The sequence below is a fragment of the Amphiura filiformis genome, chromosome 19, assembly GCF_039555335.1.
Source record: "Amphiura filiformis chromosome 19, Afil_fr2py, whole genome shotgun sequence".
Taxonomy (NCBI): Eukaryota; Metazoa; Echinodermata; class Ophiuroidea; order Amphilepidida; family Amphiuridae; genus Amphiura; species Amphiura filiformis.
The window spans coordinates 32,735,711-32,807,799 of NC_092646.1; the positions used below are offsets into that span (position 1 = coordinate 32,735,711).

The 72,089-nt window shown below is 35.8% G+C and overlaps 2 protein-coding genes across 3 annotated transcripts; both read right to left on the reverse strand.

The window, feature by feature from the left end:
• Positions 1-14,507: 14,507 nt before the first annotated feature.
• On the reverse strand, positions 14,508-14,921 carry LOC140140505 (uncharacterized). Its single transcript, XM_072162263.1, has one exon. The coding sequence runs from the start codon at positions 14,919-14,921 to the stop codon at positions 14,508-14,510; it is 414 nt and encodes a 137-aa protein (XP_072018364.1).
• A 15,456-nt stretch (positions 14,922-30,377) lies between these two features.
• On the reverse strand, positions 30,378-36,820 carry LOC140141192 (growth hormone secretagogue receptor type 1-like). Of its 2 annotated transcripts, XM_072162988.1 has the most exons (3): positions 36,566-36,820; positions 35,913-35,931; positions 30,378-33,069 (listed from the first exon to the last, which is right to left on the reverse strand). In XM_072162988.1, the coding sequence occupies exon 3, from the start codon at positions 33,014-33,016 to the stop codon at positions 31,808-31,810; it is 1,209 nt and encodes a 402-aa protein (XP_072019089.1). In that variant the 5' UTR covers positions 33,017-33,069; positions 35,913-35,931; positions 36,566-36,820; the 3' UTR covers positions 30,378-31,807. The 2 variants fall into 2 exon arrangements, with proteins under 2 accessions (XP_072019089.1, XP_072019090.1); XM_072162989.1 differs by lacking the exon at positions 35,913-35,931 and having other exon boundaries at positions 36,602-36,820.
• Between the last annotated feature and the right edge of the window lie 35,269 nt (positions 36,821-72,089).

Below are 72,089 nucleotides of genomic sequence, written 5' to 3' on the forward strand. Positions count from 1 at the left end.
TTTATACTTCCAGATACCTATAATATAATGAAGTTTGATTGCGCCTTTGGTTACCATGGTTACGGTAGTGTGGCAAGTCAACTTGTATGTGACGGATGGCAGCACTGTATACCTTTTTCAGAAGAGAAAGACTGTGGTATAGCTTATTTCAAAGTTTATTCATCCCGAATATGTATTTTGAAAAATTTTGAAGAAAAAGTAGAGGGCGCTCCATCTGTACAAAAAAGGCACACCCGCATTTTTTACGGGTAGAAGGCCATAAATATTCAACATATGGGGATCAAGTAGTCCTGCCAATGTCTTATGCTATGGGTCTATCAGCGCACCCGGTACCCAAGCAGTGTCCTGAAGCCACGTTATTTGCTAAGAAACGGCTGGTCCTTTCAATGTGATGCCCTTAGGCCCATGATATTTAACATGATGGGGTTTATGTACCAGTGTCAGCGTATAATGCTCAAGGGCTAGCGGCTATCAGTGTACCAACTTTATTTACTGATAAACGATCGGTCCTTTGTTGTAACGTTTTCGGCCTGGGCCCCATAATATTTAACATGAGGTTCATGTACGTATTAATAGCGATGTTTAATTCTGAAGGGCTTTCAGTATACCAGCATAGAGCCCTAAAGCTGCTTTACTGACAAACTCTCGGCCCTTTCTTTTAACATTTCGGGCCCTGGTTCATGCATCCATTTAAAGGAATAATGCTCAAGGGCTGCCAGTGTCTCAAATCATTGTCCTGAACTGGGCCTGATTGTGGGGGCACAAGCCACTTTTCGGCAATTTTTATGGGATTTTCTCAATTTCCAATCGTTCGGGGGAACGTGCCCCCCGTGCCCCTATGATGCTACGCCACTAGTCCCCTGGGCCCTTGACCTTTGAAATTTGGGGCCAAAAGGTCAAAATTTGCATCTAGGTGTAAGACCATAAGTATGCTATATATGGGCTAGCCTTGTTAATGTGATGCCCCTGTTTGCAGGTCATGCCATCATTAGAAGTATGACCATTATAATAACATGATTCATTGTGACACTGTGACTCAATTGTAAAAAATAATTGTGAAAAAACAAACAAAAGTGTCACTAAAAATGTGATCAAGGGCTTTTACAATAAATAAGAAATGTTGGTTTTGAAGAAGAAGATGATGAAGATGGAGATTTAAAGAAGATCATGATGAAGAAACGGAAGCCCGATGGGGGAGGAGAAGAGAGAGAAGATGAAGCAAACGAAGGTGTAAAATATGATGAAGAAAATGAAGGAGAGGAAAAGAAAGAAGAATATAAATATACCCGAATAATCAGTCAAATTATCATTTTTATTACTAAAGCTTCAATGCACTTCCTTCTTCTATCTTTCTAAATTTAGGGTTTTGTCAGGATGCCTCTCATGTTGATGTAGATGAAAATAAAATCACTCTGACGTCTCCACTGTATCCTTCGTTTTATCCTGATGACCTGAAGTGCATTTGGCTCATACATAGATCAGATGGTTTCTACACCTTCTTTGAGTTTGTACATATCAGCATAGATGAAGATTTACTCAGTATTGGATTTGGATCGCATGTGACTATTGTGTCTTTAGCGATGGAGACGACGGGAGGTGATGTTCACCCAGGATCGCTGACATTGAATTCGACGGATGGGTGGTTGAAGTTTGCAAGTGATTCAATTGGACGAGGCAATGGATTCCTGATAAGTGTTTCATCTACAGAATATTATGGTAATATTATTTGTACACTGTTGTGAAAAACTTTAAGGCCCGGACCAACGCCATGATCCGACTTGGCAGACTTCGCACCATCACTATCGCCATTACCACCATTGCACCATCACCACTTTTATCACCAACGCTTCTTCAAATATCCGCAGTAATTACAAACTGTATCAACATGATTGAACCCATCAGTTTTCATTGATAATTGTAGAGTCTGGCACATCCAAATTCAACATAAGATTCAAATAATTTGTATATTACTTGTACAACAAGTCATAAACTATACATTCTGGATATTTTGAGAGTATGTTGCATTTGGAAGAGGCAGATTTTTCAATAAAACATCAAAATTTATAGGCACCAATCATTTGTACGTATTATCATTATGTACCATTTCATGACTTGCAATAATTTTAATTGTAAATTCATTATTCCAGTTGGCTGCCAAGAACCCTATTCTTTCCAATGCAAATCTGGATATGGATGTTTGGAATCTAATCAAATTTGCGATAATTATCCGCTATGTTCAGATGGATCAGACGAAGATCAATGTGGTAAGCAGACGTAAAGAGTTTAAGTTCCCTCTAAAACTTTTTTAATAAATCGAATAAGGTATTAGTAGCCTATTTTGTTTTAAAAAGCGGTTCCAATTGTTGCGATTGGTTACAATGGCTCATTAATAGGCCTCCGTAAGAAAAGCTACAGATTTGTTAGTTGCCCTGTGGTCCATTCGACTCTCACAAAGCATGCAGAATGTACGGTGGGTCAGGTCTAATGCATTTTTTGAGAATTGAATCTACCCAAGGGTAACTTTAAAAACTGCATTTTGGTAACGCACTGTCTCTTACGCATACACGTGCCACTTTGAAGACTTTACATGTCCCTCTACAAAACCGGTAAATATTTTTCGTCTTTCCTACAAACCTTTTATTTTCCCCCACGGTGTAAAAAGTAATACCGTTGGAGTCAATAGAGTGGTGTTATTTTTAACACTTTTGGTGTAATTTTTACACTCTTGGAAAGTAAAAGAATAACACCAGCAGTGTTAAAAGACAACACCTCTAGGTGCGGTCTTCTATTGACTCCAACCGGTTCTACTTTTAACACCCGAGTTTTTGCAGTGTACCACGCATGCCCACGTTTTGGGACACTTTGACCTCTGACATATCAGCCTGATATATCGGAGAAATTGCTGTAATTATTATTCATTCATTGATAATATTCACATAATTAATTGTGGACATAACCACGTTTTTCGGGTTTGTGTTATTATTTTAAAACATTTGAAATAATATTTTGTATGCACAAAAAATAATTTTCCTGGATTTTCCCATCAGGTCAGAGGCCAAAGTGTCCCAAAACTACAAAAACTGTCCCACAATGCATTGCAAAATTTCAATACCGATTTGGCTTATTCAATTTTGAACAGAATTTTCCATTTATTTATCAGTGTTCAAGTGATGTTTCATTAAGCATTAATGAGACGACCAATTTAACGTCGCCATTTTATCCGTCAACGTTTACTTATCAAACGAGAACATTACTCTGTTCATGGAGTGTTAATCTTCAGACTCCGTCCGATTTCCAAATAAAATTCATTGACTTCAAAGGATCCAAATTAATAAGATTTGATCGTTATTTCGATCAATACAATCCCGGGAATACTATATTCGATATAATTAGTTTGTATGCGCCAAATTCAATATTTGGAAGTAATGTGTCTTCCATGCGATTAGTTTTACACGATGTATACGATGGAAACAGATTCGATGATGATGTCAATCTACGCCTTGCGAGGTCGGCCTTTTGGTTTGATATTTACCTTCTAGATTTAGGAACAGGTAAGGCTAAAGCTGGGGAATATATACTCTATTGCCTTTGTACAAAGGGGTGATAACTCATTTCTCTGGCTTCCAGTATAAAGTCTGCACAAAAAGAAACTCAGCTGTTATAAACACGCCTATAGCTTCGGAACTAATAATTTTTTTCACATTATTTCAACATGAAAGGAAGGATGGGTAATTTACGCGCACTTTGATACCTAATTTGTCCAATTTTGTTCAATATTAACAATGCAGCAGTGTTTTGGAAGAAAAATAGCCGAATAGAAAAGTTGCAGCTATTTGTATTGATTTTGAAGTGAGCGTGAAGATAATGGCGGGCTTTACGTGCTACCGTGCTGGCATAATAACCATTGATCGTTGTAAACTGCAACTTTTAAAATCGTGTATTTTTCTTTAAAAACACTACTGGGTTGTTAATATTGAACAACATTTGACAAATGTGGTATCAAAATGCGTGTAAATAATTCATCCTTCCCTCTATGTTAAAATATTGTGAAAACAATTATTAGTTCTGAAGCTATAGTCGTGTTTATAACAGCTGAGTTTCTTTTTGTGCAGACTTTACATGACAGCCTCAGACACAGGTCACGTTCTGGACAGCTGGACTGGGTCATCTGATACAACTGCCTCCAAATCTTGCTCTTATACTGCCCCTGGCTGTATGACAAACTGGCTGACTCTGCCATTTCAGAGACAGATAAAGAAAACTGAAGTTGTCAAAAGGAATTGGTTCAAGCTTTAAGGAACACTTCGGCAATCACAACATTATGCCTTATATATGTTAGAAAAGCAATTGAAGAGCTTATTTCCAAACCGTGTTAAGTCCACAACTACAACTACAAGTTTCTCATTTTACTTGTGTGATACTATCACAATTTATACTTTGACAAGTTTGACATTAGCAACAATGAGTTGTACCATCAACAAGCCATTACATATACCACAACAATGCTGGTTAACAATATGCAGACTATTGATCTCATTTGGGAATCAAAGGCCACGCACATATTGTTACTGTGCGTCCAATCCGTCCATCCACTGTTTGCTTTGTAATAGTGCATCCAACTGAAATTATAATTCCTATAGCATCACAACCCATAGCAATATCGCACATGTAAATCAGACACATGTGTGTGTGGACTTAACACGGTTTGGAAATAAGCTCTTAAATTATCAAGCAGGAATCACATGGTTTTATCTAAAAGAAACTCATATTGACTGTCACCGGCGGCCATTTTGAAAAATGAGCTATAAATAGATTTTCCCGCCATTTTTGGGAGGGACATAGGAGCTATTTTTTCTTAGAATATGTCCATCTAGTCAAATCCACAGAGAAACAAAGGTATGCTATGAATGGTCACGGATCGTAAGAAAATGATTCAACTACAGAGCCACATTTAAGTGACATGCTGTATATTTTGTGTCTACTTTTACCACAGCAAAATGTTTGCCTTCAGAGTATCCGTGTAAAGCAAAATTTGAAGAAACGTCCGTGTGGAAATGTGTTCAAGGAAAATATATATGTCACATTACAAGTCGTCAAGAGAGGGGAACATACCAGTGTCAGATTCAAACCTCACAAATAGGATCAGAAACTATAGAAAGATATGACGAACCAACATCAGGTGAAAATAGTTCAAATGACCCAATGTTGAGTAAAATCGGATCAGAGGAACAAAAACATGAACATTGAGTTCAATTCAATCATTCTGTTGCACTGCAAAAAAAAATTCCTCAACATTGAGTAAAAAGGTCACAACTCAACAGTTGAGTAAAAAGTTACTCAACATTGAGCTCCCTATATGTCACAAGTCAACAACCCAGCAAACACAAAAACGTTTTTAAAACATTTAAAATAAGTTATATTTTGGGTTTTGGTTTAGGTAAAAACGTTTTAATAACATTAAAATGTCGGGTTATATAAAGGTCATGAAATGGTTTGAAAACGTTTTGTATGAAAACACACTACAACAATATTTTTAAAATGTTTGAAATGTCATTGTAAACTATATATTGCAAACATTTTTGGCCAAATATTTTGTCAACACTTAAATAACATTATGTTAAAATATTTGCACCCAGCAAACACAGAAATGTTCTTAAAATGATTTTTACAAAACGTTTTAATAACATTTATATGTCGGGTTATATAAAGGTCGTGAAAACATTTTAAAAGCGTTATTGTAAATATTTTGGGCAAACATTTTTTGCAAAATATTTTTTCAACCCCAAAATAACATTCTGTTTAGAATGGTTTGTACCAAGTTTTCAAAACTGTTTTTGGAAGGTTATTAAAACGTTTTTATACCCTTTATATAACCCGACATTTAAATGTTTTCTGTAAAACATTTGTGTTTGCTGTGCAGTAAATTACCAACAAATGTTTTTTAATGTTATGAAAACGTTTTATACCCTTAATATACCCTTTATATAACCCGACATTTAAACGTTTTCTGATAACCTTTTATAACCTTTTGCGAATGATGTCGAAAACTTTTTGTGTTTGCTGGGAAATGAGTAGAAAATTACTCAACATTGAGCTCATGTTGAGTAATTTTTTACTCAATTATTGAGTTGTGACCTATTATGAGCTCAATATTGAGCAATTTTTTTACTCAATTTTTGAGTTGTGACCTTTTTACCCAATGTTGAGTAAAATAATTTTTGCAGTGTGCTCTCTTCCTTTTTATTTAACAGTTGAATAATGGGCTCTTCCATTTAAAATCCACATCTTGACCGATTATCAGTGGCGTAGCGACGGGGTGGGGGGGCTCAAGGAGGGCACGTGCCACCTTAGGGTGCCGCCGAATTGACCAATTCAACATCGCTTCTGCGTCCCCTCCAAGCGATGAAAGTTAAAATTTTCACGCGCTTTCAGCATAGTCATTTGAAAGATCCATTTAAGACCGATATTCAGCGTCATATTATAACCAAAATTAATTAGTGGTTGCTTCAAGACAAGAAATTGGGGGGGTCACAATCTCTAGCTATGCCACTGCCGATTTCAAAGAATGAGGTCTTAGATTCGAGCTAAAAGATGCAGCCAGGCTGTTGGTTCTAATTATCACATATCTGTCTTTGTTTAGGATATACAGGGTAAAAATAACTGGTGCATTGATTATTTGTCTGTACTTTAAAATTCATTTTGCAACTGTGATTCTAGAGAATTACTCAAAATTTAAGAAGTGTTTTGTTGCTTACTTTATACTTAATTTTTAGATAATATAACAGCATATTTCTCAATGTAATGTAGATAAATGTGGAAATACAACTTTTATTGTGATGGACGGATTAACACAAAGCCTTAATTCGAATGAACTCATCATTTTTGATACGACAAAGTTTCAAGAACCTATTTTGTGTCATTATGATATAACAGTCCCCGAAAACCAAAGATTACATATCCGTATCATTGAATTCAACCTTGAAAATGGACTTGGTGGATTTGAAATTGGTGATTATCTTACTGCTTCGTTTCCTGTCATAAAACTCTCGGGAATACCAAAACTGAGGACAATTTTATCTCAATCCAGTGAAGTGTGGATGCGTCTGATACTGGATGCGTATGTTACACGACGTAAAATAGATTTTGTCTTTGAAATCAAAGCATTTACTGGAAGTGAGGAAGGTAATTTAAATATGGTGACCCGGTAAGATAATGACCGTTTTAATTTTTACCAATGATATAGAGCTATAATCCAGTTGTACCTTTGTTCGTAACCACTAAGGTACAGGACATTTTTTGGCTATAGCCCCTCTCCATAAGAATTTAATATTCCATAATTGCCATAATTGTGCGGGGTTCTTTATAAGTGTCTAAAATGGCCTAAAATGAGGCTATATCACCCTTTCCGCCCTTCTGTAATCTTCATCTCCATAGACTTAAGGTTAGCAACTATTATAAACTGTTGCGATTTGGTAGTTCACAGCATCTTGAGCTTTGGCAAAAATTGCATTGATCATTTCATGGGGAGTTTGTAGAAGAATTCAAATATCACAGATATACTTTTGTAAGTTCTGTGGTTCTTGAGTTATGTTGTAAAGATTGTAAAGAGGGCTGAAACATCAACATTTTTGTAAAACGTATATATATAACTCATTCACAACAATAAATTGAGCCAGTTTTCAAAGTATTTGATTTAGATAATACAAATTAATTTTTTGGCTGCTTCGACCAACAATACCTAGTGTACCCCTAAAGCTACTTTACATCTTAAAAATAATGCAAACGTTAAAAAAAGAAAAACATTTGCACAAAATGCTAATTGATCAAGTACATATTATCTAATGCTCTAGTTTTAGAGAGGGCTCTATACAAATTATTTTTATTATGTTTTATATATTGATGCACTGGTATGTATGGTCTTTTCAAAAATAAAATATCCATCTGAAACATTGACGCGTGTAATTATTTTATCCACTTGTTCGCGCAGTCATAATAATCTGCGCAGAGCATAGTACAGTAAAAATATGCAAGCTCCTTCCCAGCAAACACAAAAATGTTTTTAAAACGTTTTACACAAGTTACATTTTGGGTTTTGGTTTAGGTAAAAATGTTTTAATAACATTAAATGTCGGGTTATATAAAGGTCATGAAAATGTTTTAACACGTTTTTTATGAAAATATTTTTAAAATGTTTTCAAAATGTTATTTTAAACTATTTTTTGCCAAATACTTTGTCAACACCTAAATAACATTATTTTAAAAATTTGCAGTAGGTTATCAATAAAATGTGTTTTAACGCTTTATACCCTTTATTTACCCTTTATATCACTTTATATCATCTTATATTATCCGGAATACTTGCTTTTAAAAACAAGGATTCCGGATATTTTCTTTAATGTTCATATTTTCTTTTATTCGTGGGTAAAAACAAATGTCCACATGTGGTCAATTTTTAGAAGCGTGCTCTCAATCTGAGTTTCATTGTGGGGACGGATTTTGTATTGATTTTGAGAATGAGTGCGATGGGTTTCATGATTGCCACATCAATAATGGAGATGAAACTTTTTGTGGTAAGGCGCGGTTCAATGGAATTTTGGGTTCCGTGTAATACCATAATCTACCAAAAAAACGTTGACAACGTAAAGAAATCAGCAAGTTTAAAAAAAACCACCTCGGCTCACTTTTTGAAACTTGGTCCCATTTTGAACACCAACAGCAAATCAGTGTTTTTATTTTATTTCAACAGAATACATCGTTTCCAACAAGATTACAGGCCTACTTGTTATTCATTTAATTCAATCATTAATCATGTTAATCATGATTATTATAAAACAAAACACAATAGGATATTGGCTTACCATGCAAGAACAAGATAATAACCTTTCAGGTCGTTCCAGAAAGCTTTCAAATTAATATCGCATCTGCACATTAAAGATACCTAACACTTCTGGAAATGTTTTAAATTTATATAAATATGATAAAGTGTAAATCAGTAACTTTTACAAATGGGACCAAGGGTCAAAAAGTGAGCCGAGGTGGGTTTTTTAAACTTGCTGATTTCTTTACGTTGTCAACGTTTTTTTGGTAGATTTCTTTTCTTTTTATGAATGTAACCAAGCAGCTCCAAGCTTGGAAAGTCATCAGGTTACGAAGTGCACCATAAAACGAATAAAACGAAAAATGGATGTTTGAAGTTGCTATTCTTGATTCATGACAATAAATAATTAAACAAAACTTTATCAGTCGTTTATTTTTAAAACTTGCTCGTCACGCGTGACTGTAATGTTCAGAGGCGTACACAATGATCAATAAACATTTTAATATACTTTAATTATTCAAGGCTACGTAAATATGTAAAGAAAATGTAAATATGAACAACACACACCCAATGTTGACAATGCCAGAGAGACACACATAGAGTAAATCCGATTTAGGCCTACTTCATGTCGGAACTGGTAAATGCGCATATATTTAAGCCTATACTACGGAAGCGTCTAAATGCCCCAGATAATCGTGTTTTAATGTTTGTGGTTCTTTGTAGCCCTGCGGGGCAATCTACTTGGCTATCCGAATTTCGCGGTTTGTGGTTCTTTGTAGCCCTTCAGGGCAACCTAGTTGAATATTCCTATTAAGCGGCGGTTGTCGGCGATCTTTCGTGGTTTGTGGTTTTCATCAAGCCCTGCACTCTATCGGGAGCTAATTTATAGTTTAAGCTTGTTGAATATCCATATTTCGTGGTTTGTGGTTCTTTGTAGCCCTGTGGGGCAATCTAGTTGCATATCCAAATTTCGCGGTTTGTGGCTCTTTATAGCCCTGCGGGGCAATCTAGTTGGTATCAATATTGAGCGGCAGTTGTTGTTGATCTTTCGCTGTTTGTGGTTCTTTATAATCGATAGGCCTGCGGGCAATCTAATTGGATATCCAAATTTCGCGGTTTGTGGCTCTTTGTAGCCCAGCGGGCAATATAGTTGAATATCGTGGTTTGTGGTTTTAATTTCCCTCTATCGGGAGCTAATTTATAGTCTAAGCTTGTTGGATATCCGTATTTCGTGGTTTGTGATTCTTTATAATTGATAGGCCTGCGGGCAATCTAGTCTTTCGCGGTTTGTGGTTCATGGTAATCTTTCGTGTTTTGTGGTTTTAATTTCCCTCATCAAGTCCTGCTCTCTATCGGGAGCTAATTTGTAGTTTAAGCTTGTTGGATATCCATATTTCGTGGTTTGTGGTTCTTTGAAGCACTGTGGGGCAATAGTTCCATATCCAAATTTCGCGGTTTGTGGTTCTTTATAGCCATGCGGGGCAATCTACTTGGATATCAATATTGAGCGGCAGTTGTTGGCGATCTTTCGCGGTTTGTGGTCTTAATTTGTTCGATATCCATATTTCGCGGTTTGTGGTTCTTTATAATCAATAGGCCTGCGGGCAATCTGGTTGGATATCCAAATTTCGCGGTTTGTAGTTCTTTTTCTTCTAGTTGGATACCCCTATTAAGCGGCGGTTGTCGGCGATCTTTCGCGGTTTGTGATTTTAATTCCCCTTATTAAGTCCTGCCCTGTATCGGGAGCTTAATTTATAGTTTAAGCTTGTTGGATATTCATATTTCGTGGAGTGTGATTCTTTGTAACCCTGCAAGGCAATGTAGTTGGATATCCAAATTTCAAGGTTTGTGGTTCTTTATAGCCCTGCGGGGAAATATAGTTGGATATCAATATTCGGCGGCAGTTGTTGGCGATCTTTCGCGGTTTGTGATTTTAATTTATAATATTTATATCAAATATAATTTCAGTCTGAGCTGTGAACAGAGCATGATGCAGTCATGTCTACAGTAGAATTCAATTCGACCTTTGCAGGACTTAAACCCCATTAAAAGCTATTAAACCAAGATAACACTCATTGAAAGCAGCTCAACTGATTAAATCATATCTTCTCTAGTTAAATATACACATCATATGTTTCTGCTTTTACACGTACAATGGACCAATGGCTGGGATTATAGTTTCAGTTGGGTGAACGATTATAAAGCGAGCGCTAGAGAACAATTCTGTGTGGGCTTTTGTTTACGAAATGAGACAAAACTCTGCTTATTGTTAACCAGCGTTCTTGAAAATGAGAAACATGGTGGTTTGCAGACTTAACACGGTTTGGAAATAATTTCTTCATATTTTTTGGTGTTATCTGTCGTTTACATATCATTCCTAAAACACCAAAGTACGAATATTTCCAAACATCTAAATTAGCTAAAAATTTAGGACATGTTACAAAACTATATTGTCTAGAATTTTAGAAGAGTACTTTTAATATTGGCCGGTTATTTTTCACACAGCGACGTTAACTAGGCAATGTACTATTACCTATAACATTAACTAAAACCCCAAAGTACGAATATTTCCAAACATCTAAATTAGCTAAAAATTTAGGACATGTTACAAAACTATATTTTCTAGAACTTTAGAAGAGTACTTTTAATATTGGCCGGTTATTTTTCACACAGCGACGTTAACTAGGCATATCCCCATTCTTTTAACGTAGGCTATTTGTAGAGGTCACTCGTCAATGGGAAAGAGCACTGTGTATTATGTATAGGAAAACGGACAGTAACTGCAGTATATATGGCCACTGATAAATGTGTTTTAAATGACGAAGATGCCATGCCATGATAGTCAGGCATGGTGATAGCATCTGGATGGTGAAAGTAGGCCCTAGGCCTAGGACTAAATGTGAATAAAAAATCAAACATGTTTGTTTGATGGAAAAAAAAATAATATCACAATAGCAATGGATGTTCCAAATGGTGTTATTCTTGATTTACGACAATAAATTGATTAATAAAACATTAAAAAAAGTGGTGGGAAGTTTCGAACTTGAGCAAAAATTCATGAATGGATTAGAAGTCCACGGCTTTAACCACTTCGCCACGGGGACGTCCCGTTTAATATTACGCTGTGTGAAAGAGGAGTATTTATTAATATGAATATATGCTGTGGTCCGGAAAGAATAAAAGAATTGTGAAAAACTTGATTTTTTTGGCGAATGGGGTCCAGAATGTGTATGTAGGGTATCCAGGAAAATGCCTGGGTATATTTGAAAGTGAATCTGAAAAATTAGTGCGACAGTGACAGCCATGTATGGCTGTAGCAGTGACGAAAGATTGTGGATATCAGTATGATTAGCTATGATTTGCCACTAATTTTGGCTATGAAATACCGCGTGAAATAAAGCAAGAATGTTTGTTTATTATCAAACAATCGGATTGACTGTAAGATTGGTGTAACTTTTTGAAATAAATAGATAGTTAAAATATGACACTTTGGACAGTAAATACGATTTAGCATGGTTTTAGATATATTTTGTACCCAGCGAAAAATATCATAGAACAATAGCGTTTTGTTCCGTGTAAATATAGTCTCGCGGCGCATCTGTTTATTCTTCTTTATCAGTCGTTTTTTTAAAACTTGCTGGTCATGCTACCGCGTGACTCTAATGTAAAGCATACTCAGGAGTTTGCCTAGTATCAAAACAGGGATATACAGTTTGTGGAATAAACATTAAAATCTGGCAGCGAAGTCTTGATAATAGGCTAATTTCGGGCATGCTTACATGAATGAAGAATCGGGTACTTTCAGTATCAGTGCCTTTAATAGTCCCGGTGTTACTTTTCCTATTTTTAAGCTTCATTGTCGTAGGTCAGCATGAGTGGCAAATTCTTTTATTTGATTGGTTATCTATTTTCTTTATAATTCACACACAAACTTACATAAATATAAAATACAATGTGATCTTATGAATGCATAACAATAGATTTAATGAGGTAAACCGAATACTTAAAACGGCCCGATGGCCTAGACCATGTACAGTTGAAATCCATACACCACTTATGGAAGACATGACCTTAACCTGCCAAACAGAGGATTTTAGATGGAGTCACCCATTCAGGTAATCGATGCGTAGGAGATTAACGTCATGTCTTCCATGGGGGTGGGGGCAGTGTTCGATTTTCATCAATTTTTTGTGTAGCAAAAATTGCTACTCACTTTCAGATTTGAGTAGCAATTCCAAAATTTTGAGTAGCAGTTTGTTTTCACCATATTTTATCGATTTTTTTGTATTTTCTTATCTTCATCACAGATTACTCAATCCCAGTACTCAATGCATAAAAAAATGTTATGCAATTGCAGTGTTGCAGACCGAATGTGGTTCAAAATTCGGCACCTAAACTTCCTAAGCTGATTATCGTGTGCCCTTTCTAAACGCAAATTTTCCTTCAGTAATCAAGAGAAGTCCTACATTTTTGAGTAGAGGAAACTCACTAATTTATTAGCTGAAGCATTAAAATAATGTGAGGAATCTATGAAATCCTAAAAATCTTGTATAATTTTGGAAGATTGTCACCAAGGACACACGATATTTCCATCTCACCCCTGAACTATACACCATATAAACAGTGCTACTTCTATGACGTCATAAAATTAATATGCACGTTTTAGTTATCTGGTAATACATGGAAGTTTGTAACACAACAATAAATTTGCATACAAGGGAGGATACTGTATTTAGTTTAATGGCATAAACATCACCATTTAGGGACTTTTGAGTCATATTTTTGTGGATTATTTTCTTGGAAATAGAATTTATGGAAACATTTTTGACTTCGACAAATGACAACTTGCAAATGATGGTATATCAGCGTGGTTCACGATCGCAAGTAGGCATTTTTCCCCAATTTTTTGGGATCGCATTTTTTGCTACTGGTCTGTGTAGTTGAGTAGCAGTTTGTAAAAAATGACTCGCATTTTGCGATGCGAATCCAGGTAAATCGAACACTGGGTGGGGGTGTACGGATTTCATGTGGAATAGCATGCAGGACTAGTGTATAGCTATGAAAAGTGTCGTTGAGGAATATTTATAAGTGTCACTTGGCATATTTAGGTCTGAGTGTCTTGTGCTGGTTCGTCTTCTTTATCTTCACATGGGGACGGTTTCCAGCTTTGAGTCAGGTCTATCTGTCGGAATGCTTTGCTTTGACGGCATAACCATATCACATAGCTGGTTCTGAGTGCGGTTTCTTTCCACTTGGTACTCCAAGAGCAGCGATGCATTTTGTCAGCGATGTGTTGTAAATACCTCTGCTTCCAATTTCAATTGGGAAGTAGTACGTACACCATCCCCTATTTTCGCAGTCGGCTACAAGATCTTGGTATTTGCTTTTCTTTCTTGCATTGGCATTTGACAGGTTTTCTTCCATTGGGACTGTAAGCTCAATGATGATAACTGTTTTGGTCCTTTCAGAATAGATTGTAATATCACGACGTTTTGCAGTCTCTGTGATTATGGGAGGAAATACTACTTGCTTATGTTCCTCATCCATCAGGAATTCACAGTCATTGGCCTTCTGTAAGAGGTTTGTTGGATCTCTTTTTGGAAGAGGCAGTGTTGGATTCAGGTAGGTTACACAATCTGCAGTGCGGAATAATTGATAGTAGTCATATAGTTGAAGGGGTGTACGACTTCTAATTTGCCTCTTCTATGAAGGGCATTATGCCATTTGCTACAGCTTTCAGTGTCTGATCATGTCTCCAGTTGTATCTACCACTCTGCAGAGAATAGTTGCATCCATTTAAGATATGGAATAGAGTGCAGTTATTATGATGACATAGATGGCAGGAACCAAGGTTGGTCTTTCCCCAGAGTCTCAAATTAGCTGGTGATGGAAGTTGGTCGTGGATGGCATTGACATGGAAAGACAGGAGCTCTGGTGTCCATACATAAAGGAGCTCCTTCCAAGATGTATCTACTTGCATGGCAGAGTCCCATCTGAGCCATTGTCCTTGTTTGGCGCAGCCATAGAGGTACACAAGCATGTCATCTTCATCTACGTCTTTTACCAGACTAGTGAGGCATTTCCTGTGTTCTTGGGGTTTCATGTCTCTTAACAGTTTCTGGTTCTTTTTTAAAACCAAGGCCTGCTCTGTCTGTTTGACCTCTGCACATCTCATTCAATATCAGATGTCGCTCTCTTTGTTCAAGTTCTCTGACTCCATTCCACCTAGATTGCTTTGCTTTTCATTGTAGGCAGTCTTTGAAGAGAGTCTGTGTTTTTCCATCTATAGATGCCCATTTTTTCAGGTATTTGGTGCAGGTAGCTTCCAAGCCCTCGATGTATGTAATTGGGAAGTTGTAGATGGTAAACTCCCATGTCATTTTGGGTAGGATTGCATTATTATATATCCACAACTTCATGATTCCATTGAGTAGGCTTTTGTCTGTCTTTTTCAGTATGTCTGTTAGTTTATGCTTTACAGACTCTCTGATTTCCTTATCTTTCAGATCTTTGAAGATAAGCTTACCGAGGAATCGCATGGGTTGGTCGTGGATATACGCAACCTCTTCTCCATCTATAGTCAACTTTGGATCGTATGCCACATATTGGGTTTTATGTCCCTCTTGCTATTGTTTCTTATTTGGGATAGATCTCTTCATGCCATGGGATCGACATTTGCTTGGCTTTGCCTTCATTGATCGAGTCCACCTCAGGAAGTCATTAACGACGTTGACCAGTTTCTGACAGTCTTCTGGGTTTCTTGCAGTTAGAGTAAGGTCATCAGCATAAGCTTTGACTGAAGATTTGATGGATAAATCCTTCATGAAGTACCCCAGATGGCTGTGTTGGTCAAGAAGATCAAGGCAAAGATTGAATACTGTCAGGAATAGGATGCAAGATAGTGGGCATCCCTGGAATACTCCTATGCTGCAGTGTATCCAATCTGTTGTCCATTCCTTAGTCTTTACATAGATATAGCTTTCATCATAGTAGTTAAAGATCATCTTCCTGATGTGGTCGGGAACATGGTACCAATATAATGCAAACTGGATGAGATTGTGTGGCACTGTACCATATGCATGTTGTAGTTCAAGCCATGTTGTCACAATTGGTTTTCCATTTTTTTGGCGTCTTGGAGTATCTCAGAAAGTGCCTCAGTATGTTCTACACATGCCGATATTTTCTCCATGAACCCTTTCTGGATGGATTTGCCAATATATTCATTCTCAGTCAGGTAGCTTATCATCCTCTGAGCTATGAGTCCCATTTCAAGATTACCACTTGTATTCTTGATTGTGATTGGTCTGAAGTTGGCAGGTTCAGATGTATTTTCATCTTTGGAAATAAGAATAGTTTCTCCCATCCGCCAACTCATCGGAATGTCACCCGTTCTCCAGATTACTTCTTGGAGTAGTTCCGTTGTTTTAGGGCACTTCTTCCACACTGAGTAAGGGATGCGATTGATTCCTGGAGCGCTGGAGTTTCTTCGTTTCATAAGATAATTGGTCAGTTCTGTGAGACTTGGTGGTTTGGTATTGAAGGGTTGTTTAGGACATGGCGGTCTTTTCATCCCTTTCAGTGGGTGAAACTTGTAGCCACGGTTCTTATCATTGTTGACAGAATTGAAGTACTTTTCTGCAGCAGGTTTCTGAAATGTTGGGTTTCTATTTGTATCTTGGTTTAGCAGTTTCTTGGCAAACTGGTGTGGATTCCTTCTAAAATTATTGCGAGCTTTGCCGCTTGAGGCATCCTCCAGTTTTCACAGTTCCAACTTCCTTACTTTGTTATGTAATCTAATAAGCTTATGAAAATCTTTCGTCAGCTCCTTAGCAGTTTTATTGTCTCCCTTCTTCAGGGCTTGTTTGAACTGACGTTTGGTTTCCTTCTTCAGGTTTCTCAGTTTTCTCTGTTGCCTGGAAGATTTCGGTTTATTACTCGCCTTCCTTGATGATACTGGATTCACACCAAACCTGTCTACTAACCTTTTGTACACAAGGTTCGTAAGTTGTTCCTTTGGTGAGCCACCTATTTCAGTTGGTAGTTCCTCTTGATCATCCAAGGCTTTCCAAACTTTGTCATCTGATGGATTTGGTATGTTAATGTACTCCTTGACAGTGTTATTCATGCAGTTCAAGTGGGCTTCTTTGGTCTTTCTTTGGTGACGAAAGCTCTTGCCTGTCGTCCTAGAAGTGCTGTGGGTTTTTTACCCTGTCTTCCCACCTCTTTAGTTGGGTGTGACAACTGGCTCGACTTATGCTGGCCTTCGTTTGAAGAGCTTGGCTGCGATGAGCTCATCATGCACCTTGATTTTGTCTGATAGAGCTTGACATTCTTTAAACCCGAAATATAAAATTTCACTATTCTCACAAATTTATCTTATTATTTCGGCTTCAATCAAATGGATTTGCAATCAAATGATTAAAAATTTATATTTTTGATGTTTAACAGTCCTCGATGTAAACTTCATAAATCTAATGATATGTACTTAAAGTGTTTTTAGCCTGGATGAAAAGCCGACGATCAATTGACAATTTTGACCTACTGTATTGAAGATATGGATTTTTGTGCAAAAAAAAAACACCAAAGAAAATTCGGTCTTTCTGGGAAAAAAATGTATATCTTCAATAAGAAAGGTCAAATTGATCGTAGGCTTTTCATCCCAGCTACATACAAATTAGTACATATCATTAGATTTATAAATTTTACTTCGAGGACTGTTAAATATCAAAAATTTAAAAAATATCATTTTTTTATAATTTGTCATAAAATTTGTATTATATCCCGAATTTCAAAAATCAAAATTATTTGATATCAGAAGAACATTCAGAATGCAATTCGATAGGTCGGGTGTACTCTCAGCTCCAACAAAAAATACTGTACAAACGCGTAAATCGTTAATATCCGATCCCATAACGGGCAAGAATATTAAATGACAAGATTATAGGCAATCACAACATATGTTCTTGTAATATTACACTGATCTGACATATTAAATAACAAAACACATGACTAGACGGGATCGCACGTGATAAGAAATCACTGATATTTTTCTAAATCGATGCCACGGTGTTTGCGCGAAGCAATCTAGCTAATAAAATTGGACTTTTTAATAGGCAATCATACGTAACATAATATGCTCTTGCAACATTACACCAATGGAAAATATTAAATTACAAAAGACATCCAAATCCTAGCTGTATAGCTCTAATATTATTATCATAACATGCACTCAATAACATTGACTGGAGTATCATAACAGATGTCTTCAAAATCCTTGCTTTAAACACGATGTTTTCTACCTCACACTGAGGCCAATAAACCAAACATTTTTATTCAATGTTTGAGTTAAAAAGGATAGCAACTATTTTAAACTTGCGATTTGGTAGTTCGCAGCATGTTGCGAATGGTAGTGAGCTTTGGCGAAATTAGCATTGATCATTTCAGACCCGTAACCAGGATTTATTTGTGGAGGGGCTGATTTTGTGAAAAAGTAGAATTTTTTTCAAAATTTGGACCTTTTATTGGACTAGTGGGGCGGATCCCCCAATGGATTTTTTTTTTTTTTTTAAACAAAAGGCATAAAAACACCACTGGGCATTTTGGGAAGGGGCGGACACCCCCCCCCCCACCCCCTGGTTACGAGCCTGGATTATTTCACAGCGAGTGTGTAGAAGAATTCAAATATCATAGATATACTATTTTAGGTTCTGTAGTTCTTGATTTATGATGTAAAGAGGGCAAAAACAACAGCTTTTTTGTGAAACTTACATAACTCATTAACAACAATAAATCAAGCAAGTTTTCCAAGTGTATGATGTAGAATGAGTTTTTGCAAAACATCGAACATTTTCATGGCTTGGAGGGGGCGCAAAATCGATGCTGAATTGGTCAATTTGGCGCCCCCACCCCCTAAGCTGGCGCCCAGGGCACGTGACTCCACCCCCCCCCTTGTCCCTCCCCTCTCCCCCATCGCTACGTCCAGGGTCGACATCGCTGTTCTAGCCACCATTGGTTTTTTCAAGCGTGTGTGGTAATAATAATGCTCAAAACAGCTCAAACATGGATTCCGTGTGATCAATAATAGAAAATGCATCTATTATAATTGTAAATTGCGCTTTTACTAGTGTGCATTCTCATCATTATATTGTCATTTAAACACACAATGACATAATGCTCTTATGTTGTATTCGTATTACGTGGGTTTTGGATGTCGACATTTTCCCATGATGCACTGCGTATTTTGGCATCTCCCCAGTAACCATGGTAACCGCTGGAGTTGCACCAAATAAGTTCCCCCTCCACCTGTACTTTTATTCAGTATCGAGTCAGGTATAAACCGACCGGGTTTTATCTGTCTCACTTCCCTGATTTATCATACACTTTTCGATCGGCAATGTTGAAAAAAAAATTTGAACATTGAACAACAAAACAAATAAATGAGACTAAGAAAGTACAACTCTTTTCCTGTAGAGTTCTTTCTGCGTCAGGAGAAGACGTTTTACAACCGGGATGGTTCAAATGGTTCACATTTCTTCACACCCTGTAAGTGTTTCAATGAGAATGACCAGGGGTGGTTATTAGTGGAAATTAGGGTACGGGGAAGTGCGGTAGATTCGGGGTACATTTTCGGCCATTTAGTTTAGATTAGGTGTGCATTTTCAGCCATTTTAGTTTATTGATGTCTGAAAATTTTGGTATAATTTCGGGTCTGTTTTTCGTTATCATCATCACCATCATCATCATCATCATCATCATTATCATCATCATCATCATCATCATCATTATCATCATCATCATCGTCATCATCATCGTCATCATCATCAGCATCATCATCATCATCATCATCATCATCATCATCATCATCATCATTATCATCATCATCATTATCATCATCATCATTATCATATCATCATCATCATCATCATCATCATTATCATCATCATCATCATCATCACCATCTTCCTCCTCCTCTTCATCATCACCATTATCATCACCATTTATTCTTATATCATACCAGGTCAATTACAAGGAGCAGCATTCAACATGTACCAAGGTATGCGTATTATGGTACGTTCAATTTAAGGAGGATGTAAGTAATAATTCATTTTGCTAGAGTTAACTATACGTTTTCAGCGATTCATCTTGGCAATTGACAGCTTAAATATTCCCTGTCCTTCTTGAGATGACCAATGTACCAGTTGTTCATACAACCATGGTTGTTTTAGTCCAACGTTCAAGGAAGAGATCTTCGCCTGAGGCAATTTATTGTCAATGTTGACAGTTGGTAACAGGTGTCACACTGGAAGCATGGTTGAATGAATCATTAAAACAAACAACGTTTGTAAAATAGGACCTATTGTTTAAGGAACATGCAGCGTAATGCTTAATTTTGAACAGAAAATCATTATTGTTCTAGCTTTCATTAACTTCAACTTTAGTCACAAATATGACTTGTAACCACGCAATGAGCGTAAAGTCGCAAGTTGGTAGTTTCGACATTTCCTGGCTGCTTAGTCACACATATGACCTGCTACCACGAAATGAGCGTAAAGTCGCAAGTTGGTAGTTTCGACATTTCCTGGCTGCTGAGTTGATGTTTTTTGTTTCACACGCACCTGCTCACGCCAAAAGTACGTATGTATGTCCTTTGTGAATGGGAGCGCAATGGGCCATTCCAGAAAGGACACACTACTGGCTTGAATAGGTGCGCGGCAAACAAAGAACATCAACTTAGCAGCCTACCAACTTGCGACGTTACGCTCATTTCGTGGTAGCAGGTTAAAAATACTTCAGCCCATGATCACAAATGTCATGCACACGATATTCGTTGGGTCAAAGATCACATAATAGGTATCGATGGTCAAAAATCAACCATGTGAGCAAACAATCTGATCAAGCTAATCTGTAAGTTTGTAGGATGTACAGTTGAGCCATTACAACTTTCTTGAACTTTTTTCATAGCGACTTATCTTACAACAATATCTCCTTGTCGGAAGTAAACTTTTTTGAAGATACACCATTACTGGAAGAATTGTAAGTAATGGACCAGACTGGTCTTATTTTATATAACGCAAGTAACAATTTCATCATTTATCAGCTTCCGGTTTTAAAATCAGATATTGTAGATTATTTCATTTTTTGGCTGTCCGGCTGTCGCTTTTTCATTCATCATAAAATCACTTGTCGAAATAATATCACTCTAAAAATAAGTATTTTTTCTACAAATAAGTCGTATGGTATTACATTGACCAACTTTATACGACAAAGAGTGACTCATATTGCATTAATTTCACTTTGAATAATGGTTGAATAATCAGTGATTTTTGGTAAAAACCTCGGGCCACGTGTTTAATTTTAACGGTTTTGTATTATTTGAAAGTGTTATTTTGAAAGTGTTAACGTTTTCAGTATTAGCCAGGGTTCAAAGTCATCATACAATCCAACTTTGCTTCTTGAATGTTTCGATTTCAAAAGTTAAGAGTATAGAATCATTATCCATATTTCAATGCGTCTTTTATATCATTGGGCCCATAATTCTTCAAACTGCAGGTATTTATGGAACATATCATCAGCAAATATCTACCAAACAACTTTTGCAAATTTAAGTAATCTCCAAATACTGTAAGTATCGTTAGTTCATTAGTTACCACGGATGTATTTGATAAGAAAAATGGGTAACTACATGGACGTACTGAACGATTACCAAAATCAACGATTCCATGATGAAATGGTACAAACAAATTAAGAACATTAAAAATTTAAACTGGAAACATCATCTTTTGCATTCCCAAGACTACACCAAACCACATTGTTAAGTTCCTTCACGGTCCGAAAATACATGTGGAATGCCTCCCGAAAGAAAAGGTCACCATAAGCGGTCGATAAACGGTAACTTAGTTAATCAACATCAGAACTTTAAATGTGGCAAACATTTTCACATACATCTATCCATTCTTTAGTCAAGATAAAAGACAAGAGTGGGCCAAGTATTGAGCCTTGTAGCACAGATGATTGATTGAATCGTTGTATGTGAAATTTCACACACACACACCAATTACATAAATAGGAAATGGGGAATATGACTTATAATACGTTGTGTTTTGACAGCGTTCTTGGCCAGAAGAAAAACATAAGCGAAGAAACAGTGATAGAGAATGGTATTTTTAGCACCCTGGATAATCTGAAATTACTGTAAGTTTGTTGAAATGCATATAACAATCCGTAGATTTATGATTATAGTTTTAGTTAAAATACAAGGATATGCTTAGTGCGTTCATTTTGAATGATTAAAAACTAAATATAATTCGATGATTCTTAAATGGTTATCTTAATAAGGAAACAACCCTCGCGTCGTCATCATGCTTTGTTGGTCCATTGGCAGCATATGGTGGAAGTCAAGTTTTATGTATTCTGTTATGACTTCAAACTAAACTATTGAAAATATCAATGACTTGAATACTTCTCTTATATTTCTATTCTCCAGCTACAAACCTGTAGGTCCAGCGATTTGAAAAGAATTTTTTTCATGAAATCCTCTATTAAATTTTCAAATAAAGAAAAATCAAAATTAGTTTCTAAGTCAATTGAACTCATATATTACCAAGGTAATTGAACATTTCGTTGTATTTCAGATATGTTGCCGATCACAGGCTTTGTTGTCACGCACCAAACCACACTAAATGCATCACAGTAGAACAGCAACCACCGCTTTTCCTCTGCGGGAGTTTGATGCAAAATAAAATCCTCAGAATTTCTATGTGGATCTTTGCCTTTTCTTCAACCATTGGAAACTTAATAGCTTTAACTATCCGAATGCGAGCAAAAACAGTAAATGATATCCAAAAAGTTAGCGTAGTTCTCATTGCAAACTTATCAATTGCAGATATGTTAATGGGTGTTTACATGTTTTTTATTATCTATGCGGACTTATTTTATGCAGACGATTACTATTTGTATTCAGATAATTGGCGGGAAAGTGGTTCTTGTAAAATTGCCAACTTGTTGTGGTTTTGTCTGTCGAAACCTCCTTGTTCATTATTGTACTCATTACTATTGATAGATATTTAGGTTTAGTTTATCCTTTCAATATCTCGAGACACTTACGTCGCAAATCTGCTTTGCTTGCAGTTTGCGCCATTTGGCTTACAACCATTCCGTTAAGCTTATCAACATCCCTTTTTGCTGGTAAGCAGTACGGTGTTTATATCATATCAGATGTATGTATTGGAATACCCCTTATAAAACAAATCTTGAGTTTTGACGCGAGCAATAATGATATTCTAAACACCATATCGGGTGAAGCACTTACCAGCAAAGAGTCTGTTGAATTTGGCATCTGGTATTTTCCTGTCGTCATTTTTCTTGGTTTAAATTTCCTTTTGCTGCTCGTAATCATAATATTATATGTGGTGATATTTATAGCTGTTCGTAATTCAAGGAAAGTAAATCCCACTAAACGAATGAAAGAGAATATTCTGATAGCGATACGAATGGTATTGTTTGTAAGTACAAATTGTCTGTGCTGGCTGCCCATAATTATCATGGGTATATTGTCTCAAAGTGGACTGGTTGTTTTCCCGATAGAAATGTATCATTGGGTAGTAGTCTTTCTTTTACCCATTAATTCCTCTCTTAACCCATTTCTGTATACGTTAATGGGTGTGATCACCAATGCTATAACAGAACGTACGGAGAGAAAGGAACAGGCAGAAAATAAGAAACTTAGTAATATGTAGTGACAAATGTGCATATTAGAGACATTGCGATTTTCCAATTACGTTTTCACGTACGTTAAGGGCGTACTACACCCATATATTGGTTTGATTGGTCTAAAAAAATATTTTTTCATTTATAGCGAGGCGATATATGCACGGATCATGTGAAATAAAAAAAATTAAAAAAAATAAATAAAAAAGGTGTTTTTAAACCATTGCATAGTAAGTCATTTTAGCCCTATATATTTTTTGTTTACCGTATCCTGGTAACTCAGATGCGTGTTTCATAACAAACCATAATTTATTCTTTTCAACATGTTCAAGTAGGGTACATGAATAGAATACATTAAATCCTTTGTTATACTCTCTATAGAAAATCTAGTGGTGCTTGCAAAATATATAACACTGAATAAATTAAATAAACACTTACACAATAGATGCATAGTCATTAGTCAATTTGATATTGATGTTGTTATTGATGTGTTGTTAGGAGAAGAAAAGGCTATTAGGTCACCGTATGTCAGGTTATAGGTCAATTGGTTCAGGTCAAATTTAAGCATCAATTTTGAATACACATGTGAGAGTCTGTGATACAAAATGTATCATAATGAGGAATAATTTTGATATTCTGTCTTTAACTGGATATATATCGAGAAGTGCAAGGTGGATATACTAATATACCTTGGGATGTAAATGGTGAGTACAATTTAGAATGCCTAGTTGAGATGGATTTCACAAATAAATATAAAATAGTTACCAAAATCACAAAAGCTAAGCTTACGGAAAACTACCCAATATGGTGGTATAGGTGACAAGAAATACAATTTTTTCAACATTGCTGTAGTATGGTTGTGGTAACCTGTTACCTATGGCTTAATTAAGTTTCAGTGAAATAATGTCGCAAGTTAAAAATACAAAATATAGCTCAACATTGAAAATAGAAGCATTTTAACCAGTTCCTTTTTTGATAGTTGTGGAGCACCAAGTTCATGAAGTCATAAAAGAAATCAGGAACCACTTATTCCCATTTTACATATCAACTTTATTTCCCTAACGTGTTAGCAACACATATCCAAAATGTTAACGAAATCCGTTGATATTAAGCTTTCCAAAATGAAGTGAATTTAAATCATCAGTGATGTACCACCTTTTGGCTTCTACTTTTAAAAGCATGTAAGCTACGTTGATACCGATGCCACCAATAAAACGAGAAGATTTGCCCTTCATTTTGCATACCACTTTGTCCAATTTTTTTTTTGTAATTTCTTCACAAAATGCAAAAATGCAAAAAAAATCAATGGGTGTAGTACCCCCTTAATACGAACGGTTTTACGTAGCTATTCGCTAGCGAAGTTTCGTAATTAATCAGATTAACTACCATAGCAATAGGTAAAATTTTGAATATACCGCGCTGCACTACAAGCTGCACTGGGGTGATAAATGGCTGCATGATGCGCACTTCCAACCTTTGCTTTGCTCTCCTTACCTAACCCCTCTTTCTCCCTGCATGCAATTGCCTTTCTCCCGCATGCTGCTTACCCTTTGCTTTACTTTGATTTGCTATTCTTATATACTATACTTAAGGTTGTAGACGCAGGAGTCAATTCCATCAGTCCTCCTGTTCCTAATCGCCTCTCTGTAGTTACCAACCCCACGTTCTCGAAGATTGCATGTCAATCGCGGACCACCTGTTACGGCTTTGCCTTGCGGCATAGTTAACAGACGGGGGCTCTGGGGGCAATAGCCTATGGCCTGAAAGGTTGCTGGAGCAGTCTGGAAGGCTATAGAATATTGCTTACGGGAAGGAAAACCCTTAGGAAGGGGCCCTTACGTGTATATTTAAGGCAAGTGGCTGGTGGCCCGTCCCTATGTAAGTAATGCAACAACTCACCCGACTGGGAAGTCATTGGCCGTGTGCCCAGTATGTAAAGCAGGTCAATACTCTTAAAGAGTAATCTCCTATCATGAAAGTCGTCCCCCCGTTACGGCCCCGAGTCCCGGTGGTTGCTCGTCGGCAACAGAGTGGCAGGGGTGCTAAGAATCCGCCGGATGATTGGTTGCCATCTCCACAGGTACAGCCAGAGGAAGAAACAAGGAAGACAACCAGGATCAGCGTAAGTAGCCGGAAGTCGACAAAATACCAAAATGTGACAAAAGCCATAGCTGAGCAGGCGTCAAATACAAGGGGCCGCACTGTGACAAATAAGCCAATTGTGCCAACTCTAACAATGACTGCTGTAGAGGAACCTACAAAGAAAAGGAGCTCCAGTGGTATTAATATAGGAACCTGGAATGTCAGGACGCTTAGGACGGAAGGTCATTGGGAAATCCTCCTTGATGAAGTTAGAAGATTTGGTCTTGACATCCTTGGACTCTGCGAAACACATCTGACAGAATCCGAGACACTCATCAACAAAGATGAATACACCATCCTTCTAGCAGGTAGGAAAGATGGCATTGGAAGAGAAGGTGTTGGGCTTCTAACATAGAACAATACCTGGAAGCGGCACTAGAAATTAGCATGAGGCCGCATTGATATGTAAATAGCGTATTGTTATCTAAATTTGTGCCCAGGCTTATAGAGGGTGGTAGTCATGTTATGCAGACAGAGAATGGCTCGATGCGCCAGGCATGTCAAATTGCTGAGTGAATGTGTATAAATCCCCTTTCTGTATATGTAATAGGCTAGTATATTTCGTGTACCAGTTTGTTCAACAAACAAATTAGTATTATATTAAATATAAACTTTGAAATTTATGTGAATTTCAAGTGCAGAGCTCCGAAATCTAGCTAAGTCGTGTGGTGTGAAATTATGCTGTGTGACCCCCTCTGCGTGGTAGAATTATATTCATAAAACATTGAATTTAACAGACATTATGGGCAGCCAACCACGATTTATCAGCATTTAAAAGATATATTAATTAACAAAGATAAATAATCAATAATACAAATGACAATTTAACTAGTAAACAAGTCTGAAATCTTAAAATGTTGCCACGTGATTTCCCGAACACATGATATGTCAACATGTGACCATTATTCAGATTTACCGTAAATATTTGGAGTATTGTTGCACGGCTTGCACATAGTCGTAGTCAACTGTGCATTTCTTTACCTCCGTATAAAATCAATAATTCATGCTGGGAGCCAAGTAACATTCTGTCTGCTAAGTGCAGATTGGTATTTTATTTTACTTGAGAGCATAATAGAAATACATCGGACGAATAAGGCGCCATGGTGGAAGGTCAGGTCGGGTATCAATGGTTATGGTAACTTCAAATACTACTTGTATTTCACACCTTGCGTCTGTCACATATTTCCTTCATATTATTGACAGCAAGTCCTAATTTTGACTTTGCTATTGCAAAATGTCATTTCATATCAAATTAGTAGACTTTCTTTGAAAAAACATATCACTGGTGCCTGATGGGAATACCCGTCCGCCATTTCATTAAACTGGATCGTTTTCGCCTGGTTTGTGCCCAAATGTATTGGGGGCGCGCTGTACTCTCATTGAACAGGCAAAGTTCGCAAAACTAACAACGTTGTTATTTGCGAATATCAATTAACATGATCCAAGGGGTCGAACATGAATTATTCATAACGGATCGATAACTGGCCTCACTTTCTAGCTAGTAAACCAGCGGAATTTTTCATAGGTTTTGCGTTGCTAATAGAACAACCGTGAATTTAGTGTCACCCCCTTGCTTCTAATATCACAGCCACTTCTTGAATGCCTTGTCAGCTATGAATCCGTCTCTTCTAGAATCCTAACAGCAAAGTTCAAAATGAAGGATGGAATACTCAACATCATTAATGTTTACGCCCCCACCACTACGCACAGTGATGAAGAGAGTGATGAATTTTATGATGGGCTACAACATCACCTTCAGAAAGTTAATAAGAAGGAGAAACTTATCCTTATGGGAGATTTCAATGCCAAAATAGGCTCTGACAGTAAAGCTTGGACCCCCGCAATGGGCAAGTATGGTATCGGTAAGATTAACAGCAGAGGGGAGAAACTGTTGGAATTCTGCATGCTCCACAAGTTGACAGTTTGTAACACCCACTTCCAGCATAAAGCCTGTAGAGAGGTAACATGGACTTCACCTTGTGGGAAATACAAAAATATGATTGACTTTGTCATAACTCAACAGGAGAACCTAAGTACCATCCAGAATTGCCGATCATACTGCTCAGCTGATGTGGGCTCAGATCACAATCTAGTGATCGCTAAAGTGGTGTCAGCACCAGTCAGAACCAAACGCCTGAAAACAACTCCAAAAGAGACTAATCTTACAGGTGCAAGTGATTATCATTTCTTTGACATCTATGGTTCAATGCAGAGGTACCGCATGAACGTAGTAGTCATCGTAGTGTATTGTACCTATTGCTATGGTAGTTAATCCGGTTATTACGTAACTTCGGCAGCGTATACGCTGGCGAAGTGACGTAGTTAATCGGATTAACTACCATAGCAATAGATTAATACAATTTTGACAATATCGCCCGCACTGCAACGTTCATGCGGTACCAATGCATTGAACCATAGATGTCAAAGAAATGCTAATCACTTGCACCTGTAACATTAGTCTCTTCGAAAAGTGCGGTATTATATTCAATCTATTAAATGCTTGAAGACAGGTGATGAGTGCAACCTGCTGTAGTGCAGAGAGATCTATAGAGGTTAGTCACGTTACTCATGCGTGACTTCTAACAAAAGGTGCTGGTTCCCGTAGTATGACTCATTCAAACCAATTCAATGCACGACCTCGGACTTACTTGCATGACTTTGGCGGGCTATTTTGAAACAGTCATGGTTGCACATGCAGATACTTCTTTTGAAAATCCTAAACAAGGTATATCAGTCGTTGATAAGATAGCAGCTTATAGAACACGGATAACCTCTTATTCAAAAATTGTATTCATCTATTTCTATGGTAGTTAATCCGATTATGACGTCACTTCGCCAGCGTATAGAGTAGAAATACAACAATACGTGTACTGTGCTGCTCACAATACATATCGCTTTTGACTGCATCGTGCATGGATTTCCCCCTTTTATTCAAGATTCAAGATTTGCGTATAGAACCCCAAGATAATTTAAGAAAATGGAAGATTAGATTACGGTACCATAAAAACAAAACAGTACCGTAATCTTTATCGGGGTTCTATGTAAAATAGTGGCGGCACCAGGATTTTTTCCGGGAGTATGGTGGGGGGGGGGAGGGCAGGGGGGGGGAATCAACCAATTTTGCGCAAAATTGTCGCAAAAGGTGGAAATGTACGTAATTTTGGTGGGGTTTTTTGGCCTCAAAAGTGGGGGGGGGCAAAAAGGGAAAAGAAAAATATTTAGGGGGGCACTGCCAAAGAATACTTGCCCCCCTTTTTTTGACCTGCCAATCTGCTCCCCCCATAATAATTCACCACCCCGAGGATACACAAAATTATTGCCCCACCCCTCACCTGTACAAAAAACACATGGTATTTTGATTATAACATTCGTAGGGAAACACTCGTTCTCTACGTTTCATTTACCTAGACATGAGGTAAAATCAGCATATTTCAACGTGGAACGCACGTTTTAATGCTACGTTGAGTCCAAAATGAGAAATCGCAATGTTATTTTTTAAACGCAAAGTATCACACACATTTCAATGGACAATCTCTGCGTATGGATACCACGTTTAAATTTAGTCAACTTTTAACACATCGCTGTAGCTTTATTATAATGATTTGTTACAAACAAAAAGGATCATAATAATAATTCGACTTTCCTTCGTATGTTGATTATCCTTGACTGTCTTTAACATAATGTGAAATGGGCAAATTTTGTGCATTTTCATCGATGTATCTACGTTAATTTCAAACGTAGAAAATCTTCAAAACTGGTTAAATACGTGACCTCGCTTCGATATAGGAGAGTGGTATTGAATAGATCAACGTCCGTCCGATGTCTGCGTTTGGAAATCGCAATGTCTCTACATATTCTGACAGTTTCATATAGCTGTTATTCTAAAGTCGCACTGAAAAGTCCAAAGACAAATATAAATGCACTTATCAAGTATAGCCTAGTTACTATCATAATTTTAGGTGAATTATTGCGTGTTCGACAGTTGATTCTATGTTGATTATTTCTATTTTGAATATTTAATATTGTTATTATTTTATATTATATTATATTATATTATATAATATTATATTATATTATATTATATTATATTATATTATATTATATTATATTATATTATATTATATTATATACATTGTATAGGTATAGAGGAATATTCAATTAAGGGATGGGGTATGAACGTTTGGACAGTATTTATTGTGGGACATTAGAGCACATCAGACATATCGAATTGCATTCTGAATACGAAGAATGTCCTTCTGATATCAAATAATTTAGATTTTTTAAATTCGCAATGTAATACACATTTTATGGCAAATGGTTAAAAATTGATATTTTTGATATTTAACAGTACTCGAAGTAAACTTTATCAATTTGATGATTTATACTTAAAGTGTATGTAGGTGGGATGAAAAGCCCACGATCAATTGAAAATTTTGACCTTTCGTATTGAAGATATGAATTTTCTTTTCCAAAACACCAAAAACAATTAGGTCTTTTTGGGAAAAAATCCATATCTTCAACATGAAAGGTCAACATTTTCAATTGATCGTCGGCTTTTCCTCCCAGCTACATACACTTTAAAATATATCATTAGATTTATAAAATTTACTTCGAGGACTGTTCTTATATCAAAAATGTGAAAAATATCAAATTTTAATAATTAAGAAATTAAAATTATTTGATATCAGAAAGACATTCTTTGTATTCAGAATGCAATTCGATATGTCTGATGTGCTCTCATGTCCCACAAAAAATACTGTCGAAACTCTCAAAACGCTCATTCCAGATCCCTTAAATAATACATAAATATAACTTTACAAGATTTTTGTTTTTGAACAAGAACCAATTGCATTTCATTATTGTGTAGGGGTCCACTTTTTTGGTACACCCTGTAGTTAGTAATAAAATTAGAAATAAAATTGAGTCATTTTGCATCATAGCTTGGATTTGACAGAACTTGGCCACTAACATTGTATGGCATGTTGTTGGCTTTGTAAACTAAGAACATGGTTAGGTAATAAAATATTCGTCCCACATCAATGAGAAAATCGTCCGGGTTACGTGTCATAGTTTTCTCAAAATCACAGTTTTAATTTTAACGATCACGTTTAATTGTCTGCTTGCAACAGGGTTAACACAATTTATAGTCCGATGTGTGGGTCAAATGATCGAAATTATTTCCTCTTTCCCATTGGTTTCTATGGTGCAGCAACTTACCGAAAGACGCGGGGAAGCAATGTCCAAAATTCACTATTTTTTGTCCTTAACCATTCACAAGAAACGGTCAAATGTAGCGGGCAAAATTTGGCTCAACACATCGTGTGGTCAGTAACCCTGGTTGTCTATGTCAAAGGACTTGTGCTTCGACATTGGTAATTGGAAGTGAAAAATAGTGAAATTAAAACCAATTAATAAAACAATGAGATATAACCCCGAGTTTCTCACGGTGGTTTGGAAATCCGTCAGTTACAATATAAGTTTACTAAGCCAACTGCTGAAATCCAAAATATGATGAAAAATATGCCTACTCGGGAAATTTACTTTTATACAATATGTATCTATATACAACTTGAAAAAGAAAAATGTTATCGGACATTAAAGAATAACATCAGGCAACATTTGTCCCAGAGCTAACGCATGCGTAGGAGATATTGGCCAATTTATATTTCTCCGAACTAAAAACAAAAATGTTTGAAAAGACTTTTGTTAGACATATTTCATTGTGTATATAGCAATGTATGTTTTATCAATTATCAAGCTTATGTTAACTGAGGGGAGGGGAAGGGAAAAAGCCATATTCCACATTGTATTTTAAAAATCTACGCAAGCTCTGAGACCTACTATGTTTTGGCCTAAACGACACGAAGTTTAACTTATTAACATAACACAGTATTTATTGTCTTAATCTCTAAGCAAACACTTGATTATCTAGAAAGGTGTTGCTGATATAATTAAAAGAAGATATATTTTTTCGTTTTGCCACTTTGATCACGAAATGAATAAAACATTAATTATCACCGATTTACCATATCCAGGATATGATATGCATGTCCACACATGACAAGACAAAAACAAGTACATGATTATAAGCTAAAATGCAATATTCACAAGATGACTCTTAACACAGACACAATGATTATTCTATGTTTTTGTTGAAACGGTCGGAACAGCCGCCTTATGGTCAACACTAGTTGGTTGTTTTCTTTCCTTTCGAGTACACCCAAAAGCTTTCCGGTAAGCTTGTCTGTATCGCGAATTGCTAAGTCCATATATAACAGGATTGAGTGCGGAATTGATGAACCGAAGACAAGTTCCGTAAAATTCCAAGTTCCGAATTGCAGTGGCCTCTTTAGTGCCACGTAGATGCCAGGTAACGGTCCACATGAACTTGACGAAAGTGTTAATTTCATATGGGATCATCAAGGTAAAGAATATGACCCCATTGATGATTAACATCTTTGCTACCTGATTTTGTACGCGTTGCAGTTCACGTTGTCTTTCCTGGTTTTCTTCACCACCAACACTGCGCTTACCGAGACGCCTTATGATACAGCAGTACAATACAATGTTAAGACACAAGTTAGCAATAAAGAATGCTGATTGCATCCATTCACTTACGGCCTCCCAAACTGGGCTCAATGGACCGCAAACGGTTCGGTCATCTCCGATATAAACATATGCCATCTCTTTAAGCCCAGGTGGCCAAAGAAAGCACCATGAACTTGATTTTACAGTGTTCAAACAACCTAAAGTACCCATGATAACAGCAACTATCCAGGTGACTGCGGTAACCGTTATTGTGTATCTCTTGCCACTAACCATACGGTGCTTCAGCGGATGACAGACTGCCATGTATCGTTCAAATTCCACAAGAGTGATCATGCAGACTGATCCGTAAAATGTTAGTTTTATCGACAAATTAAACGATATACATTGCGCATTTGTATAGTATGGGTGGTTCAGTAACAAGCCGGTATTACTTTTCCAAGTTCTAAGTAAGTCAACAGCAGATGCGATTAGAAACATTGTATCTGCAACGGCCAGGTTCCCCAAATAAACATTAGTCACTGTTCGCATGTCACGCACTCGAGCTAACACAAAAAGAAAAGACAAGTTCATCAGGATCCCCAAAAGCGCAACAAGCGGAGACAAGTAAAATTTCAGAACATAATTATGTTGCTTATAGAATGCGTCCAATAATTCTTCGGGTGGAAAATGGTAGTAGTTCATCGGGATGGCCTTCCCCGCTATACACATTTCGTAACATGATGTATTACGCCATAGTTCGTCATCATTAAAGCATATGTTCAGTTCGTTCGTAGTAAATGTAGTCATTGACGTGGTTTCCATTGCGACAGACAGAAGTACCTTATGAGCAGAAATTATGCCTTCCCTGGTATGAGCTTATCACAAAGAGTGAGGTGATCCAGTGTGGGTTTAATAATAAAAGCAATATTCAAGCAGGAGTAAATGATATTTTATTGTACGCAGGCGCGATGAATACAATTTATATTAATGGTAACGATTTAATAAAGACGTGATTGTAAACATGCAAAATGAATTGTGAACAAAAAAACTTTGATGCAAAGTATCAGTAGAGGGCGCTAACTATGTGCTAACATGGTATCAACCTATATGGGCAGGGGTTATTTTAACGTGTCTCTTGGCACGTTCGTGCAGTGAGATTAGAAATCCGTGCAGTGAGAATTTCAAACCGACAAATGACCAAGAATTAAAAAAAAAAGTTCCTTCACAAAGTAAAACTGATGGAGTCGGAAAAAATACATAGTTTATGTAGTCTATAATATAATACATAAGAATGAAAAAATCCATGCTGTGTTTGGAAACACAGCACTCAAACACAGCACTATAATATAAAACATAAGAATGAAAAAAATATCATGCTATGTTTGCAAACACAGCATTCAAACACATCACTATAATAATATAAAACATAAGAATGAAAAAATTGCATGCCGTGTTTGCAAACACAGCACTCAAACACAGCACTATGATAAAAAAACATGAGAATGAAACAATTCCCTGCTGTGTTTGCAAACACTTAAACACAGCACTATAACATAAAACATACGAATAAAAAATTCCCTGCTGTGTTTGCAAACAAAGCACCCAAACACAGCACTATATAATATAAAACATAAGAATGAAAACATTGCCTGCTGTGTTTGGAAGTACTCAAACACAGCACTATAATATAAAACATGTGAATGAAAAAAATCCGTGCTGTGTTTGTAAACAAAGCACTTAAACAAAACACTATAATAGAAAACATAAGAATGAAAAAATTGCCTGCTGTGTTTGGAAACACAGCTCTCAAACACAGCACTGTGATATTACACATAAGAACTACCAAAATCCGTGCTTTGCTTGCAAACACAACACTCAAACACAGCACTATAATATAAAACATATGAATGAAAAAATTGCCTGCTGTGTTTGGAAACACAACTCTCAAACACAGCATAATAATATAAAACATAAAGATGAAAAAAATTGCTTACTGTGTTTGGAAACACTGCACTCAAACACAGCACTATAATATAAAACATGAGAATGAAAAAAATCCCTGCTGTGTTTGCAAACAAAGTACTCAAACACAGCACTATAATATAAAAGATGAGAATGAAAAAACTGCCTACAGTTTTTGGAAACACATCACTCAAACACAGCACTAGTCTATAATATAAAACATAAGAATGAAAAAATCCATGCTGTGTTTGCAAACACAGCACTCAAACACAGCACTATAATATAAAACATAAGAATGAAAAAAATGTCATGCTATGTTTGCAAACACAGCATTCAAACACATGAGAATGAAAAAACTGCCTACTGTTTTTGGAAACACATCACTCAAACACAGCACTAGTCTATAATATAAAACATAAGAATGAAAAAATCCATGCTGTGTTTGCAAACACAGCACTCAAACACAGCACTATAATATAAAACATAAGAATGCAAAAAAATGTCATGCTATGTTTGCAAACACAGCATTCAAACACATCACTATAATAATATAAAACATAAGAATGAAAAAATTGCATGCCGTGTTTGCAAACACAACACTCAAACACAGCACTATGATAAAAAAACATGAGAATGAAACAATTCCCTGCTGTGTTTGCAAACACTTAAACACAGCACTATAACATAAAACATACGATTAAAAAAATCCGTGTTTTGTTTGCAAACACAGCACTCAAACACGGCACTATAATATAAAGCATAAGAATGAAAAATGAAAAAATTTTGCAAACAAAGCACCCAAACACAGCACTATATAATATAAAACATAAGAATGAAAACATTGCCTGCTGTGTTTGGAAGTACTCAAACACAGCACTATAATATAAAACATGTGAATGAAAAAAATCCGTGCTGTGTTTGTAAACAAAGCACTTAAACAAAACACTATAATAGGAAACATAAGAATGAAAAAATTGCCTGCTGTGTTTGGAAACACAGCTCTCAAACACAGCACTGTGATATTACACATAAGAATTACAAAAATCCCTGCTTTGCTTGCAAACACAACACTCAAACACAGCACTATAATATAAAACATAAGAGTGAAAAAAATTCCGTGCTTTGTTTGCAAAAACAGCACTATCAAATAAAACATAAGAATGAAAAAAAAAAAAGCCATGCTGTGTTTGCAAACACAGCACTCAAACACAGCACTATAATATAAAACATAAGAATGAAAAACTTCCCTGCTGTGTTTGCAAACAAATCACTTAAACACAGCACTGTAATATAAAACATAAGAATGAAAAAAATGCCTGCTGTGTTTGGAAACACAACACTCAAACACAACACTATAATGTAACACATAAGAATTAAAAAAATCCGTGCTGCGTTTGCAAACACAGCACTCAAACACAGCACTATAATAGAAAACATAAGAATGAAAAAAAGATGCCTGCTGTGTTTGAAAACACAGCACTCAAGCACAGCACTATAATATAAAACATAAGAATGAAAAAAATCCATGCTGTGTTTGCAAACAAAGCACTCAAACACAGCACTATAATATAAAATACAAGAATGAAAAAATTCCCTGCTGTGTTTGCAAACAAAGCACTCAAACACAGCACTATAATCATGATACTACAAAACATAAGAATAAGAATAAGAATGAAAAATTTGCCTGCGGTGTTTGGAAACACAGCACTCAAACACAGCACTATAATATGAAACATAAGAATGAAAAAATCCATACCTTGTTTGCAAACACAGCACTATAATATAAAACATAAGAATGAAAAAAATTCCATTCTGTGTTTGCAAATACAGCACCCAAACACAACACTTTAATATAAAACATAAGAATAAAAAAAATTATAGATGGCTGAAAACAAAGTGGGGGCCATGCTCCCTTATATTTTTTTCATGTTTCTCGTATCATGTTTGACAAGATAAGGTCTTGCTTTTCATTTATTTCGCCCCCTTATGTTTTGCTTTGTTTTATTTTTAATTAATTAGTTTTGTAGCGGGCATGCTCCCTTATATTTTTATCATGTTCCTTGTATCATGAATGAGAAGCTAAGGTCTTGCTTTTTAATTATTTCGCCCCTATATGTTTGTCTTTATTTTATTTTTAATTTAACCCTTTAGCACGGGGAGTAGAAATTAAGCTTTATACAGTATAGAACCGGACTAACTTAGTGAGGCACGTAAACACACAATCATATAAATAAAACATACACGAGGATATGCACATACCCCGGCACATACCCGGGTGGACCCCGTTCCAGTAACTGTAACTCGGTATCTTTAATTAACATCATGACATTAGCTGACATTATCCAGTAAATGTCAGTATGTTGAAGGATAGGACCGAAGGCATGCAGGCAGGTCTACGGGTGCACATACCTCGCTATACTAGTATACAATGTAGATACAATATACCTCTTCTAGTTCATAGTACTATCAATACATGTAGGACTACTAAGTAGAGCACTATCCAAACTTCGTGAATCTGAAACGTATCGTAATCCATAATCTGAAGTTCTGAAACGTATCGTAGCAGGTTTGTGAAAATATTTCGAATGGTGGAGGCACATAGTCCAGAGGCATCGTAGATTAAAAACGTTACGCGGGTGGGAACCGTGGGATGGTTTGACGTGATGGTCGTCACACGCTTATGGCAAGCCATTGGGGTCATAACGTGCAGGTACCTACGCGCAGCTTAAAGCTACGTGCAGCTATTTGACCAATCAAAATCGTCAATATTAATCACGTGATTGGGTCGTTAGCTGCGCGTAGTATAGTGCTAGCTATCCTCTTTCACAATTATTATCTTGTAATTAATTTCCGGAATTAGAAACGAGAAGGTCAAATCACAGCATGTGCCAAAAACATGTTGCTAATGTCTGGCTAAAATGATACACAAAGCATATTTATTATCATGAGTGTTCCCAAGTTTACACCGTGTTTAATGGCATACTTTATATCCGGGCTGTATAAAGCAGTGCATGCGTTTCTGAAGGTCAAACAACAACCACTATGATGCAAAGCACTGATTAAAGACATTGCCACTGTAGCCCGTAGTTTAATTGTGTTAATATAGACAGAGTCATTCTGTTCAGATATTTCTTAGCACCTATATATACCATTTTATTGCTTATATTCTTGAGAAATTTTCACTTACAAAAAACGTAACATTTGTGACAGAGGAAAGATAGCACTAAAAGTGTTTGCAAGTTTACCATGTGTCTTGTGGTCACTGCATAAAGCAGTGCAGGGGATCTGAAGGTCAAACAACAACTACTACTGATGTAAAGTGTTGTGTAAAGATATTGCTCGTGTGGACAGAGTAAACTAGAACAATCATCATGCTTTTCAAATATTACATAGCACCTATACCATTTCATTGCTGATATACTACAGATATTTTCACTTACAAAAATTAACAACGTAATATTTGTCACAGAGGATAAATTACACTATGCCACGCGCAGGTAAAGACCCAGCCATGTGATTAAATTTTCGATTTTGATTGGTCAAACGGCTGTACGTAGCTTTAAATAAGCTGCGCGTACCTACCTGCACGCTATGACCACAATGGCTTGCCGTACACGCTCCGAATCCGATGAGGGCGACATCAGCTGTGTTTTAGTGCTGTGTTCGTAATCGCGTAAATACAGCAATTTTTTCTGTCCCTAAATAGCTCTAAATCGTGCAGCACATGACTTTCAAGGTCTATACATTTTATGTAGCTATTTGGTTAGGTCAGAAAAAAATGTCACGTGACAAAATAATGAGAATGGATGTCTTACGAGCCGTTTGGTTTATATTGTAATATTCTTAATCGTGTGACCAATCGCGTAAAATATTTTAGAAACAACATTAAGGGGTCTGGAATGAGCGTTTCGAGCGTTTCGACAGTATTTTTTGTGGGACATTAGAGCACATCAGACATATCGAATTGCATTCTGAATACGAAGAATGTCCTTCTGATATCAAACAATTTTGATTTTTGAAATTCACGATATAATACAAATTTTATGACAAATTATTAAAATTTGATATTTTTCACATTTTGAAATATAACAGTCCTCGAAATAAATTTTATAAATCTAATGACATATTCTTAAAGTGTATGTAGCTGGGAGGAAAAGCCGACGATCAATTGAAAATTTTGACCTTTCATCCTTTCATATTGAAGATATGGATTTTTTCCCCAAAAGACCTAATTATTTTTTGGTATTTGGGGAAAAAAAATCCATATCTTCAATACGAAAGGTCAAAAGTTTCAATTGATCGTCGGCTTTTCATCCCACCTACATACACTTTAAGTATAAATCAACAGATTTATAAAGTTTACTTCAAGTACTGTTAAATATCAAAAATATCAATTTTTAATGATTTGCCATAAAATGTGTATTAAATTGCGATTTTCAAAAAATCAAAATTATTTGATATCAGAATGACATTCTTCGTATTCAAAATGCAATTCGATATGTCTGATGTGTTCTAATGTCCCACAATAAATACTGTCCAAACGTTCATACCCCACCCCTTAAGGTTACACTATTTTTTGCGTATAGTATAGTATAGACTATAGAGGGCCGAGCTAGAGGATTCACTTCATCAACATAAAAAGCTTCATACACTTTAAATACATATCATTAGATTTATAAAGTTTACCACCAGGATGGCTAAATATTAAAAATTTAATAAATATATAAAATATAAATATCAAATTTTAATAATATGTATTATATCGCGAATTTCAAAAAATCTAAATTATTTGATATCAGAAGGATATTCTTCGTATTCAGAATGCAATTCGATATGTCTGATGGGCTCTCATGATACTATAAAAACGTTCATACTCAAGCCCTTAAGGTATAATAGTTAATTCAGTGACCGTATCCAGACTACATGCATATGATCTTCAGACAATAAATCAAAAATAACAAATTTTAATAATTTACATTAAATTTGTATTATATCGCGAATTTCAAAAAATAAAAATATATTTGATATCAGAAGATCAGAAGGACATTTTTTGTATCAAGAATGCAATTCGATATGTCTGATGTGCTCTCATATCCCATAAAAAATACTGTGCAAACGTTGATATCCGATTCCTTAACCCTGTTATATCCTCACTTCTACACTAGTACTTCTACGGCGAATACTCTGTAGAACTTACAAGATCTTACAATACAAGCGTATTGTCCACTTCAACACAGTGGCGTAGCTGCACCCCTGGCAAAAATTGCCTATTTGGGCGCCCGCGCCCTAGTGCAAGGGGAAAAGAGGAAAAAGGAGGGGGAGAGAGGAAAAAAGAGAGGAAAGAGAGGGGGAGAGGCGGGGAAGAGAGATGGGGAATCCATACGATATGTAATACCATACGATTATTTGTACTCAATAAGCCTGGCAAAAATTGTCTATTTGGGCCCCGACCCCCTAGTACAGGGTAAAAAGAGAAAGAATGGAGAGACAGAGAGAGGAAAAAGAGGGGGAAAGGGGGGGGGGGGGGGAAGGGAAAAAGAAAGGGGGAATCCATATGATAATATGTAGTTTCATACGATTATTATCAATATACTCGACAATATACGTGACTTCTTGAAGACAAAGAAAGCTTTTGTAATGATAATTGCACAAAAGCACCTATAGTAGCAGTATATTGACTAATAAAAATAAAACGATAAAAGGGTCAACCCAAAAAGAAAAGTCGAAAAAGGTGGTCAAGAAGGCTGTGTACGACATGTTTCTTGTATTGTATGCCCCAACCGAAAATTATTAGTCATTTACCATTGAGCTAATGTATTTCAAACTTATGGCCGAATTTACCATTAGACCAGATCGGTCCGAGCCCAGGCTCTAAAATTGCCTAATGTATGTTACCCAAAACTTCCGAAATATGGTAACATTGCAAAATTAAGCGCGCTTACATTTACCTTCATTTTGGGCTAAAATTGTCTGAAATTGGACATTTTTAACGCCCTTCGCGCGCACTTTAGCCAGGATATTAGTAAGAATTATGACCAAAATTCATTTCTATTAAGACCAAAATTAATTAGTAATAAAAAAGCAAATTTTTCTTGTGGAGCGCCCAATTTCTCTGAAAAAGTAAAACCCAGTTTACCATATTCCCTCTTGGGTCACTGTATTGCAAAATTTAAACTTATTTTTCTTTGATATTTTTACTCTGAAAGTACACTTTCTTTTCGATGCGCCGCTGCTTCAACAATAACCTTCGCCTACTAATTAGTCAATAATTAGTCATTTAATTTGCAATCACTTAGTAATTCATGTGAATTACTAATTAAATTACGATAAATCACGACGTTATAAACTCACCATAGGCCACGAAAAACGAAACACTCTTTTACTGGTCCGACCAACCAAAATTCTACAAGAATCGGGTAACAAATTTTTCCTGTGCAAATGAATGCCGACCTAAATTTCGGAAATGTCAGGAGCAAGATTTGTTTTTTTGGGGGGTTTACAAAAATTGCGATATATTTACAGATTTTGGTGATTTTTGGGGTCATTTGTAAAAAAAAAGACCCGGCCGACCGACCCTACTTGAAAGAACAGGGTTATTTTTCGTCGTGTTAAAGTCATGTAATTTCTTAATTATTGTGAAATGCAATTACTGTTCTTTTAGCATTACAAATACATTGCACTGACCCATAATTTTCAGGAAGCAGTTTTTCTATGGCCAAATTTCATCAGAAAAAGAATCTGTCAAAAAATATTTCACCAGATGAAGTCTTAGGTCGGTTTTTGGCGAAAATTCAAAATGGCCGCCAAAATAGGCGTTTTTTAGGGATTTTACCACTATTAGTATAGTTTTAGGCCAAAAGCACCAAGTAATATGTCTTTCTATATGTTGAGGCCGCTGATTCCATATCTGCCATTAATATAATGGCCATATGAATATCTAGATGGCTAAAATTCAAAATGGCCGCCAAAATAGGTGTTTTTTCAAGGTTTTTGAGGCTGCTAATTCCAAATCTACCATTTCTATAATGGCAAAATGAATATTTAGGTTAGATAATGGTAACAATTCAAAATGACCGCCAAAATTACCTTTTTAAAAAAAGACTTTCTGCGGACAGTGAGCCATTTATATTGATATATTGAGTAATGTGTCTTTTTAGGTGTTTTCATTTCGCAGACTATGAATCTCTACTCTATTAAGCGATATGATTAATAGTGGCAATAATCACCTCAGATAATACATTTTATAATGGTACATGAGGCACCATTATGTTAAATGTACCGCACCAAGGCATTTGTTTTTTATATTATTGGTAAGCACGACTGTATATGGTGTCGATTGTGTCATTTCAGCTTCATAACAGCTCACCATATAGCAGCGGAAAAGCAAACATGAAGCCATAATATTGCTAAAGTGTTGCTGGATCACCGGGAAGATCAGCTCCACAGCGAGGAATGCAAGTTCAAGTTTTTCGCTAATCTAAGAAATGGATCCTTTGTGATCGGTAGAATGATATTTGAGTGTCCAAGGGCTAAAAAAGACAATGAACAATATAAGCAACTGGTGCCAGCCAAATTGAGGCAAGTGAAATGACAGAGGACTGGATCAAGAAGAGTGTCTGATGACAGCATAATCTCTGAGCAAAAGAATCCTCGCTGACTATGACCAATTCAAATCTCTACTCAAAAATCTGAAGATTGGTTTGATAAAGTCGGGCAATTAGGATTATGAACGAAAATACTTAGGACATACGTGTAAAAACAAATACCTACCAAAAGAAACAGAAGCAGAATTTGATGTCAAAATGACTATAGAGGACGAAATGTACATGGACAATTGTATCGGGGAATACTTTTTACAAAGCTACTTTCAATGCTACTGTTTCCAACTCATGGATCCGAATGAATGAACAAGGAGCATCCAAAACCGAATCGGCTGAAAGAGCTAGAGAAAAATGCGAGAATCAGAAAGAGAGAGAGAGAGAGAGGAAGGTGTTGCTAAGAGAATGCAGATGTAAGCCTTGAATTTTCGACATAGCCAGTGGTCATTGTATTTCTCACTACGCTAAGCCTAGACCCATCGACCATCCCAGCAAACACAAGACGTTTTCGACATCATTCGCAAAAGGTTATAAAAGGTTGTCAGAAAACGTTTAAATGTCGGGTTATATAAAGGGTATATTAAGAGTATAAACGTTTTCATAACCTTAAAAAACATTTTTTGATAATCTACTGGTCAGCAAACAAATATGTTTTACAGAAAACGTTTAAATATCGGGTTATATAAAGGGTATAAAAACGTTTTAATAATATTCCAAAAACATACTTGAAAACTTGATACAAAACATTCTAAAATATTTTGCGAAAAATGTTTGCCCAAAATATTTTCAATAACGTTTTAAAAACGTTTTCATGACCTTTATATAACCCGACATTTAAATGTTATTAAAAGGTTTTGAAAAAAAAACATTTTAAGAACATTTCTCTGGTTGCTGGGTTTAAATATTTTAACATAATGTTATTTTAGTATTGACACAATATTTGGCAAAAATGTTTGCAAAAATAGTTTACAATAACATTTTTTGAAAACATTTAGAAATATTGTCGTGGTGTGTTTTCATACAAAACGTTTTAAAACGTTATCATGACCTTTATATAACCCGACATTTTAATGTTATTAAAACGTTTTTACCTAAACCAAAAGCCAAAATATAACTTATTTAAAACGTTTTTGTGTTTGCTGGGATGTGGTCACTCACCTATCATGTCGTTGAGCTTGTGACCAGCAGCTTTTGTGTATCGTTAAGTTCTGCGGTGACAACATTGTCCCCTCTATCGAGCGAGTGTTGGAGATTGAGATAATGTCCTCCAAGTTGCGGTTCATGGCTCAGCGACTTGGAAATACATGTGTTAGGTCTCCATTTGACCTCCGTTGTTTGGAAGTGGAAGCACTATCAGCTCTGTTTGGCTCAGGCTCTGCATCATCACTGTCAATAAAGTGTCACTTGGAAAATCAACATTTTCTTGTTCCCAACCGCTGACCAAAGACAATGTCTACTGTGTGAAATATGATGCCTGCTAGATCATCCAGACTGATGGTAGGCGTGACCATCTATCTGGATTTTATTTACTAGAGCTTAACAGAACTCGGAGTACTTAATGGCATGCTTCTTGTAGTCTAATTGCTAGTGTATAGGCATTCAAAGTGCTCAACTCTGACAAAATATTGAAGTCATGGTATACCAACTTGTTTATTGGGTTCAAGGCATCCTGCATCTGCAGGCTCTTAGCAACACTTTTTTGAACCAATCCTCTGTTAGTTCACTTGTCACAATTTGGCTGACATTGATTATTTGCGAATATTGGCTACTGTCTCTTTGACACTGAAATATCACTCTACCGATCACAATTGAAGCATCCATTTCTTAAATTAGCGATAGACTGGAACTTGCATTCCTCATCTACCCGCTAACCCAGCAAGACTTTAGCGATATTGTGGCTTCGTGTTTGTTTTTCAGCTGCTATGGTGCACCTGAAATTACACAATTGACATACAGTTGTGCGTACTAAAAACCTTGGTGTAGTACATTTGTCATAATGGTGCCTCTTGTACCATTATGAATATATTATCCAAGGTCAGATATTGCCAAAATGATTAATCATATTTGATTATTATCGAGTAGAGATTCATAGTCTGCGACATTAAAACACCTAAAAAGACATATTTTTATTACTCAATATAAATGGGTCCCTATCAGCAAATTCTTTAAAAAAGGTGATCTTGGCGGCCATTTTAAATTTTTGCCATATTTTGATCGAGATATTCATATGGCCATTATATTAATGGCAGATATGGAATCAGCGGCCTCAAAAACATATAGAAAGACATATTACTTGGTGCTTTTGGCCTAAAACTATACAAAAAGTGGCGTAATCTTGAAAAAACACCTATTTTGGCGGTCATTTTGATTTTTAGCCATCTACATATTCATATGGCCATTATATTAATGACAGATATGGAATCATCGGCCTCAAAAACATATAGAAAGACATATTACTTGGTGCTTTTGGCCTAATACTTTACAGAAAGTGGCAACATCTTGAAAAAACACCTATTTTGGCGGCCATTTTGAATTTTCGCCAAAACCCGACCTAAGACTTCATCTGGTGAAATTTTTTTGACAGATTCTTTTTCCTGATGCAATATGGCCATAGAAAAACCGGTTCCTGTGTAAGTTTGCAGAAAAAAGTCCTTGTTTGCCCACCCCTAATTATATATTGCATATTTAATACAACCAAGACCAGGGTTAAACTATGGTACTGAATAGCGATAAATTAGCTCTGTAAGAGGGTAGACAGGGCACGAAGTAAAATGAAATGAATTTGGTAATGTGTGGAAGGGAAGTTTTATCATTTCTTTCTTTACGTGGAAGTTTTATCGTTTATTGAATTTGCTGTAGGCACACTTTTATTAAACCAATGGACAACTTTCCAATTGATAGAATTTGACGAATTGAGGCAAATTGGAAAAGCACTGAATTTTTAGACACTGGTCCAATTAAATTTATATCTTTTCAGGTTGATCGAATTTATTATCAATTTTTTATTGAACGAGTGAGATTTTTTTTCTTATATTTTATTAAATCTATATTAAAAACAAGACATGTTTGAATTATAGGTAATATATATTAAAAATAAAATACAGAAAGGTTTTTTTTTAATATAATATACAGTAAGCAAAAAAATTATGGTAGGAGTTGTGTTCACCCCTGTATATCCTGAATAAAGACAAATGTGTCAAAATTGAAACAAGCAGCCGATGTCTGTATTCTTAAGCTCTCATTCATTTTGTTGAAATTAGTTTAGAATTAAAGAAACGTTGACCCAAAACCTAATGAAGATATGAAATAAAAAAATTGCACTTTTGTGTTCTAATCAATGAAAGCACGACGCTAGTTTTTCGTGCTAATCAATGAAACACGGCGCTAGTTCTCTTGTTCTCGAACGTTTTGTGTACAAATCAATAGGGCGTGCAATGTGGCAAACTGCAACTTTTACAATAGTATCTTCCTTGGGTTTTTGGACCGTCGTGTCTTTATTTTATGAACAATTTCAACGAATGAGGTCTTAAATTCGAGCTAAAAGATGCAGCTATTTGCTGTTGGTTCCAGTTATAACATATCTGTCTTTGTTTAGGATATATATGGTGTGAACGTAACTGGTACCTTAATTATTTGGCTTACTGTATATCATGTGACCATTTTATTATTATGTGAAAACACCGATGTTGCTCTTTTTTAAAGATTTTGAGAGTACATTAGGCCAAAAAAAGGTTTGCTTGTCTTCGTCTGGCCGACCGTTTCGGCAGTCCCGATCGTAAAAACAAAAAGGTCATTTTGATACAGCATGTATAGTACAAGTCTTGAACACTTTCGTCTTACATGTAGCTACGTATAGTTCGGACACACACTTCAGGGAGCATTTAGCTACAATAAACTGACGATTTTAATAATGATGGTAGGCTTATTTATAATTCACACAAGAAAGATATGTTTACACTTGCAAAAGGCCCATAATATTTTTAATATTTCCACGTATTGGCCGCTCGTTAGCTGCGCTCACACAGCCTCCAACCATTTTTAAATTCAAGATCATATCTTTAAAAATCAAATAACTTCCGGGTTTTTTTGCAAACGATAGATAAAAGATGTGGCATTTACATAATGCAAGCACTAACTGAGGCTGTTTAAAACACACTTCGAGATTGCATTACATTATTTTGTTGGGGCCCACTTTTTGGTACACCCTGTAGTTAGTAATTAAGTTAGAAATGGATCGTTTTGCATCGTAGTTTGAATTTCACAGAACTTGGCCCGTAACATTTTAGGGCATGTTTTTGGCTCTGCAAACTAATAAAATAGCTTAGTTAGGCAATCAAAGATTCGTCCCACATCCATGAGAAAATCGTCCAGGTTATGTGTCATAGTTTTCTCAAAATCGCAGTTTTAAATTTAACGATCACGTTTAATTTTTCTGCTTTGCAACAGGGTTGACACAATTTATAGTCCGATGTATGGGTCAAATGATCGAAAATTGTTTCTCTTTCCTATTAGTTTATATGGTGCAGCAACTTACCGAAAGTCGCACTGAACCAATGTCCAAAATTCACTCATTTTTTGTCCTTATCCATTCACGAGAAACGGTCAAAAGTCGCCGGAAATTTTTGGCTGTGTTCAGTAACCCTACCTGTCTATGTCAAAGGACATATGCTTCGACATTGGCAGTTGGAAGCTAAAAATAGTGAAATTAAAATAATTGACAAGGCAATACATTGACTTAGGAAGATTTTTAACATGGGGGAGGCTAACCTAAACAAATTGGTCACCCATTTTCCCCGGTATCTGGTCACATTTTTTGAAAATTTCATCTGGAACACTGAAAGCCAAACTAGAGTCAAGTGACTCTCTAAGTGGAGTAAACTAGCACTGACTCTCAAAAGGAGTCAACTGATTGTCACAGGAGAGTCAGTTGACTCTACTTGTGGAGTCAATTGACTCTACATTCAGAGTCGTCGACGGAGTCATGAAATTTATGACTCTTCAAGAGAGTCAGACCCTGTAATAATTTGGCACTTGACACCATGGAATGTATATTCTCCCATTCCTAAGGGAAGGTCGTTCAGCCTGTATTTTTGTTTGTTTTATTTCTTCTTTAACTTGGGACACTCAATCAGTTGAAAACACAATTAATCATCTGTTCTTCCTTGAGGCCCAGGGAAAACTATTTACTCAAAGTGAAGTCTCCTATTCTGGTAGGTATACTATGAAGTTTTATCTTGATGTAGGCTACATTTTGTGCTACTTCCGAACTGTCGGAGTGACCCTGTAATGGAGTCTGGGTTACTCTAGCAGAGTCCAGCCACTACACGACTCTATGTCTAAAATGACTCCATATTGGGAGTCAAATGTCTCCTGTGTAGAGTCATCAACGGTGACTCTTCCGCGGAGTCAGGAAATTTAAGACTCTTCAAGGGAGTCAGATGACTCCCAATATGGAGTCATTTTAGACATAGAGTCGCAGAGTGCTGGACTCTGCTTTCTTTTGGAGTCACCCTGACTCCAGTTTGGCTTTCAGTGAATTATTGGCGGCTGAGTTGGTGGGGGGACTAATCCCCGCAAGCCCCTCGTTTCCTAAGCCTATGCAATAATACATAACCCCGTACGAGTTTCTCATGGTGGTTTGGAAATCCTTCAGTTTTCTACCATTTAAGCCAACAACAGCTTGCCCTACAAACATGCTCGTGGGCCTGTTGAAATCCAAAATATGATGAAAAATATGTCTACTATAAAAACTAGGGTTAAACTTAAGTCTATTTTAAAACCATCTGCTAAGAGCCGTGTACCTTCTCGAGCAATTTACTTTTATACAATATTTTATTTACAACTTGAAAAAAAAAATCTTATCGGACATTAAAGAATTAGGCAACATTAATTGTCCCAGAGCTAACGCATGCATTCAGTTTCCAGTGCGCATTTAGGAAAAATTGGCCAATTATTATTATGTATTCCCCCACTATATTTAAAACAAAAATGTTTGAAAAGACATTTTTAGAAATATTTCATTGTGTGTATAGCAATGTAAGTTTTAAAAGTTTTGAGCTTAATTATCAAGCTTATGTTAACTGATGGGGAGAGGAAGGTAAAAGCCATAATTCCACATTGTATTTAAAAATCTACGCAAGCTCTGAGACTTACTATTTTCTGGCCTAAACGACACGAAGTTTAACTTATTAACAAAACAGTATTTATTGTCTTAAACTCTAAGCCTAAAATTGAATAACTATAAAGGTGCTACTGATATAAATAAAAGAAGATTTATTTTTTCGTGATATACATGTTCACAATGATTATTCTATATATTGTTCGTTGAAACGGTCGGAACAGCCGCCTTATTGTCAGCACTAGTTGGCTGTTTTCTTTCTTTTCGAGCACACCCAAAAGCTTTCCGGTAAGCCTGTCTGTATCGCGAATTGCTAAGTCCATATATAAGAGGATTGAGTGCGGAATTGATGAACCGAAGACAAGTTCCGTAAAATTCCAAGTTCCGAATTGCAGTGGCCTCTCCATTTCCACGCAAATGCCAGGTAACGGTCCATATGAACTCTACAAAAGTGCTAATTTCATATGGGACCATCAAGATGAAGAATACGGTCCCGTTGATGATTAACATCTTGGCCACCTGGTTTTGTATGCGTTGCAGTTCACGCTGTCTTTCCTGGTTTCCTTCGCCACCAACATTACGCTTACCGAGACGCCTTATGATACTGCAGTACAATAAAATGTTAAGACACAAGTTAGCAGCAAAGAATACTGATTGCATCCCATGACTTACGGCCCACCAAATTGGGCTCAATGCATTGCAAACGGTTCGGTCATCTCCGATATAAACATATGCCATCTCCTTAAGCCCAGGTGGCCAAAGAAAGCAATATGAATTTGATCTTACAGTTTTCAAACAACCTAAAGTACCCATGATAACAGCGACTAACCAGGTAATGACGGTAACCTTTATTGTGTATCTCTTACCACTTACCATACGGTGCTTCAGCGGATGACAGATTGCCATGTATCGTTCAAATGCCACAAGTGTGATCATGCAGACCGATCCGTAAAATGTTAGTTTTATCGACAAATTAAACGATATACATTGCGCATTTGTATAGTATGGGTGGTTCAGTAACAAGCCGGTATTACTTTGCCAAGTCTTAAGTAAGTCAACAGCAGACGCGACGAGAAACATTGTATCTGCAACGGCCAGGTTTCCCAAGTAAACGTTAGTCACTGTTCGCATGTCACGCACTCGAGCTAACACAAAAAGAAAAGTCAAATTCATCATAATCCCCAAAAGCGCAACAAGCGGAGACAAGTAGAATTTCATGATATAGTTATGTTGCTTATAGAATGCGTTCAGGAAAAATTCGGGCGGAAAATGGTAGTAGTTTATCATGAAGGACTTCCCCGCTAAACCCATCTCGTAACATGATGTATTACGCCATAGGTCGTCATAATTAAAGCCAATGTTAGGTTGGTTCGTAGTAAATGATGCCATGGACGTGGTTTCCATTGCGATTCAAGTGACGGACAGAAGTATGAGCAGAGAATACAGTATGTCTTCCCTGGTATGAGCTTATCACAAAGAGTGAGGTGATCCAGTGCGGGTTTAATAATAAAAGCAACATTCAAGCGGGAGCAATGATATTTTATTGTACGCAGGCGCGAAATTTAGAATTCATATTGTAGCCATGCCAAATGAAAAGTGTATGATAATCAAGAAGTAAAAAGTAAAAAAAAAAGATTCAATAAGGCACTGGAGATATATTGGTTCGCTTTTTTCACTAGGATCCACAACATGCTCATCTATCAGGACAAAGTTCTTTAACCCCAATACATTTGTACATTCATTGAATGACCTTTGAAAATGTGGGTACTAAAACTCATACCCTGCAACTTGAGGTCAAATTTTGCACTGTGATTGTTTAATTGAGGTTGTTGAACTATGCCATTGGGATGAGGCTATTGTGGTCCATAGTGTTTGTCGAGCATCGATGCTTGGTCGATATTTATGAAACATCAATCAATTGACTCGTTCACTGTGAAAATTAAAATAAAATTGTCCAATTAATTCTAATTAATTAGGCGATAGTTCATTAATAACAAGTATTGACTAGCAGTCAAATTAGCTCAATCGATAAAGCGTTTGACTATGATGCGAGAGATTGTGGGTTCGAACCCTTGCGGCGGTTTAGTACGGTCTCGTGGAAAAATTGAGATAGCTTGAATTCCCCTGAACATTGTCCCGTTGTAACCCGTACGAAACTCAGGGAGCTGATCCTGGTTGCGAAGGTAAGTTGTAGATTGTCTCGGGTGTGCGCCGTTGAAGCTGCAAAGTCCCTGTGTTGTTGTTAAAGAGAAAACAACACATCTGGATTTATTTATAAAAGTGTTACATAAAGTGATATCATTGCCCTTCGGTAAAAAAGAGTTATGGTAATTAACAAGTATGTTTTAGCAAAAAAATAAATAAAATATACATGTATAAACAAAAGGTGCTAATGTAATGCTTTTAGTATAGTAAATTGTGGTAATCTTAATCTTAATCTTCAAAGTATCTGAAATCCGTATTTGCCTAGCAGAAAGACAAGTGTGAAGAAGCAAAACTTTTAATGATTCCAGCATCCGTCAAATTTTTAACAATAATCTCCTAGAGCTAAAAACATAAGCACTATAATTATGAGTAAAATTTGTTTTGTCGTGTTTATTGTGGTTGTCTTCCAAAATCTCAAACAGACACTGAAGTATTTCTACATATTTTTTACAATGCAAAATCATAATTATGCAACATTTCAAAGAGAAATTATAAGACCAAGTAAATTAACGAGAAACAAAAAACACGGTTTTACAGATATTTTTGTATTACGTCTTCTTTGCCCTTACTGTATTTAAAGTAATTTAAATTACATTTGTTTGAATTCAACCATTCCTGATTGCGTATTTGATATTTTTACTGTATGGAAGTTTGAATAAATACAAATACATTTTGTTGCATTCAACCATTCTTAATTGCGGACTCTTTGTCTTCATTATATTCATGACATATAACACAAAATAATGTTCCATTCAGGCATTCTTGATTGCGGATTGTTTGTCTACATTATATTGAAGTCGATTTGAAATGTTGTTATATTCAACTATTTGTGATTGCGGCTATTTTCATTTAGTTATTCCATTTAAAATCCACACTGCCCCTATGGAAGATTTTGGAAATATCTTCCACAAGGGGAGTATAAGTTTCAATGGAATTAGCACATTAACCAACTCTATTTAATAAAACTCACCCTCCGTCTGTGATTCAGGTTGAATCTTTCTCAGAGGGTGTGTAAAATTCAAATGCAGCTGCCGAATGTGTTCATTCCATTTGAAATTCAGACTCCCTTTGTGGAAGACATTTCCAAAATCTTCGACAGCGGTAAGTGTGGATTTTAAATGGAATAGACCATTTTGCAATGGGATATTTCAGTTGAACCCCCCCCCCTACATGGACGATATGACTTCCCCTCAGGAGTTGTAGATTTCAAATGGAGTCACCCATTCAAGTATCCCAATTTGAATTTCCCGCTGTGGAAGATTAAGGTCATGTCTTCCACAGGGTTGTATGGATTTAACTGGAATACCTTTGGTTGAAAGAAAGTAATATAACATAGAATGTTACAGAATTAAGAAACGTTCACCCGCACAATAATTCCTACATTCAACAATGTAGTCTATGCTACCTGAAGTTCTTCATTGGATTCTAATAAGTTATGCCCGATTAAGCTAGGCCAAATTTTAAAAAGGTTTGTCTCAAAGCTCCCGCGCGTATTACTTTATTCTTTATTCACCCGCATTAGTTTCTTAAAAATTTCTTCCTTTTTATTTATTTATTTCAAAAGAAGAAGAAAATACGATCGAAATTCCGTTTTTACAATTTTAGACTTCAATACAATAGCAGCATCACTTTATTGTTCAATGTAACACTTCATACAATAGAATTTTTTCACATTTGAAAAAAATCTTTGCAAAAAAAAATAAAACGCATTTCGCATTAGTTTTTCAGAGTTGTAGACCATTGAGACGAACTTTTTGGCCTGACATGATAAAGGGTAGACGATGTATTGTTGGTTGAAGCTGCCAATTTTTTTCATTATTTTACATTTTCATTATCTAAATCAATATATTATATACATATTTGATGTTTTGCAAAAGTTCATTCTACAAATCATATACTTTGAAAACTTGCTAGATTTATTGTTGTGAATGAGTTATGTACGTTTTATAAAAGTGTTGTTGTTTCAGCCCTCTTAACAACATAACTCAAGAACCATAGCACCTAGAAAAGTTATATCTGTGATATTTGAATTCTTCTACACAATTGCTATGAAATGTTCTGTGCAATTTTTGCTAGAGCTCACTACCAGTCACAAGCAGCTATGAACTACCAAATCGCAACAGTTTGATATAGTTGCTAACCTTAAATTAGTGGCTAGAAAACGAGTTGGGACTCTTTTGTCATGTTCGTACATATCAAGCGTGTTCAAATGCGGGATTGGACTGTGTGTGATTGCTAGGAGTATAGTTCAGTATACATCAAACAGTTACCATAGGGTATTATATAAAAGGCACTGAATTTAATGCCCACGTGACCCATGAGCGCCGCCATACCAAGACCAAGTGATCAGTATATTGTGCTACAATGCTAAGAGATAGGAATTTTTGAGACAAATATCATCAAAATTGATGAAAATTTAAAAGGCAACTTAATTATACATTGGGGGATTCTGGTTTTTTTTAGTATGTTTTCAAAAACTAAATTTTGGAAGTTTTGATCGCCGAAAAAAAGGTTATCGACGGAAACTCTTACAATGATACTACTAAAAATGATAAATTTTGGACATGCATCCCGCGATTCCAATTGAAATACACAGAAAGACCACCCGCTGTGCCAAAGGTCACTTTTCCAGACATCCTGTCTAGACGCTGTAAAGTCAGCGCCTATCTGGTCACGTGGGCATTAAATTAAGTACCTTTGCTTAAATGCCCTAAGACGACTGTCAAAGGTAATATGAAAAACTAATAATACATTCTTGCGCTAATTCTTTTCCTAAAGCTGAAATGAAATATGGTATTTTTCTTTCTCCAGAATTGCAGCTCACTTATAAGACATTGCTAATATGCATAGATGAACGTACAACACAATCCCTGTCGTAACACCTGAAAGTCATATACTAACCCGATATACGAACACTGGCGTCCATACTGGTAAGTATCCATACGCAATATCAAGCAATGTCCCAAACACTAACCCGGAATTACCACGTAATGATGGGTAATATTCGTTCTGTGTATTTTGACATCTCATTCGGCACGATGCGGCTCTATTCCCTCAAGTTATACCAATTTGATTGGAAAAAGAGAGCATTTCAAAAGTGAAAATTTTTCTACCTTCAGGAAGGTGACGAACGTGAAAATCACAAAATGTTGACGACAAAGCGACGGCAAAAAGAGGAAAAACAAGATTTGCTGACGAGTGGGAACGACCTTCAGCGACAACACGACGGCAAGGGACGAAAGGCTGCGGCATGAAACGGAGACTAGCGACCAAAACCGGACGTTGTCTGGGCGGTGAGTGACGATGTCTTGACGGAGCCCGACAACAAGCAACGAGGTCAGACGGTTGGCAGCGGATTTGCTTGCGGCAAGGAACGGCAGCTGGCGGTGGATTGCGGCGATAATGATCCGGGCATGGTGGCGAAGCGGTACAGGCTCTACCTCGCAAACGGAGAGTTGTGAGTTAGAGCCCCGGCGGTGCCATCGTGTTGTGCTCTTTGGCAAGGCGCTTTACCTCACTTGCCTCTCTCTACCCAGGGGTGAAATGGGGAGCTGTTAGGAATATTGTCCATTAAGCGCCGCCCGAAGGTATGAGCATGCTTTGGGCATTGTATGGCAACTGACATGTTCTAATGACAGCAGAATAAATGTAAAGCGCTTTGATACACGTAAAAGGTGCTGTATAAATATCAACATTAATTTATTTTATTATATGACGTGACTCAGCGGCCGACATCAAAGTACAGACTTGACATTTAATATGGAATATTTTTTGCAAAGTTCCAAGACTGGTCTGGACGGAGTCTAAAGTCTGCACAAAAAGAAACTCAGCTGTTATAAACACGACTATAGCTTCAGAACTAATAATTGCCTTCACAATATTTTAACATAGAGGGAAGGATGAATTATTTACACGCATTTTGATACCACATTTGTCAAATGTTGTTCAATATTAACAACACAGCAGTGTTTTTAAAGAAACTTCAAAATCAATACAAATAGCTGCAACTTTTATATTCGGCTATTTTTCTTCCAAAACACTGCTGCATTGTTAATATTGAACAAAATTGGACAAATTAGGTATCAAAGTGCGCGTAAATAAACCATCCTTCTTTTTATGTTGAAATAATGTGAAAACAATGATTAGTTCCGAAGCTATATGCGTGTTTATAACAGCTGAGTTTCTTTTTGTGCAGACTTTACATAGACCGCACGGGCTAAATATTAATTATGGGTGTGTCGGGAGATCGTGTAAAATAATTGTTTGATAGAAAAGCGAATTTGCCTAAAATGGCGGATTTAGGGAGGCTGAATTTGAGCTTTGTGGGGACACAATTTCACACTTTATGCAAACGTGGGTCTGTTATTATCAAATTTATAGGGGTTTGAGGTGATATTTCTTAAACTTCGTCAGCAACTGGCATTCATCACAGCTGAAATACACTTACAATGTACCAAGTTTTTGAACAGGGGAGGAGCTTAAAAATAGGGCTCTTAAAAGCTGTACGTACTCAGAAAGTTTGAATGGCCCCTGGGGTCAAATGTAATAAACGTACAGTACAAAAACAACTGTGCGGATTCCTAGCTATCCAATGAATTCACACTGTTTCTTTGGGTACAGTAAGTTTATAACATTTGGCCCCAGGAACCATTCACATTTTCTGAGTGCATACCACTTTTAGAGCCATATTTTTTAAAGCTCCTCCTACTTTCCAAACTGGTAGATCACAGGTGAATTTCAGTTCTGACGAACACTTATTGGTATTTAGGTTCAATAAAATTGCCTCAAACCTCAATAAATTTGATAATATCAGAATAATGTTCCTCAAATTCAGAAATTTTACCCCAACAAAATTCAAATTCAGTCTCCTTAAATCCGCCACTTTAGGCTAACTTACTACATTATGAGCGCCATATAATAAAAACCAATGGAAAGCACATTTTCTGTCAAAGTATTCCATATTAAATGTCAAGTCTGTATGTGTGTGTGCGGGTTGTATAGTCCACTTTGGTGTTCCCACTCTTCCCAACGTTCTGGTCATCCACTCAAAAATATCAATATCAATAACAATCCAAACTGTTAACATCAATATCAATAATAATCAAAAATATTACACATACCTATAAAAATTTTAAAAAAGATAACATAAATATCAGTAATAATCAAAAATAGTCAAATCAATATCAATAATAATCCAAACTATTATTATCAATAACAATCAAAAATATTATCATCAATACCAATAATAATAATAAAAAATATTAATATCAGTATAAATAATAATAAAATATATTGACATCAATATCAATAATAATAAAATATCAATATCAATAATACACAAAAATATTAACATCAATATCAATATCTCTTTTATCAATATCGATATTTCTTTTTATATGAACTTCAAAATTGCATCGTGCCGGACAGTCTTTTGAAATCGAAATGACGTCAAAAATTGTCAAAAAGCGCACAAGAAGTTTAAAATCGTGGACCATCGTTTAAAAATCGTAACCCATCGCAGACCACCGTTTCAATGCCGCAAGTACTCGCAGTCAACAGTCAATATCCGTCACTCTCCGGACAAAATTCGCAAGTCACTGTCGCACCAAGATCGTTACAATTTCGTTACTTGTCGTCAGGGTTCGAGATGTGACGTCACTTGCCGTTGTTTTTTCGTCAATGGTCGTTGACAACGACTACTAACGAAATTGTGACGACCTCAAAACGACTAGAGACGGCTTTGTACGGTATGGAAACGTCACAGAAATGAGGGTTGCGGTCTCCAACGAAATTTGAACGGAATCACAACTACTTTTTTGTCGCCACAAAATGTTCAACATGTTCGTCAGCGACAACTAACGGCAACCAACGATGAGTGACGGTAAATTCAAAATTGCAATTCGCAGCTTAACGTCGCTTGCCGTTCACCCCTATTCGTCATAGTGTGACCGGGCCTTTAATATAGACGTGTTTATTTGTGAAGCCATGCATATAAATCCTTTTGAATAAATATATATTATTGCGAAATATAGCAGGTGCTAGAAGGAAGTAAAATCACAAAAAAGTTAAAATTAGATAAGTGTAAAAACCCATTTGATATTATATGCAATCCCTTTTCTGGCCGCTTTGAATCCGAACAACAAAAGTAACTGACCTTTTCAGTTTTTTTACTTTGCAACTGTATAATACAACCATATTATTTTTCATGCATGTTGTACAAGGTTTCACTAGCTTAAAAGGGCATTTCGTGATCCACAGCCTCATCCCCCTAACAAAAAAAAAAAAAAGTTGAGATTTTTATATCACTGGAATACTCTGGCTACATAATGTTTATGTACAAAATATTTCTTGCAGATTAATTCGTTCAGCAAAGATATCGCGAAATTTGAATTTCGTTCTGGTGCACCAGAACGAAATTACAACGTATTGTCTATGGAGCAGTGTAATACACATAATCATGCATAACTCGCAAACGCAAAATCGGAATCAACTGAAATTTTGGGAATATGCTTTTTTCGTGGATATGTACTGAAAAATGTCATAAAAAGAGGATGCTAGGATCACGGAATACTCCTTTAATGTAAAAGACCGTGACTTCGTAGCTTTGGTAGTAAACCTGACCTTTAATATAGACGTGTTTATTTGTGAAGCCATGCATATAAATCCTTTTGAATAAATATATATTATTGCGAAATATAGCAGGTGCTAGAAGGAAGTAAAATCACAAAAAAGTTAAAATTAGATACGTGTAAAAACCCATTGGTGGGCCTACTTGATGCATCTTGTTTGTTAATTATTTTCACATGTAGGTTTGAAATGCAACTCTATTACACCTAATGAGTGATTTATCCAGCAGTATCTTTTTAAAGATTTGAAAGAAGACTCAGAGTGCAACACTTTTACACATCATGGCCAATGTCAGTATTGCTGGCCATGTGTACAACGTGGCACTATGTATCTCTGCGGTATTCATCTTGTCAGTTGGTTTCAGTTCAGTTCAGTTCAGTTCAGTTCAGTTTTATTTCATCAAATTCCATCCATTCAATAATTACAATATAAAAAAGCTTTTACAAACATCGTATGATATGGTGAAAATGATGAGGATGCCACTGAACGCAGAGCGTGTTGTTGTGGCACCCTTTACAAAGTTAGTATATTAAATAATTATGATAAACAAAATTTTAGAATAATAATAAATACAATAGCAAGACATATGCCTTGTGGGTTAGGTATATTAAACTTATTATCACAAGAGCTAAGCTTTCAATTATAAATCAATGAGTAATGATGGTGAAAATAACAACCAAACCTACACAGTAGGTGTAAAGGGTTGTAAAATCCCAATATAATATAAAACAGTTCAGGCATGGCATAAGTATTACGGTACAATAATAACAAAAGTGTATTTAGCCCGGGTGAAAGCATAAGCACATGATTGCACGTGCACTTGCAACGAGTCTAAATAATAAGCTAAGTTATAACTTACATAGCAGGTAACTATTTAATGTAATATTTTGTGAATTAAATCTACACCAAGATATTTAATGCAATGATAAATTAACATGGTAAATGGTGTATAGTTCTGCAAAAAAAAAAACAATTAAATGCAAAAGTGATAGTCTGCATACAAGGCCAAGCGAGCTGACAAAATTTATCAAATAGCATAATTTTAATATAACAAAATAACAATAATAATAATAACTAAAGACTGGAACAATACAAACAGACAGACAAACGGGTCCGATTTGATGCGGAAAAAATATACTGAATTAATTTTATAAAATTGATCCTGACAAATGAGAAGAGGAAAAAAAACCAAAAACAACAACTGCAGGTGTAGGCTAATCAGTGTTGTACATATGTGCTGATGAGGATTTTTTAGAGTTGGATTTGAAAGATGGTACTGAACTACAAGATTTGATAGACTGGGGAAGTGAGTTCCAATAAAGGGCTCCTTGAATACTAATTATATTATCAGCCAATTTGGTGTTGGACATTTTAACGTGGAAATCATTGGCTTGTCTAGTATGGTGATGGTGAATGCTTTTGTTAGTTCTAAAAATCTCATTAATGGACAAATCTTTTGGGAGGAGATTGTGGTGGTATTGGAACATAAATGTTCCGAGTTGATGGAAATAAATATCTTGCACCTTGAGAGTATTGAGTTGTTTAAAAAGCGGGTCTGTATGGGCAAGCCAAAGAGAGTTGGTGCATGTCCGAATAATTCTTTTTTGTATAAGGAATAATGAATTTATATGGGATTATTTGTGTCAGCCCAGATAATGTTGCAGTAGGATAAGTAGGGTAGAGCAAAGGTGTTATAAAGTGTATGTAATGATTCCTGAGGTAGATAGGGGCGAACTTTACGGATAATACCATTATATTTAGAGACCATTTTGGATACATTGGAAGTGTGAGATTTCCATGAAACATCGTCATCAATTAATATGCCTAGAAATTTAGTTGTGTGAACTTTGTCTAAAATATGATTATCTATGAGAATTTTAATATCTTTGTTATGAATATTACTGTATTTATTTTTGAAAATCATGAAATTAGTTTTTTTTTTATTTAAGGAAAGTTTATTTAGTTTAAACCAGTTCGAAATGGTTACTAGTTCATGGTTAACTAGAGTTTCAAGGGAGTTTTGATCTTTATGTGAAAAAAGAATATTGGTGTCATCGGCAAATATGACGAAGTCCGCATTGTTGGAACAAAGAGGAAGGTCATTAATATAAATTAAAAACAAAAAGTGGGCCCAATATCGATCCCTGTGGTACACCACATGTGACAGATGTCATATCAGAGGAAATCTGATTGAAAACTACATATTGTTTTCTGTTATTAAGATAGCTGCGTATCCAATTATTAGCAGTGCCTCTAATACCATAGGTGTCAAGTTTATTTAAGAGAATTTCATGGTTAAGCGTATCGAAGGCTTTGCTAAGATCTAGGAAAATACCAACTGTATGGAGCCTATTATCTAGATAATTGGTAATTTTGGTGTAGAGTTCATTGATAGCCATGTAGGTGGAACGTTTTTGTCTGAAACCAAATTGTTTGGGACTAAGGATATTGTGAAATGAAATGAAGTCATAAATTCGGTTATAGGTAACCTTTTCAAGTAGTTTAGAAATAGCTGGAAGAATTGAGATGGGTCTGTAATTTGAAAAGTCATGGGAGTCCCTGACTTGAAAATTGGAGTTACTTTGGGAATTTTTAGTTTGTCAGGAACAATGCCGTTTTTGATTGAACAGTTAAAGATATGACAGAGGACCTTGCTGATATTATTAATAATTGATTTTAATAGAATAGTGCTGATGCCGTCCACACCCGAACTATGACTAGCGTTTAATTTTGCACATAATTTAGTTAGTTCATCTGGTGTTGTTGGAGATAGAAAAATGCTGTTCATTATGGAAGGCGTGGATCGAGCCTGAAAATCCCTGTCAGGAGATGGAATTTTATCAGCAAGGTTAGTTCCAATGTCGGTGAAGAACTCATTGAATTTGGTGGCAATTTCATGTGGATTAGTGATTTTGGTACCAGAGCTATCAGTGAAAAAATCAGGGAGTTTAGAATGTTTGTTTCTTCCAAGTAGACTGTTCAAAGTAGACCACATCTTTTTCATGTTATTATTATGGAGCTCAATTTCTTTGGTGAAAAGGATCTCTTGGCAATTCGGAGGAGGCTATTAAGGTGGTTCCTATATTTAGTATATTTAGTTTTATTATCATCAGTGGGTTTAGATATAAATTTTTTGTATAATTTATCTTTAGTTTTAATAGATTTTATCAGGCCTTTTGTGACCCATGGCTTTTTTGGATTATTACGGTTGTTAGATTTAGTGTTTCTCATAGGACAATGAATATCAAGTAAAGTAAGTAATTTATCATTAAACATATTGTAAGCTACCTCAGGGTCATCAGTATCATACACAAGATGCCAGTTAGTTAGAGAAAGGGCGTTATTGAGGCCTTTGATGTTATTAGGCTTGAGTTGCCTGACTCGTTTAACAGTTGGTTTGGGTGGCGAATTGAACCTGGCGCCCTTTGAAATAGTGAAGATTGGGAAGTGATCAGTGAGATCTGTAATAGTGATGCCAGACTTATGTTTACTTGAGACATCGTTGGTAAATATATTGTCGATTAATGAGTAAGAAATTACGCCATGCCGATTGCGAACCACACGGGTTGGACGATCAATACATGGGAAAAAATCATGCGAAAAGATCAAGTTGACAAATTGGTTGGATTTTGAGCATTGATCGTATTTTAAGAGATCGATGTTGAAATCTCCTAAAAGATAACATGTTTTCTTTTCTCTGGCGATAATGTCCAAAGTTTTAGAAAGTTGGTTCCTAAAATCGTCAAAAATCACATATTCTGGCTTGTAAATGATACCAACGATAGTGTTTTGTGACTTGTGATTTATCTCAACGAACACTGAGTCGCAATGACTACACTCAAGTTTAAGATCGTTTCTTTCGCGAAAATTTATGTTTGGGTTTATATAAAGCGACGTTCCACCACCTTGTCTTTCCGGCCTCATGCAATTTACAGATGAATAATTAGTCAAGTCGACTAAGTCGGCTTCATGTTGATCGTTAAACCATGTCTCACTAAATCCGTAAATATCAAAGTGATGATCAAAGATGGAGAGATAATTTGAAAAATCATTTGCATGTTTATTGAGGCTCCTGGTGTTAAGATGCAGGATTGAGAGGTTACTGGTGCTAAAATCGGTTGTGTCAGGCAAATCATCACCACCTAGATAATTGCAGCTATTGATTTTGTCATAGCTGAGATTCTGGGAGTCATCAAAAAAATCATTATGTGAATTAAGTGAACAATTGAATGAAAATGGATCAAATTTGATATCAGGGATGAAATCGGACATAGAACATAAAACAATTAACAACAATAGCAAAAAAAAAAGTTGTGTAAAATACAAAAATAATCACTTAGTTAAGAAGTGATCAATTCAAATTAAATAAACTTAATAAATATTGACAAGTACAGAAACCATAATAGTAGTGTTCATCAGAGCAAAACAGTTAAAGCAATTATGGAACACAAAAGAATAGTGATACATTAAAAGGCTGGTAGTCAAGTAGTCATGCATGGATCGATGGAGCGTCACAGAAGTATCGAAGGAGCAACGTAGACCAGTTCAATCGACCATGTACAACTAGTACTACTAATATAGCTGTCAGAGGAATAAGTGGTAGTAATAATGTACTTGGAGCACATCAATTAGATACTCAACCATCTAAGTACAGCAATTTGAACGCCTAAATGACATAATGTGTGAGTAACAAGATTTGTAAGCATAAGTGTTTCAAAACAAGGAAGTTACATGCAACTATTTACTAGGCAGTTTCAATAGTTGATAGAATTATGAGTAATATAGTCACGGAAGCAAGATTTGTAAGCATAAACATGGAAAAGAGTATGCCTAGTCACACTTTACGCACTGGTAATATTATCAAAGTAGAGATCAAAAGTTGGTAGAATTGAGCATCATCTAGAAATCAAGAGAGCCCAAAGCTGCACAAAAGGCAATGCATGATAACACATGTCATACATAAATTAAAAGTAATGTAATGGAACATAGCAACCACTAGATGAAAAACCATCAAATAATAACCATGATAACAACCAGTCAGTAATATTTAGTCATAACTGAGATCAGTTAACTAAATTATAAACCATGAGTTTAGTAGGTCGGGAAATGTTTGCAATGTCAAGTGCATAATTTGAAAACCATGAAGATTTGGAGATTAAATTGCCGGAGCAAAAGTAAATCATGCATCAAACATTAGCAAACTTTGTAAGTAAGACTGATAAAATAACCCATTAGCTCGAAAAACATTTTGGATACAAATATAGAAAAATAATTTCAAAAAAATTATCAACCATAAGCTGTATAGACTGTATCGTAATGCAAGCAATGTGGAGAAGATTATTTGCAAGATTATTTGCAGGTATTAAGTGCATGATTGAAAATGAATGGAGATCAAGATACCTGAGCAAAGAGTAAATCATGCATCAAATACAGCAAATTTTAATCAAGAATAATGAAGTGACTTTAACAGACTTTAATCAGCATAACTCAATAATGTTTAGATCAATTAAAGACAACCATACAGTAAGAATCATATACTGAGATCACTTGGAATATAATATATAATGAAATTATATCAAGAAGATTATGAAAATAATTATCAACAAATTGAGTGAAGTCAAATATAAGGTAAGATTTAAGAAAACAAACATGTGAAGTAGAACAATGTTGAAACCTTACTTGCAATGTCAAGTGCATGATTTGAAAAACCAAAGGAGCTGGAGAGCAAATTACCTGAGTAAAGAGTAGACCATGCATCAGACATTAGCAGGTATATATCAAAGAATTAATATAGCCCAATAGTTTTTAGATCAAATAATAACTACCAGTAGAAATACATGTAATCATGTACTGAGATAATTGAGATGAGACTAAGAAGATTATAACTCATAAATAACGATTGAGTAAGTCAGGTTTACTGTATAGTAATACAATCAATGTAGAGAAGATTAATTGCAAGATAATTTGCAAGTATCAAGTGCATGATTGAAAACGAAATACCCATAAGGGTTGAAGATCAAGATACCTGAGAAAAAAGCAAATCATGCATCAAACACTAGCAAGTCTTAATCAAGAACAATGGAGTGACCTTAACCGATTTTAATCAGCATGAGCCAATAATGTTTGGACCAGTTAAAACAACCATACAGTAAGAATCATGTACTGTGATTACTTGGAATATAATATATAATGAAATAATATCAAGAAGATTATTATAAATAATCAACAACAAATTGAGTGAAGTCGAATATATGGTAAGATTTAAGAAAACATACATGTGAAGCAGAACAATGTGGAAAGCCTACTTGCAATGTCAAGTGCATGATTTAATAAGCCAATAGGAGCTGGAGAGCAAATTACATGAGCAAATTTAGAGTAGACCATGCATCAAACATTAGCAAGTATATATTCAGAACTAATATAGCCCAATCATTTTTAGATCAAATAATAACAACCAGTCAGTAATAATCATGTAATGAGATAATTGAGATGAGACTAATACAGAGCATAAAATAGTAGATCTACTATTTTCATGTACAGAGTAAATATATCAAGAAGATTATAACTCATAGATAACAAATTTACTGTATAGTAAAGCAAACAATGTGTAGAAGATTAATTGCAACATAATTTGCCACTACCAAGTGCATGATTGAAAATGAAAGACCCATAAAGGGTTGGAGATCAAGATACCTGAGAAAAAGTAAATCATGCATCAAATACTAGCAAGTTTTAATCAAGAATAATGGAGTGGATTTAGCCAATAATGTTTAGATCAATTAATAACAACCAGGCAGTAACAATCATATACTGAGATCACTTAGAATATAATAAATAATGAAATGATATTAAGAAGATTATAGTAAATAACCAGCAACAAATTGAGTGAGGTCATATGGTAAGATTTGAGGAAACAAACATGTGAAGCAGAACAATGTGGAAATCCTACTTGCAATGTCAAGTGCATGATTTAATAAGCCAATAGGAGCTGGAGAGCAAATTACCTGAGCAAAGTGTAGACCATGCATCAAACATTAGCAAGTATATATTAAAAACTAATATAGCCCAATCATTTTTAGATCAAATAATAACAACCAGTAATAATCATATACTGATATAATTAAGATGAGACTAATACAGAGTAAATATATCAAGAAGATTATAAATAATTAATAACAATTGAGTAAGTCAGGATTTATAGTAATACAATCAATGTGGAGAAGATTAATTGCAGGATAATTTGCCAGTACCAAGTGCATGATTGAAAATGAAAGACCCATAAAGGGTTGGAGATCAAGATACCTGAGAAAAGAGTAAATCATGCATCAAATACTAGCAAGTTTTAATCAAGAATAATGGAGTGGATTTAGCCAATAATGTTTAGATCAATTAATAACAACCAGACAGTAACAATCATATACTGAGATCACTTACAATATAATACATAATGAAATGATATTAAGAAGATTATAGTAAATAACCAACAACAAACTGAGTGAGGTCAGATAATGGTAAGATTTGAGGAAACAAACATGTGAAGTAGAAAAATGGGGAAAACATTACTTGCAGTGTCAAGTGCACAAATTGAAAAAAACATAAGGAGCTGGAGAGAACTCGTGCATCAAACACTAGCAAGTATTTATTCAAAACTATAGCCCAATAATAACAACCAGTCAGTAATAATCATGTACTGAAAATATATCAAGAAGATTGTTAATCATAAATAGCAATTGAGTAAGTTATGTTTACTGTATGGTAATACATGCAATGTGGAGAAAATTGTTTGCAAGCATCAAATGCATGATTGAAAAAGAAAGACCCATAAAAGGGTTTGAGAGCAAGATATCTGAGCAAATAGTAAATCATGCATCAGATACTAGCAAGTTTTTAGCAAGAATAATGAAGTTACCCTAGCATACATGTTTAGATCAATTAGTAACAACCAGACATTAATTAATTAACAATTATATGCTGAGATTATTTTGGATCTTTCTCAACTTCCTGATATAGTGATATGATCAAGAAGATTATAGTAAATAATCAATAGCAAATTGAGTTAAGGCAGATGTGTGGTAAGATCTAAGAAAGCAAACATGTGAAGTAGAAAGGTGTGGAAACCTTAATTGCAATGTCAAGTGCATGATTTGGAAAAAACCCATAAGGAGTTGGAGAGCAAAATACCTGAGCAAAGAGTAGATCATGCATCAAACATTAGCAAGTATTTAATCAAAGCTACTATAGCCCAATCATATTTAGATTAAATAATAACCAGTAATAATCATGTACTGAGATAACTAAGAATGATACAGAATAAATTATATCAAGAAGGTTATGAATCTCAAATGACAATTGAGTAAGTCATGTTTACTGTATGGTACATGTATAATACATACCAAGAATATTATAATAAATGATCAACAAAAAGTTGAGTAAAGTCAAATATATGGTAAGATTTTTAAAGAAAACAAACATGTGAAGCAGACCAATATGGAAACACAACTTGCAATGGCAAGTGCATGATTTGAAAAGACATAAGGAGTTCAAGAGAAATTACCTGAACAAAGATCATGCATCAAACATTAGCAAGTATTTAAAACTAGAAAAGTAGGCTACTTGAGCAAGGAGTGAATTATGCATCAAACATTAGCAAGCTTGTGAACAAGACATATTATTAATCCAACGTTGGATCAATTAATTATAACCAGTGACCAATAGCAAATATCAGTTTGAGTGTAATACAAAGTTGATTATATATCCAGAAGATTATGAAACATAAAGAGCAAATTGCGTAAGTCAGATGTACTGCAAGATTAATATAAGCAATGTTGAAAAAATTATTTGCAAATATAAAGTACATTATTTGAAAAAGAAAGACCCATAAAGAGTCGGAGAGCACAATACCTGAGCCAAAAATTGCAAAGCATTTCTCAAAGGTACTAGTAACAGTGTTGGATATGAAGAGGAAACAAATATGGTATTTGTGAAGTGACAAATTAAAGTACAAGATCAAATGTCATTAGGTCAAGAGAACAAAATCAATATTATTAACAGTTCCGAGGTGTGAGCATACAGCATGGTCGATAAGATACAACTGATAATCACTGCGCTAATGGGGATGGTGTATGGTACATGTACCATGAGAACAAAGGCACAAAGCACATGAATCAATGGCATGGAGCAATCCAAGGATGATCAAAAGTACAAGAAGACATGTCTCACATACTGTATACTCATAGCTCAAAAACATAAACAAACATAATATAATATAAATAAAGCTACATGGGAAACATTTTACAAGCAAACAGAGTGACAAATAATTGGTATGTTTATACGCTTATACTTTAAAAGCGCTTAATATAACAACAGTCTGTGATACGCGGAAATTCAGCGGGGAAATTCGCGAAAGTTTGGTAAACCGGTTGCTGATAATATTTAGCAAAAAGTTCACTTACATGTTATTTAAGTCGCTTTGGGAGTTGATGGTAACGCGTTTATTGCTGTTAGTGATGCAGTGAATTTTCCCATCAATAGACCAGGCAGTTTTCACATCTTCAATGGCTTTGGTAGCTTTCAACAGTGCTGCGCGTTTAGGAGTTAGATTTTCCGTTATCACGATACCTGTTTTTTTGAGCTTGCTTTTGGTTGTGAAGATCTTATTCCTGATGTTATAGCTGCAGAATTTCATGATGATCGGCCTAGGGCGCGATGGTGTGTTCTCATCGGTGTTATTAGCGCGATTTGAGCGAACAGGTCCAAGGCGATGTGTCCGGTCAAGATCTCTTTCGTCAAGCTTGATTTTGAGACGCTCACTGATGGTATCCATGACGATCTGGTCAGTAGATTCCTTTGTTTTCTCCGGGATGCCATGGAGTAACAGACAGTTTCTCCTAGAATATTGCTCCAGATTGTCGAGCTTGGTTTCTAGGCTGTCTACTTGCTTGGCTGCGTTGTTAACTTGCAGTTGCAGGTCGTCTATGGTGTCATCTTGTCTCTTGATGTCGAAAGACACCGATGCATACACATCCTGCTTCACTTCTTCAGCCATCTCATCTTTCAAGGCCTCTTTTAACTTTTCTGACACCGTTTTGAGTAGTGGCGGTGACCCAATAATGCAGGCTGCTATCGTGTCCGCAAGATTTTGAAGAAGTTCAGGGTCTGATGTTAATATTAACTTGTTGGCTGGCTAGCTTAGCTTGTGGAGTGGCCGCTACCGTACCGGGTTCGGTACCATGGGCGCCATCTTGGTCAGTCAGTGATGGTTTTGAAGCTGACTTTTTCTTCATTTGCCTTGTTTCCACAGCTTTATCTCCACTCATGATGTTGTCTGGTGAGAAGCTTTGATATCTAGATGTAACGATGATATCAATTTAAGCAGCCAAAGTGTAAAGTTTGAGGTTTTTAGTACTCCGTATCGGACGATCTAAAAAAACATGTCCGACACCATCAATCGATCGATATGTGGCATACAGCAAGCGATAGCATATGACGAAGTTGAATTTAGAAACACCGCAAGTTGTGAAACGTATTACTCCAATTTGTCCACAGTGCTAAATATGTCCGGACTCAACGACAGTTGCTTCAAAGTTGTGTCGCCTCTTGGAATGGGAATACGCATGGATCTTCTCGAGGTGGACCGAGATTGGTCTATATATGACTACTTTTATATAATGCCTGACAAAAGCAGGCGAGATTGTGAAGAAGGAGTTGTTGCATTTGTAAGCGAGGCAAAACCGTGTAGCGCGGTATTTAACTCAACCGCGGTAGAAGTTCATCTCAGAGCATCAGTTACTCTGCAATTTATGATCTATCCTATGCAAGAAAACACGCTGGTACCGATAGTTTGTAACTTCTCTGATGTCGGTCGAAATCGCGATGGTAAATCTTGCGGTAATCTACAACATTTTGACGGGATTCATACGATCACCCGTAGCATCACATCCTATCGCGACATGTTGGAACAACACCCATCTTTAACGTTGACATTCCCAGACCCATATTTTGATGTTAGTGAATTGCCATCATTGCATTTACCGGTATCAGGTAGGTTGAATATTTAGTAATGCTTATTGTTAAAAATTGAGTTTTATTAGGTTCAGATTTCACTACATGTTATATTAAACAAAATATAATTTATATACCTTCTTGTACCTTCCAATTGATACATCTATGTCATGCCGGGAAATAAAAATATGTTACTGACATTTGACATAATGTTTATCCTATTTGAGTATCATTCTTTACTAACCAAACAAAGCTTATATCAACCCCGATATAAAATAGTAACATTTTCGTAGAAAATCAGACGTAACCAGGTTTATGTACTGCGTAGGAGGAATTTTGATACAAGCTTTGTGTCGCTTTGATAACATCACTCATTGAATAATAATGATTTATAATATCTAAATCAAATTTAGAGTTTACAGAGACATAGGTCAATCGCATTTGAATTTCACAGGAGCTACCCAGCAAACACAAAAACGTTTTAAAACCGTTTGAAACAGGTTATATTTTGGGTTTTGGTTTACGTAAAAACGTTTTAAGAACATTAAATGTCGGGCTATATAAAGGTCATGAAAACGTTTTAAAACGTTTTGTATGAAAACACACTGCAACAATATTTTTGAAATGTTTTCAAAATATTATTGTAAACTATTTTTTGCAAATATTTTGTCAATACTAAAATAACATTATGTTAAAATATTTGCAGTAGGTTATCAAAACGTTTTTTAATGTTTTGAAAACGTTTTATACCCTTTGTATAACCCGACATTTAAACGTTTTCTGACAACCTTTTATAACCATTTGCGAATGATGTCAAAACGTTTTGTGTTTGCTGGGTATATGCAAAATATATTCTTTTTATAATTAGGATGTTGTATACATCAACATACCCCCCACACACAAACATACAAATGTTCTTAAAACGTTATAAACGTGTTATGATCAGGTTTTGCTTTTATTCAAAACGTTATAATAACATTTAATAATTGTGAGGTCATATAAAGGTCATAACAATATTTTTTGAAATGTTTTATAATGAAAAAACACTACAACGCCATTTTAAAAATGTTGTCAAAATGTTATTGTAAATGATATAACTCATACAAAGTTAATTGTCATTTCATTGCACGGTCTATTGCCATTTGGTCTAATACCATTTGGTCTAATTCCCGTTTAGTCTATATTCAATTGGTCTATTATCAGAAAGGCTAATTGCCACCTAGTCTAATAATTGAATACATGAATCCAAAACCCACCCAAGTCCATGGGAAGTGATTTTGAGAAAAAAAACCTGTGTATCATTTTAATTCCTTAAGTTAGATTTACCTGGTCAATATGGTAAGTTGCACGTGCAAATGGGTGGGTTAAACTGTATTAGGTATGACGATTAGCATTTCAGGGACTTCGTGGGGTTGATTTTAAATTCTGGAATTGGGTGGTTTTTTGAATCATATACTAAGACAATAATGTTGGAATGAGATTACCACTAGTAAGATAATACAAAATAAAGCACACAGTTATGTATAATGTTGATAAGCATTCTGCCATGTAATATAAACCACACACTTTCCTTGATTAAACCCATTTTTTTAAAGTCACTCTCCAGCAATGAATATGTTACAAGTGGACTTTTATACATACTGGATTTCAATCAATGTGCTACAAGGCTCAAATCATGGACTTAGGTTGATTCTTTCATACATGCTATCTTTCACATGCTCAATAGACACAGAGGATGAATTTGAGTTGTTCTTTCATACATATGACAGGCATATGTATAGCAACACTTTCTCATGCTTAACTCAATTTGGCCAAAGTATGGACTTGGGTGGCTTTTGTATTCATATATTCAATTATATAGTCTAATGTCCATTTAGTCTAATAATAGGTATATCACCTCAAAAATAATCACAGCAGAAACGCGTTATTTAATGTTCCTACATTATTAAGCTTTATTAAAGCATCAAAAATCAAAAAACAGAATTGAAATCGGTCAATGCATTGTGATGTAATGTCAATTTAAAGATGCTCGTAGATGGAATGAAATCCTGCCACAAATGGCTGTAATGACAAAATTGGCACATTTCGAGATTTTGAAGGTTTATTTGGACGCTTGCTTGAAAAAGCAGCGTTAATTTAAATAGCACATGTTAAATGCCTATCTTTCCTGACTTCGTTACAGAAAACAAAATTTTAAAATCCATCATTGAATAATTATAATAAATTAATCAAATATACTATTTTAGCCATTTCGGCCAATCTGCAGACAAATTAAATCTCAAAAATGACTAAGTTCAGCTAATTAATATGCAAAATTGATGCCAATAGAAAACCGTACATGATGTAAAGGTGCGGTTTTTTTGCACACATATGTATACAAAGTTCTTTCAATTGATGACAAAAATACACAAAAAGTAATTAATTATGCAAATTAGGTAATTACAGCTAATTATGTATTTATGATATTATTATGCAAATTAGGCATGAGTAATTTTGGGTTTTTTTCAATATTTAATGAACGTCTGTTCATTCATCATAAATCTTTTAAGTATGATCCTGTTATGAGGTTGAATAAATGAACTGCAGTTAATTATTTAAAAACAATACAAAAAATACAAAGTTTGACATTTTGACGGTGTCTGGAATATAATTTTCATTTTTACTGTAAACATGGTATGTGTCACCATAACTCAAAGCCAAGTCCGAAAAGTAAAAATAAAAATTCAGTTGCAATGAAACTTTAAATTAACTTTTTGTCATCTGTATTAACATGGGAGGACAATCGGTAAAAGGAACATCCAATTTACTGTACCGCGTATACAAAAATAGTATGGCCTTGGACACACACAATGGCTTAGAGCTATTGTGGTTTGGAAAATTACTCCCTAAAAATATCATTGATTAATGTTTTGCTTCAACTAGTTTTAGGGAAGTGCTTCATTCGTTGTCGACGGAAATAATATACATGCTAAGAAAGATTAGTATTTCAGCTAAATGGTGGTAGGTCCCTTTACTTCAATAGGCCTATATTTACTGATTTATGAGCGATCTTCAAAAAATCCATAAAAACAGGCAGTAGCTCTTAAACAAAACAATTTTTAATTTTTGAGGACCCGATGTTAGCCTCGGAAAGGCTTTACACACCATTATATTAAAAATTTAAACAATTTGGATGAATGAAGCATATGAGTAAATTCATTTATCGACATGGATGTTTTCTAAAATTGGCCAAATTTGAAGCGCGCCCTTTTCAATTCACTGTTATGCTTGCATGCACTGTGTAGCAGAATTATTGTGCAGCCACTGTGACATACCTACTAATAACCAGTATGTATTCTAACCATATAGTCTAATAACCATTTGGTCTAAAAAAATTCAATAACCATTTAGTCTAATAACCGTTTGGTCTAATTGCCGTTAGGTCCAATACTCGTGTGTTCTAATAACCAGTTAGTCTAATACCATTTCGTCTATTTGCCAATTCTTCTAAAAAGATAGCCATTTCGTCTACTACTGCTTTATTAGCTGTAAACACGTGTAACGAGACGAACACGTGTTATGAGATGAGCATGTGTATATAAGCACACGTACAAATTGTATACATTATTCCCAGGAATTGTTATTGTTTATAAATATATATAAAAAAAATAATGAAGAAGAACGTGTAGCCAGCAGGTATTGTATATAGGCTCACTCGAGTGAACGTGACATGTTGCTGGGCTAGTTGTCCTTCTTTTCCCTGTCTTTTAAAGTTTAATATAATATTGGCTTATCATGCATCACCGGGGGTGCCACGGTGCGATGCATGGGGCGGCATGAGTTATATGCCACTCTAAAAACAAATTAGGTTTCCTGTTTTTGTCATTTGCATATCGAGTTATGTGTAGATGATACATGTTGCACTGTTTATGAAACTCCGACCGAGAGCAGAGGCGGCCTCCTTTAAGACCACACTGACCCAAGACTTCACAGCATGTGTAGTAGTGTTATAGCCTCACACGTGTTATACATGTAAGACCAATCGGTTAGTAGACCATGGTTAGTAGACTAAATGCTTGTTAGACTAATGATTGGTAAACAGGGCCGAATTTGGAGGTTCTGGGCCAGGGCAATGCCTTCCTCACGCATCGTGAGGAAGGCATGTGCACTCAAGTGGCCAAGTTTTTAGATTTCACTAGGACATTTGGCGCGAAGCGCGAGAAAAAAATTATAGGCTAGTCTAGCCCAAATTAAAGCTGAATTTCGCGATTTAATAGGCCAGTGCGCGCGAAGCGCGCAAAATTTTGCAATTTTTGTAGGCTTTTTTGGTCCCTAACATAGCGTTTTTCGGCTAAAATGGAAGATGCACATTGCACAGGGCAATTTTGGTTGCCCCCAAAATTTG

Coding starts and splice junctions, on each gene's coding strand:
- LOC140140505 (XM_072162263.1), bottom strand. CDS start 14,921: ATGAAACCCCAAGAACACAGGAAATGCCTCACTAGTCTGGTAAAAGAC.
- LOC140141192 (XM_072162989.1), bottom strand. CDS start 33,016: ATGGAAACCACGTCAATGACTACATTTACTACGAACGAACTGAACATA.